General features: G+C 33.3%; 1 protein-coding gene across 2 annotated transcripts; it reads right to left on the bottom strand.

Annotated features, from left to right (window-relative positions):
* Positions 1–14306: 14306 nt before the first annotated feature.
* LOC123551965 (uncharacterized) lies at positions 14307–34268 on the bottom strand. 2 transcript variants are annotated; one of them, XM_053541517.1, is made up of 6 exons: positions 33584–34268; positions 33065–33110; positions 30233–30356; positions 28709–28950; positions 16706–16890; positions 14307–15723 (listed from the first exon to the last, which is right to left on the bottom strand). In XM_053541517.1, the coding sequence occupies exons 3-6, from the start codon at positions 30354–30356 to the stop codon at positions 15519–15521; spliced, it is 756 nt and encodes a 251-aa protein (XP_053397492.1). In that variant the 5' UTR covers positions 33065–33110; positions 33584–34268; the 3' UTR covers positions 14307–15518. The 2 variants fall into 2 exon arrangements, with proteins under 2 accessions (XP_053397492.1, XP_053397491.1); XM_053541516.1 differs by having other exon boundaries at positions 16706–17688; positions 33584–34250.
* Positions 34269–72089: the final 37821 nt, after the last annotated feature.

The raw sequence follows: 72089 nt of genomic DNA, 5'->3' as shown, positions 1-72089 counted from the left end.
TTTCTATGTATATTTCATACCAAGACATGTGATCGATACCTTTCAGAGATTATTATCTACATCAAGTTTGTTTGTTAGGATACTTATCATCAAGGAGATGTTAAGATTGTTTATCATGCAATAAAGCCATTCAAGTCTTAATGCAATTACTTGGGACGCTGTGTCTGACTTGCCACGTGGTAGTACAGAATCCTGGCGCGCTTTTTATAGGCATTTCGTTGCTCCTTATTTTGATAAACTAATCATGTGATGTATGATTAAAAAAATTATTGGATTATTTGGTTTTCCGTTAGAAGTTACATTATTTTATATATCGTTCAGTTTTACCAGCGGAGAATTTATATTGTTTTATAATTATTTATTAGTTGTTTTATTTGTGAAATACCAGATTTCTCATACTGAAAACTTAATAGAAATAAGAATACAAACTGTGTTGTTTTCAATACAAAAACACATACATAATAGCTAATTACAATTGTACCGAAAACCACTGCACAATAAATTTCTTATAGAGAAATTGGATATTTTCACTAAAAAGTGTAACAATCAACGGTGGTTTTCAGTTACTCCTGTTTAACGAAAAACTTGTCCAATTCCGGACATTGCTTTAGTAACCGCAATTGTCAAGAAGTACAGACTGATTTTGCACGTCTAAAACTATCCGACACGTTTAGAAAGAACATGGTGATACGTTTTATTATTGAATTAGAATGAATTTGTCAAGGTCTACAAATGAGGAAACCAAATTCAAGAAATTTCAATTCGAACTGAAAACTGTAGAAATCGTTTTTAAAGAGCTTTTTAAGTCTGAATTAAGTATTGTAATATTGAAGCATTTGATATGACAGTGACGTATTGTTACAGTTTAGCTGAAATTCGAGGAATTGCGTTCACAAGAAAGTTCCTATACATACATACATACATACATATTATTATTATTATTATTATACCAGATTTATATAGCGCCCTTTTCATGATAAACACGTTCAAAGCCGCTTTACATATAGCAAACGCAGCCACACAGGGCACGAAATTCATCCTCTACTAGTACAGACTAATAGTGATCTGACCAGAGGGACAGAGTAAGATTAAGCCCCCAGAACAGATAGAGAGAAATCCTTTATAGATACAGGCCTGTCCGGCTAACTTAACCTAGCTCTTTGCGAATAGACAGTCTAGTTCTTTAACGTGCTCGGCGTATAGCACCGATACACGCGAAGCCTTCTTTCCTGGGAAGAACCAGTACAGGCCTCTTAGTTAGGTAGGAGACACTCAAGAGCACCTCAGAAATATCCAGTGCCTGGACTGGGATTCGAACCCCGGACTGGCGGAAGCGTGCAATTAAATTAGCAGTAACTAATGGTATATTATTTATGTGACAGAGATGTAAATACTAATATTTCAATGGATACAAATTCAGAATTCAATTAATTCTAAGAAATCTTCTTTCCACAAGCCCTCAGCTCTCGAACTCGGCACCTCTTATTCCCCCTCCCCTCCTCACTTCCATCTTTGATTGTTCATCTTTGCCGCCTTTCCTATTCTCCTGCAACTGTCACTTCTTTCATTTCCTCTCTTCAGAATCAACTCTTTTTAATTATTCCATTAATCTTTCATAAGGAATATAATTCACTGAAAACAATGAGAGGACATATTTGAGCCCATTTAATTGTTTTTGCAATAAATGATGCCTGATAATCGTTCTTCCTTTTCCACAACATGAGCATAGCTGTGGTTCTGTCAACAACGCGCATGTAGTCGTCACGCTGTTGACCCATTTCGGCACCCGATAAACCTAATTGGAAGCCCAAGGACCAAGACTCATCTCCAATAAGATGTGCTATAGTATTACATTGCCTGTCAGATGGTACCCCTGAAAAGAAACAAAATGGATCTTCATAATTGCCTTTTGTACAATTTGGCAATATTCTTATACCCTTAAGCTCATACTGTAGGTTTAAAACAATTAGCTTTATGCTTCATTGTTCAAACATTGATTTTTCCATCGACTCTCATTATCGATGCCCCCGTATTGTTTCGGTCAGTCTAGATAAAAACATATTATCCCGTTTTTTTCCATCATATTGTTGTCTCGGTATACAACAAAGGTTTGAAAAAGTTGAATTAAATTACACAGTGCAGTCAATGATTTAATAAAACACGCATAAAAATCTAAAAGATGAACTTGAAACGTGGAATTTGCAATGAATTGTAAGAGACGTCTATCAAATCACACATCATTTAAAAATAGTAGCGTCTCGATCCCCTTCTGTCTTCTGCAACAAAATATTTCATTGATTAATTGCATTAATCTTGATAACCCCATATGCTTCACTAAAATTAGTCTAAATAAAGGAAACTTATAGTATTTTGATCTGATTTCCTATTTTCTTTCTGTTGATGTTGGGCTGACAAAGCCTTTTATAACCATGCCCGTCTTTCAATAGAAAAGGTATACTGATTTGCTCGTTGTATGTCTGCTGGTTGCTCGTTCTATGTGTCGGTCGATAGACTATTTGGTTTTCAGTCAACAACTACACAATGCTTAGGTCTATACTGTAGTAGTCAAACTTCATAGCTAGATTGTCTATTATGAATGAATGACCCCTATTGTTTTCTTTGTGTGTAAGTTGGTAAAGGATTCAATGTCACAATGACTTTGAGTCTGAAATCGTTCTGTGCTCAGTAGCTAAACAACGCGCTAGCCTACAGTTGTCAGCTGCCTGTGGTAAGTAGATGGTCCCTATGTTTTACAGGTCAGTAGGTCATGATCAAGGTCAAAGTTCCTGTTTAATAGCTGAAGCACGTTTGTGCATTCTGCTTTTTAAATTCATGAAATATTGCTTGCACTTAATGTTTTCTTCAGCCATAGTAAGCTTACATCTGAAAATAGTTTTAGATTAATACTTGGAGCACATTTCAGCTTACGGCTGTAAAATAAATAGGATAATTTCTTGTGATTAAATCTGTAATTCCGTAACTGGCGAATATCTTTTCATGAGATAATATTGCTATATGTGTGATACAAAATTCAATGAGTTACTTAAGATATCATGAAAATAATTCGAAATTTATTACTAAATGTGAGTTGGCCAGTTACAATATTTTGCTCAGTTTGCTCAGTGTATAGGCTACTTGTAAACGAAGTTTCACTTCAAATCACGAGGAAATTGACGCTGCCAATCTGTACTCATTCGTTCTTCTGAAAACTAAGTTTTCAATTTTGAAAACCCTGGTTAATTACTGACTAAGTAACGTTTCAAATATGTCACGAACACAGAGATTAAACCTTAACGCGGGTGCCCCCGTGGCCGATTGGTTAAGGTCGCTGACTTCAAATCACTTTCCCCTCATCGATGTGGGTTCGAGCCTCACTCGGGGCGTTGAATTCTTCATTGTGAGAAAGCCAGCCAGCTGGCTTACGGAAGGTCGGTGGTTCTATCCAGATGCCCGCTCGTGACGAAATAATGCACGGAGGGGCACCTAGGCTCTTCCTCCACCAACAAAGCTGGAAAGTCGCCATCTGACCTATAATTGTGTCGGTGTGATGTTAAACCCAACAAAAAAAATAAATGAATAAATCAACCGTAACTCTCTTTACTCAAGGGAAATAACCTCTAGCCAAGTTCTATTAAAATCCTTTAATGGATGACAGAGTTATTGACCATACAGGAAAAAAACCTACTGACCTTTGACCTCCAAGTGTGACCTTGACCTTTGAGCTAAGGGTCCAGGTTTTGCGCATGATACTTTGACTCATTCAGGAATATATTTGTACAACTAATATTAAAATCCCTTGATTAACGACAAGGTTATCGGCCGGACAGGAAGAAAATTGATCTCCAAGTGTGACCTTGACCGTTGAGCAAGGGTTTTGGGTGTTGTGCATGGCACGTCATCTGATTATGAGGAACATAATGCCAAGCAAAAAATATTGTAGTTCATTGATTGATGATAAATGAACTGGACACGTTACAGACCCTGTTAATGCCATGTTACGATTTGACCGCCAAGTGTGACTTTGACCTTTTAACTAGTGGTCTGAAAGTAGTAAAAGACACATCCTTTTATGGGGTGAATTTGTGCTATGTAATATTACAATCCTTTCATCGATTGTAGAGTAACAGACTAGACAGGAAAAACAACCTGTTGACCTTTGACCTCCAAGTGTGACCTTGACTTTGTGCTAGGGGTCCGGATTTTACGCATGACAAATTGTCTCATCATTTAAGCCAAGTAATATTAAAATCCTTTGATGAATGACAGAGTTATGGACCGGACACGAAACTGTTGACGGACGGACGGAAAGAAAAGCGAAATCCTATAGTTTTCGAAACTGGTTTTTAACCAGTAGGGGACTGAAAAGTAGCGCGAAAGGTTATCCTTTCTTAACATGTGGGGCTTTTTTCTTAAACAAGCAGGGATTGTATGTAAAAGTTCGTTAAATACCCTGAAGGTTCTTTTAGCTAGAAGTTTTAATACTCTAGAATGTTTGTTTTCCAGTAAACAGTCAACCTTCCATACAAATTCATGTTGTACCCTGTAAGACTCTAGGCGAAGATCAAGAAACACAGAGTCTTTGGAAACACGTTAAATGTTGGGTTTGATTTAACTATGATCAACATCCTCTACCAGAAACAGCTTTTTTGCACATAGTCTGCAAAAATTGACCGTATACGTGTTTTAATTGAACCAAAAACATTCTATACATAATAATTATAAAAATGCTTTCTAATGTCAGACATTATTTGATTATAAACCGAAGATAAAAGGAACTCCAACACTTTCCAATTGAAGATATCTTTTTTAGCAGAGCAGTTAGCTGAATTACATTTCATAATTCATCTGCAAGAACATGCTATTCTAAGTTAGAAGTACAGATATTCATTAAAATGAAAATTTCATGCTATAAAAGGATAACCGTTCTTGGCAGATTACAGGATTCATTTTGAAACCATGTTGATGGCAAGCTAATGGGATGTCCGGTCGGATGATAAGACAAATAGCACAATATTCAATGCAACATTCAAATTAAAAAGCAGTGAAGCAAGAAGTCAAACTCAAAATTATAATGAATTTGAAAAAGCCACAAACGGAATGAACAAAATTAATAATGAGTTTTAAGTGTATGATTTAGCAAATGTAAAAATCCTTCAAACAGAGAAAAAGAATCAGAGGGAGATTTTAAAAGAAAGGAATCAAGAGTACTCTCATGTAGTTCGTCTGACGAACGTGTACCAGAAATTGGCATCTAACATGCAAAACAAAGTACACATATGAAAAAAGATCCCTCATGCCTTGGACAGTAACTGCGTCAGTCACTGGAAGGGTACACAGAGAATTATATTGCGTTTGTTTTAAATCACACAGATGGTAATAATTTAAATACAGGTTATTTGTCAGAAATTGACCAACTAAAATACAACTTTAGTAGCAAGTTGATCTCCTTCTTCAGTGCTAGCGAATTACTGCAAGCCGAACATTATAATATATACAAAGAATGATATTTTAGGCAACCAGTTGATTAAGCTAAACGATCAAACAGCGACACAGTTGCAGACGTATTAAACTGGCCTAAACATTAATACCCGGAATTCATGAGTAGTGTGATGCCTGCATTAAAAATAATACAAGAGTTGAATGAATCTTGCAACGCCATTATTAGAGGTTGCCAACCACACACAAAATGAACCACACACAAAAATAATATTACAACAGTAACAAGGGAAATGAAATATATTCATAATGCCAAAGGAACAGCTGGTTACACATAAAAGTATACAGTATCAGAGTTTCAGTATGAAGTCACAAGAAGCAGGGTCGAATTTAGTCTGGACAAAAATAAAATAAATTAGATATATTAAAGAGGAACTAAACGTATGTTATTTATAAATATGAAACTGTTGGTGAATATGAAAAAAGTGAAAAGTCGAAAAGATAGCAGGCCAACATTTCGGAGTACTTGCGCATGAAATGTAAGTCACAACTGCCAATCTGAGCTGCAAAGGAAATAAAAGAAGACTGAACTTTGTGTTATTATGCAATAAAATTCAATGTGGGATAACAAAATTTAAAGTAAACAACAAAACAAAAGCTTTCTTTTTGTTCTGAAGATCGTCTCAGTTGACATTCCGAATGTCTATTAACTTGAAATACTTAATGCAGCTACTTTCACAGTTAAAATTTTGAATTAAATCAAATGAAATGAGCTTATTCTTATTGTGATACATGAAGCGATACAAATGTTATATTGTTTTATAGACAACTGATTGTCATACGTGCTAAACTTCTGCCCCACCTCATTTGATATAAATGGATTCTTTACACCAGATATATAGTCATTACACAGTGCTACGTGTTAAGTAGTTCAAATATGGTATCATGTTTTGATTTATGTGACATTCATATTTTTGTTGATTTTTTTAGACCTAGATCACTGTTGGTTTACATTTTCCATGTATTTGCATATTCCTTGATAAAAGCTTTACATACACGTAATTTCTCAGCAGCAATTTTCACGTTTCAGGTGGTGTTTTTTTAACATAATTATATTTTGTATGTTCCCCAAAAACAAAATTAGTGGCTGCATTGTTCTTCCATCCATCTGTCTGTCCGTCTCTCCTTCCATCAATCTTTCCGTTCGTTCCTCCTCCGTCCTAAACTCTTTGTCCGGGTATCTTGTACTATAGTTTTCAAGGAAATTTTCCTAAACTTACAGAAATGTATCGCTATAAAGTGTGTATTTTCAGGACATGAATAAAATCTGAAAAGTAGATCCCTCGGAAGCACCGAAAACAAGGCAAACAGTGAAAATTGCAGACTCGGTTTGATTGAGTCTGTTCATAACCGTGCCGATTTCAGGTGTTATGGCTCTTTGAAAATTTATAGAATAGTATATATTGAGCAATATTAAAGTAAGCCGGATAACACCTTCTACAGGTTTCGAGGGATCTGGCCCAAACTTACAGAAATACATCAATATGAAGTGAACTTGCACATATCGTCAGTACGAGAATGTACTTGAGCTAGGGTCAATCCTGCACATGGCGCATCGTCCTGTTATAGTGAAGATTTCTCAGGTGTAGGAGTTATGACTCTTTGAAATTTTACAGAATGCTGTATTACTCAGTACTGATATAAGCCTTGTCCGGATAGCTCCTACAGTTTTCAAAGGATTTAGCCTTGATTTAACTTACAGAATTATATCACAATGAAGGGAACATGCATAATATATTATCAGGACATGATTAAATTATGCCCGGTTTAGGAGTTATTGCCCTTTCACATTTTACTGACTCAGAGCATTATTAATATAAGCATTGTTCGGATAACGGTTCCTACAGAATTCAGACGATCAGGACCCAACTTACGAAAATGTTAACTTGTTAACTTGCGCATATCATCGGGACCTCTTTTTACAGTTATCAAGAGGTCTGGCCCAAATTTGCAGAAATGTTTAAAGTGAACATGAGAATATCATCAGAATATATGTGTATCATGACAAGTTCAATGAATATGACCGTTTAAAATTTTACATAAAAATGATGTCAACATGATACATGTCCCCTGAAAATTCTTGAAAAGTTTTAATAAAAGGAGTTTGTTCAAAAGGTATTTGAACATGTAACTGCCTATACTTTGCACATGTCCATTTGATATTGATGATGTATACCAAGTTTCACAGGGTGCAAATGTAGTTGTATACATACATAGATCATAATTTCAAAATGGGCATAACTCCTGCAAATGTAATCAGACAGAAAAGCCTTGAGCTTATTTAAAAACAAGTAACTGGACATGAACGTCCTGATTATATGCGCATGACCACTCCATTCTGATGATGTAAATCAGGCCCCATATTCACAAAACACTTTTCGGTCTCAGCTGAGTATGACAATTTAATATCAATTTTATTTAAGATAATAGGTAAGGGTAGATTTCTCGGAAGCACAACCTTAAAGGTTAAATTCCAACTGAGACTGACCATCAATACTGAATAGTCACTTGAAAATAGTTATTAACTTAAAATTTAGTGTTAAACATGCTTTTTAGATATAAATGACAAAGAAAGTTTCATTATACTGAAAATGTTTTGTAAACATGGGGCCTGGTTTCATTTGAATTTGAAAATTGATGAACGCTATAATTATGAGGAGCTGACCATAAAAGGAACAAATGTAGTTGTAATATCGGTAAGTCCAAAAAAGGACATTGACCCAGGACAAAATACCCGACATAATTGTTCCGATGAAATGTGCATGTCCACTCCATGTCGTTGATGTATGTCAAGTTTCATTTCAAACTTGATGGAAAGAAGTGCACAAGGTTCAAATGAAATATTCATATATAATATACACAGCATGCACCTCCTATTAACCAACTTTTAGCTGCACGTGTGGAGAACTGGTTTCTTTGAAACTAACAGTTCAACATAGCTGTTTTACTTACGAAATTATTAAAAATGAACTTAACCCCTAAATAAATGTCCTTTTTGCAAAACGCATATGCAGCTACAGAATGTAATTTCAAAGTTCCTTAATCACAGATGATATCAATAAGACAAAGTGCATAGGCTTTAAAGTATAACTCACTCTTATATAATTATTGATTTATTTCCCTTTCTGTACTTCATTATGCTTTTTATAACACTCGCAATTATTCCAACTTAATTCGCAAGAAACATAACTCTGTTTTAAATGCTTTAAGTTTTTTTTTCTCAGATTGGCAGTTTAAGAAAACAATTTACTATAATTTACTCTTTAACCGAAATACTCTACAGTACTGGAAATAATGTCTGCTAGTGAAATAAATAAAGAAATAAATTAAACCAAGAGAGGTCTTAGCTCATATTCGACCGTTTATAAAAAGCTGTTTAATGCTGATTATTTTTTTGATCAAGTTTCTTTTGTTTAAGTTTACTTATATTTCAGGAACTGCATATTTGCCATGAACAAAGAAAAAGTTGTTTTGTCAAAGTTATTAAGAAAGTACGCAAAGCTTTTCTGAACATTTTACATGTCATAAAAAAAAATGAAAAATAAAATTATCAAAACAGGAAGACAATTTCTTTTATATGTCGATTGGATACTCTATGAATAAATTATAAGTTAATTTATGACATGTATATTATAATCATGGACTATTTTAAATTAACATTATAGAGCTGTCAGCGAATAAACGGAAGCCTATTGTCAAACTTTTGATAAAAAATATGTACGTTAGTAGGTGTTTATCAGTATAGTATATTACTATGTATTTAATTTCAGTTTCACATTTAGACTTGACCCGAACAATGAAGTTAGTAGAAATATGTCTGCTGTTATGCGAACGAAGGATGGAATTTACATGTTTGCTGAAAAACGGAACATTTAAGGGAGACACTACATGTTTTGTCAACGTTTCCATTCATGAGACTGAATTCAGTGGCTTTGATTTGTTGCAAACAATGTGTAAATCAATTTTAACTAGAAAATGGTTACATATCACACAAGATACTGACAGGCAGGACAAGGTTATTTTGCTCGTGTTGTTTTCCTTCCCTCAACATTTTTTGCTAGTTTGTCAATTCTAAATTTTTTCTTCTTATTTTTGTGGCTTCAAAATTGATTGAATCCGTATAATGAGCATATGTTTATAATGATATAACTGAATTTTGTTCCTTTTGAAATAGTATCAACAACATATTATTCTGAATATACACTAAATTTCAAAAAGGTACTTTAAGTAATTTTTAAGACATTGGCAAAATAACATGTTTTATTCTATACCTATTTCATCTATCCAGTCGCGAACGTTCATTTGCAACACGTGACCGTACAATATATTACGGTATTTGGATGCACGTGCGTACAAAAATCCTGTATTTTCTGTATTTGGATGCACGCGCTTACAAAAAATCCTGTATTTTCTGTATTTGGACGGTTCAACAGTCCCATGTTAAACATACGATAAAGCTCGAAACGCGTGAAAATGTAAATCGGATGAAGTAGGCGCTCTATGTACAGAGTTTGATTATGCGTCTTGAAATCTGGATTTAATTTGATTTTTTTTTTCGTTTACAACACACAAAAACGATTCAAGGGATAATAATGCTATCTGATTTAGATATTAAAACGTTCGTTAATAATCAAAAACTTAAAAAATACAATAAAAAGGATCATCAAATGTTGGAATATTTGAAAAGTCGCTAAAAGAAGCCGTTCCGGACGAAACCTAGAAATTGGTATCAGCCCTGACAGCTACCTCAGCAGTTTTCATTTAACGGTTAAGAAACAAAATGGAGAAGATTATGAATGACAGCGGACGGGTGGTCAGCATCCAAAACATGTCTGCTCTATAATTCACTTTTCGTCGGATCTTCACCAAACTTGCTGACAATGTTTGTGGGCATTACATCTCGGCCAATTTTGATAACCAGCCAAACTGTACCAGGTACTCTTTGATTATAGTCCTTTAATTACTCAAAAAACGGGGAATTTAGCACTGTCCGCTCTTTTAAGTCGAACAGTTTTCATCAGATCTTCACCATTTGTGGGCATAATATCTCAACCAAGTATTATTACCAACCAAATCGCCGAATGTCTGTTGTAGGGAAGTTGCACCATATACTTTTTTTAATGATGATACGCAGAAAAAAAAACATTCAATGTATTACGTATGAAATGAAATAAATATAGAATAAAAAGGTTATTTAAGGTCTAACATTGTTCTGTATAATATATATTTGCACTCATACCAAGCTGGGAAAAACTAGAAAAGGCAGGAATACAATATTTAGTGAAACATTTTTAATTTAAACTATTATTATGATAAGATAAAATAAATATAGAATAAAAAGGTTGTTTAACATTGTTCTGTACAATACGGAGATATATTTGGACGAGTACCCAGCTGAGAAAACCATATTGAACTCGCCTAGCGGCTCGTCCAATATGGTTTTCTCAGCTGGGTACTCGTCCAAATATATCTCCGTATTGTACGCCTAGCGGCTCGTCCAATATGGTTTTCTCAGCTGGGTACTCGTCCAAATATATCTCCGTATTGTACAGAACAATGTTAAACAATCTAATATTGTTCAGTGTATAATAGTATATCCAAAATCTTTTCTTTCGCTTCATGTATTTTACTGGGCATCGATCGGATAATATTAGGTTATTTAACATTGTTCTGTACAATACGGTGATATATTTGGACGAGTACCCAGCTGAGAAAACCATATTGGACGAGCCGCTAGGCGAGTTCAATATGGTTTTCTCCGCTGGGTACGAGTCCAAATATATCTGGTATTGTACAGTACAGTGTTAAATAACCTTTTCATTCTATATCTATTTTATCTTACTATAATAATAGTTTAAATTAAAAATGTTTCACTGAAAATTGTATTCCTGCCTTTTCTAGTTTTCCCCAGCTTGGTACGAGTGCAAATATATATTATACAGAACAATGTTAGACCTTAAATAACTTTTTTATTCTATATTTATTTCACTTCATACGTAATATACGTAATTCATTGAATGTTGTTTTTTCTGCGTATCATCATTAAAAAAATTTATGGTGCAACCTTCCTACAACAGCCATTTGGCGATTTGGGTGTGGTAATAATACTTGGCTGAGATATTATGCCCACAAACATTGTCAGCAAGTTTGGTGAAGTTCGGATGAAAACTGTTCGACTTAAAAGAGCGGACAAGGCTAAATTCCCCGTTTTTCGAGTAATTCAAGGACTATAATCAAAGAATGTCTGGTACAATTTGGCCGGTTATCGAAATTGGCCGAGATGTAATGCCCACAAACATTCTCAGCAAGTTTGGTGAAGAGCCGACGAAAACTGAATTATAGAGCAGACATGTTTTGGATGCTGACCGCTCGCTGCCATTTATAATCTTCTCCATTATGTTTCTTAACCGTTAAACAAATAATGCTGAGGAAGCTATTCAGATAGTCAGGGCTGATACCAATTTCTAGGTTTCGTCCGGAACGGCTTCTTTTAGCGACTTTTCAAATATTCCAACATCTGATGATCGTTTTTACTGTATTTTTAAGTTTTTGATTATTAACGAACGTTTCAATATATCTAAATCAGATAGCATTGTTATCCCTTGAATCGTTTTTGTGTGTTGTAAACAAAAAAACAACAACTCAAATTAAATACGCATAATCAAACTCTGTACACAGAGCGCCAACTTCATCCGATTTACATTCGGAACATTTTCACGCGTTTCGGGCTTTATCGTATGTTTAACATGGGACTGTTGAACCGTCCAAATACAGAAAATACAGGAATTTTTGTACGCGCGTGCGTCCAAATACAGAAAATACAGGATTTTTGTACGCACGTGCATCCAAATACCGTAATATATTGTACGGTCACGTGTTGCAAATGAACGTTCGCGATTGGATAGATAAAACAGGTATAGAATAAATTGATATAATTAATAAAACAAGCTTCAAATTAAAAAAAACGCGGATCATTACAGTGCCGTAAAATACAGGTATTTCGTGAACAATGCTGAATTCGCTCATTTACATTTAGCAGCCTTTAATTGCTTTGATTAAAAATATATTACAGGTATAAGACGTACTATAACATAACCAGAAATCAAAGCAAGAGTTACTATTGAAGGATTAAAAGATGAAAGTCCTATTTTGCAATGACAATAACTCATCATTTAAAAAAAACAGATGAGCTAAAAAGTTATCTTGATTAACGGAAGTTTTCTAAAAAAATTATCTCAATAGTCGAAAGTTTCCTGGAAATATTATTGCGATAATTCACATAAGTATCTCAACAGTTTTAGTGTAAGTGCCCACAGTTGCCATTTATAAGCAAGATGGCTATCTCGATAATTTCAGCAATTATCTTGATATTTCGAACTTTTCTGAAAACTTTATATCAATAGCCTTAAGTTTCCTGGAAATAAAAAAAATGTAAATTATCGTAATAACATTTCCAGAAAACTTTCGACTGTTGAGATAATCTTTTCAGAAAACTGCGTTTTATCAAGATGCAGTTTTAAGTATCGCGATAGCTGCCTAACTATCTCATGGCAGAAATATGCCACCAAAAGTTTCCTGGAAATAAAAAGCATATCGAGAAAAATATTTTCAAAAAAATGCACAACTTTGCTGGAAAACATAAAATATTATCGTGATAATTACCAGGTATCTCGTGGCAGTTCCAAGCATAAACGCGAAATTTTGTCCTTAAACGTTTTCAGGAAATAAATAAAAATATCTAAAAGATATTATCTATTACTGAAATGCTTTCAGAAAAAAATGCACACATTTCCTGGAAAGTTTACAAATTATCGAGATAGCTACCAAGATATCTCGTGGCAGAAATATGCCACCATAGTCCACGACTGTGCATTCCTATGTGGCCTAAATTTGGCAAAAACTGCCCATTTTCTCAAAAGTCTGTGGTTCCAGCAATTTTCAGTGACATCTTTTGAACAAAATAATAAATTTGTTTCAAAAAAGCTTAATTCACTATAGAAGATAAACGTTCTGGTAGCAAACAGTTTATTTTATTTTCATTGATTACTAATTTGAGAATTTTCTTAACTGTGTAAGCCATATAAGGCTTAAGTGAACCTTATCGAGTAAGCTACCAAGTATCTCGTGGCAGTTTCAAGCACTAAGTTAAACGTGAAATCTTGCGCTTAAACATTTTCACAAATCAGAAAACAAATAAAATATCTAGTAAACATTATGTTTTGAAGTAAAAGGCACATTTTTCTTGGAAAGTTTGCAATATTATCGTGATAGATACCTTGATATCTTGTGGCAGAAATATGCCACCATATATAAAATCATCGACCTGTATCTTTGAACACACGTGACACATCACCTTGCTATATTGAATGCTTGCGTAAGCATGTTTCAGTATCTACCCATGTGTACACAAGTTAGAAATCAGAAGTTGACCAATAAGCTATCGAGTGTTTTATTACATGACATAAGAAATAAACGTGTACTAATGATTACTGTTCTTCGAGTTATTCGTAGTTGTGGTACTGCCGTCTATTTATTTGTCAAGTCCTTTAAATCTTCACCCTGCTAAATTACTAAAATTGACCAATCCATCATTCAGTTTGGACAGTACCACTTACTATTCAAAGGGGTGTTTACTGAGAAAATTCTGACTGAATAGCGAACAGTGTAGACCACGAACAGCCTGAAAGGCAAACTGTCTTGCGGTCAGGCTAAAGGTTAATTTAATGGCAAAATTTCAAAATATGCACAGATGTACTTGCAATCGTGCCAATGAAATGACCTGTTATGGCAAAATAATATCAAAACCAATGCAAAGTATAAACGAGCTTATATTTTGTTCAGGTTAAAGTATAAATTTAGTATACGTATTACATAAAACTAAATAAATAAACAGCAAATTGAATGACAAAAATTGTAAACTATTACTAGAGGTTGAACAAGTATTCATGCGCAAGCGTGTAGAAAAGCTGAAAGTTGTCCAAAGACTTTATTGAGTGGTTTGCCATCCCTAAACGTTCAGAACGTGTATGGCTATGCCGTATGAAAGTTGCTGTGTTCTGAATTTGAAGATCTCAAGTGCCATAAAACTAAAACATATAGTGCGCAGCTGTACCCGCATTAATTTTAAATCTCATCTTCTCAAACAATATTTAACATTGTTTCGATTTCCATTATTTAATATTCAAAGTCAAAAGTCGCTATTCATACAAAACAATACATACACTTGTTCATGTCAGACATACAGATAAACTTAGACATTGCTTGGAAAATAAATGAAATTAGTCCGATTTACACAGACGCTAGCAAACATATAATATCAGTTTTCACAATAATAACGTTTAATTTGGAGCTTGTAAAACAAAATGTAGAATTTATGGTATATTCAATGACACGTCTGATTTGTCTTTTAGCTTTTGCAGTACTTTCCTCCATAAAAAAAAATTTGTGTCTGTCCCAGTTAGTAAATATTAGATAGAAGATAGTAGATACTACTTTAATATCGTCGGTATCAACGGTAAATGTGTAACTGATCACCCCGCTGTCACTTTTCCCGCTAAAGCAACTGCTAAAGCCAGGTAGCTATCACTGCAAGGTAGAGATTCTACTTCCAGTACCCGACAAAGAGAAGTCACTTGAGCAGATGATACCTTTTGTGAGCCCAAACTTTTCTCCGTGCTTGTAAACAAATCTTTTAAACTAACTGTTTTGATCTTTTCTATCGAAATGTTTACAGATTTTCTATTCAACCGACTTTCATGTTTCATTCGAAGGATACACTGCCTTTCAAAATCATCGTTTACAGCAATAGCTGGAGTATCAATGAACGGCATGTCCCTTGTTCCTGAGCAGATTATAAATTCCCTTGTACGTTTTTTTTCCTAATCAGAGCGCGATCCCGAATTTAAACTTCAATTTCTTATTTGTTTTGATATTCCAAAAACGTAAACACGTGAAATAACGTTCAGTTACTTCAGTTTCCATTCCGCAAAACAACATACAGTACTTCCTAATACTTGGTTTTATTACCTGGATACAGGTTTTTGATAATCTTCCCGTTCTGCCATCATTTTGACTGGTTCTTTTTTAACAATTTTTACTTGGTATGGTTGAGTGTATCCGTGTTTGTGCATTAGTGTTGACAGGTCTTCTTTTAGTGCTGTGGTTTGTTCTCGTACATGAATTTCGAAGACATCGTACACTGTACCTGTGCTATAAACGTCTTTCAACCTGAAAAAGAGGAAGGGGTTATGATGACTTTATAAAAGTTGCTAACCAATTTTGTGAAACATCGATCCATAAGAAGTCATTTTAAGGTCTTCTGCTATATTTACGTATGCCGTCCCTGTAATATAGTTAAACAGAACCAACTGAACAAATTACTGAGAAAAATTATGTATAACGCTGCTTCCGACCAAGTTTTGTAAATATTCATCAAGTGATTAATGAGAAGCCGTGCAAAGGTGTTTTCTTTACTTTTTACAGCTTTGACAGCCCTAACCATTAGTACAGTCAAGCGGAACCATTTGAACATGCTTGAGAACGGTCCATCAAACGATGCTTGTGACAAACTTTGTTGAAAACTGTTTATATATATACATACATATATAGGCGGTGAGAATTCTTACGAACAAATCACCACCACAAAATACAACCCGTTTACGACAGAGCGCATATTTCACAACAAGTCCACTAACCCAATAGTTGTTTCGATGCTGCTTTTTATAGATATCACACTTGTACTACACATTCGTACTGGTTCAACATTCATACACATACACATATCGGGATATATATTAACTCTAATTATATTCAAGGAGAACTATTTGAATAAACTTGAGAAAGATCCATAACAGAATGCTTTTGTCAAAAAATCCTAAAAACAAAGAAGGTCATGTAAACGGTTTTACCTTTATTTCCAAATGTCATTCAAGCGGGACCAAAGATGATGCACATTCACGTACATAATATATGTAAGCAAGTAAAATGACCGTCCACAAAAGGTACGGTATGGTTATAAGGTAAACAATCATTTAATGAAGTTGCAAGTAACTTAATTATAATTTGCGACTAAACCGATACAAATCAGTCATTGAGTGGAACGGAGGAAATATTTCAAAACATGAGTTCTTAGTGGCAAAGTATGGACTTTTAAATAAAATTGCTGTAATCGATGTCCCCAAAGTCCAAATGAAATAAAACATGAACTTACTCTAAAATGGCATTACGGAGATCTTTTGGCACATCTGCAGTTTGCGTTTTTGGTTCGTATTTTTCTGTTATCGTTTGCTCCAAATATCCCTCTATTTCAAACATCATTTTGCCCATTATAGTAATAATATGTCCGGCAGAAGCCATAGTCTTTTCCGCATCACTTATAACTTTAGACATATCATTCTGCAGAGGATAGACAATGAAATCAAATTTGTATGAAACAAGTCTGGTGAAATATTCCTGCTGGCTTGCACCGTGCTTTCCTCTCCCCATGTTGGCTTTACGTTTATAACTCTTCAAGATTTCTTCAAAGTTCTTACAGAAATCGTTTAGTTTTCGCAAATGATGTTTCGTATTTTTCGAAACAGATTCGACTAGCCTTTGCTCAAAGTCTATTTCAACAAGAAGTTGGTTTACAACCCAAGATGGAATATTGAACGTCGTAGCGCATGGTTCGACAATTGCACATTTAACAAGTCGAGCAAGCTTATTTAAAAGCAGATTTAGAAATGTTTCATCAAGGCTAACTCCGTCAGTTTCTTTTAAAGTTTCACTTTCTGCTATTTTTCTCATGTCAGCAAGACCAATGTCATCTCGTAGAAAGGCCTGGATCGATCTAACTACAAGGTCGGTATGGATGATATCAATTTCCGAATTATACTGTTTTGTTTTCCGTACAAAACGATCTAGAAATGCCATAACTTTATGGAAGCCATCAACTAACATTGTTTCAAGCAATTCCGATATTTTTCTACCAAGAACAGTTCCATGAGAACCAATTATTATTCTGTCTTGATACGTTTGATCATCAGTGTCCTGAAGCTTACTACGTATTACTTCATGTACTTCTGTCCGAAACAAATCTTGCTCCTCGTCAGTGTGATTACGTACGGTGTCAATTACAACAAACATGTATTCAAACAAATGTGGTTTTCCATTTCCGAAGTCGTCGTAGAATTTATCGATAACTGAACTGATGTTCTGAAAGTAAATCGCAAGTTATTTTTATGGTAAAAAGCAGTATTTTTACTTCGTGTAGTGGAGTTTAAAACTGTATAAAGCGAATGGCAGAGAAAGACACCAACTATGAAAATTATTTCAGCATGGGATAACCTAGACTCTTCAACACGTTTATACTACTGTGTTGCTGGACAGATCAGTGTAACAGACTATGGGACTATGGCATAACCACAGGTTCTTAGAAATCAAACTACATGTAAAGCAAGTATCACTATGTTAATGTTATGTTTTTCTAAAAATAGATATCGAAAAGTATACTATTTAACCTTAAGGACTATTTCTGATATCGTTTGTGGAGTCATATAAAGGGTTGAAACAGTTTAGATTACAAAGACTTTCCAGTACGATATCTGAAATATGTAACATACTTCAACGCCCATACTTTCAGTTCATTGCGTAAAATATTACAGCAAGAAAATCTTAAGGTATCGGGAATTAATTGTTACATTTCCACAGAAGGATTTGAAACTTAGTTACTGACAGATTATATGCTTTATAAACATATTAGAAGTAGTTGTTTTATGCCCCGGGCACACTGTGATTGAACTATTCCTCCATCTCTCCAAGTTTCGCCTACAGCCCACATTAATGACCCAATTTAGTTCATACTCACACTCATTTAACCGTTCAGTCGAAGAGTTATACACTTTCCAAATTATGTGATTAACTACTAAAATATTTCAATCCTTACCACAGAGCAAACGGTTGTTTAATATAGTTTCTACAACGGAGTCGTTCCAGTAACAATATCTTACATGGGGAAAAAGACATTCACCAGAGCTTGGCCAGCACATACTACCGTTGTAAAGTTATATCTCAATAACAATAGATTTGCTGTGCAAATACCGTCAACTAGTGCTGTAATATTCCAGCAGAACTTGGATCTGATAGACTGGTGTGATGTTGTGTCGAAACGAAATCAGGTACCTTCAAGTGTAAATATCTTAACAGTTTGTTTTGTTGTGGTTAACGTAGCACCGACACAATTATAGGTGATATGGCGACTTTCAAGCTTTGATGGTGGAGGGAGACCCAATGTGCCCCTCCTTGCATTATTTCAGCGGGCACCTGTTTAGAACCGCCGACCTTCCGTAAGCCAGTTTGATGGTTCCCTCAATGAAGAATTCAACGCCCCAAGTAAGGCTTGAACCCTTATCAGTGAGGGACAAGTGATTTGAAGTCAGCGATCTTTAACTACTCCGTCATTGAGGACCCTAAATATCCCAACAGAGTCATATATATTGCATCATTTACAAGACCAGTATTTAATAAAGTCTCAATAACAATTCAATCCAATACTGAAATCTCAAACGACAAAATACTCAAGTTCTTATTACAGCAGAATTATCTGTAATATCTAAAATCGTCAGCTGAGATATATAAAAGCTGAATACAGTCTCGTTAAAGAAGACTTTCCAATGCCACTATTACCAGTTAGTGTAATACTCCGCCTCTTGTTGATTAGTATCGCTAACATTAGTAAAGCCATATGAGAATATGATATAGCCAAAACAGCAACTCGGCAACATTCCAGTGTCAATATATCCAACATGCACCATACTCTTGTACTCATCCGAGCAAAATTAGTATCTGATATCGTTGCTTGACCAAACGGAGTTTTAATACAGTTTCGTTTAAAAGTACTTTTCTGTGGCAAAAGCAATGAGCAAAATACTAAAGCACTCAATAGATTTACACAAATTTTGGATATCATCCGTAGAGAAATATAAAGGTGTGATGTAGTATCGATGACAAAGAATTCCCAGTGCAAGAACCTCCAAATAGTAAAGTACTCCATCATTCACCAGAGCACGAGTACTACTTTCTAGCTTTAGTAAAGCTTCACGAAGATTTAAGGAGCATATTCTGAAAGGGGGCTATTCTTGAGAGTGTATTGTTTAGTTTGAAAGGGTTGGGTGAGTAAGAAACAACATTGGCAATCTCAATAAACTGAAAAGAAGAATATATCAAAGTAAAAATGTGCATGGGAAACTTAAAGGCAATATTAAGAAACAGAAGAAACTAGAATTTGTTTTGGTTGGTGGTTGGTTGGGGGAAATGTGTGTGTGTACGTCGGGTGGAGGCGGGCGGCGGGATATGATAAGAAACACAAGGTAAAACATGAAAGTAAAAAGATCTGGGGTGATGAGTGGGGTTTGAGGTAAGAGTGTAAATAATGTACACAGTGTATAGACTCTCTGTACGCCCAAACGGAAGTCGCCAAAAACTAGGCGTTCAAAATCAAAACACAAATTTTTGCTGTCATTGTTTATTTAAGAAATAATATATCTCATCCAGTGATTTGTCGTTGAATAAATCATTGTTTGGAGTTTAGATACGAAGGCGCAACCCGAGTGATAAAATAATACGCATCTGAACGACAAACAATGATTTATTCAAGAGCAAATCACTACTAGTAAATGAGATATATTATTTCGATTCTAACACGTTACCAAGGATATCTAAACTCCAAACAATGATTTATTCAACGACAAATCACTGGATGAGATATATTATTTCTTAAATATACTTACTTTCAAGTCAAATCACGTGTTGGTATTTGCTCGATTTTGTAATGAAACTATCAATTCTTTGAAATACATGTATCTTGAGCCTTTGCAAAGAACTGAAACCTTTGCTACTTCGTAAATAAATATCTTGCGTATCGATAAATACTAGCATGGATCTATGGTAACAAATACGTTTTCAGGAAAATGTGTTTTTCTGAAACATGTATGACGATTACACTATTCGATTTATTACTGGCCCACTAATCGCAAGTTTTAAAATCCGAACAGAACGCTTAGTCGAATCAAAGTACTGAAAGTAAAGAAAGGCTGGCTACCACAAAACACTGAATAAAAACTGTGCGGAAAAGATGCTTGCAAAAACAATCAAGAAACCTAGTTTATCGGACGTCAACCTGAGTCTAAGAGAGTAAACTATAGTTTAAGCACGTTATACCGTGTGTTCGCTCGAAAATTTATGTTGGTATTCGATAATCCTAGTGTTTCGACAAGAATTTAATATTGAATAATTTGATTGCCGAGAACCATTGTTTACGGACGTGAACCTATTTTTACGACCATGAACCTGTTTCTCGAACAAAACTATGATATTTTGGTCATTATCTTATTTTCACCAGCGTGAACCTATGTTTACGGTCGTAAACCTAAGTTCTCGATCGTTAACATATGTTCACGTTCGTAAGATATGGTTTACACTCGTGAACCCTGGTTTACTCCCGTAAACATAGGTTCACGCTCGTGAACTTAGATTCTAACATGACTCGGTTTGATTTCCAGTTAAACAAAGAAGGAAATCAACCTTTGTATATTCTGCGAAAAACAACGGTTGACGCACAAACCGGTAAGAGAGCATAATAACGTCGATGATGACGTCAAATTGCCACATGACGTCCGATACATAACTCCTCGGGTAAATAAAGTCCAGCATAATATTTCTTAAAATATGTCAATGAGCATGTCAGAATGAAAACAATCAAGACCTTCTTGTGATTTATCGTCTAATTTACCACAGTTCATCGTTCAGATGCTTCAGTATTTAACCACGAGGGCGTTCAATTCCTACACATCTGAACTCTGAACCGTGGTAAATCAGACGATAAACCACTTGAAGATCTAGTTTATTTCTTAAATAACGGCCGAAAAAATTCAAAGTTCAATTGACGTTCGAAAACCCTTGTTTATCTGTAATTGTTAATTCTAGTTTTTTTTACCGTAAACCTGGGTTCACGTTATTATTGGACAATTGGCGTGCCATAATCGGTTTTGTTTTTTAAGACTTATCATTGATCTGTCATACAAAAGCGGAAATGTTTTATTTGATTAGACATTTCTTGCTGTATCAAATTAATTTTACCTGAAGGGTGAATGTTTAAACATCTTTGAAAATACTTAGTAACGTTTGTAAAAGTTCTTGATTTTGCATTTATTCTCTAGTTTACAAAATTTTGAATAAATGAAGGTTGGTAGGTTTTACTTCTGCCCTGTGGTTCTTCATGACTGCATAGAGCAAGACCATAATTTTTAATGAGTTGTAGCTTAATTTCTGTCCGATTAAATCCTTTTACTCGAGGTTCCCCAGAAAAATTGTTATCGACAATTTTATTTTGTGTTTTATAACTGTTACGCAATATTTTCATTTAGAAAAATATTTGGTTAAATGAATTCCCTGCGATCGTTTTGCGCAATGGCTATCACTTTGAAATTTGTCTCTGTTTCAGCTGGAGGAAAAAAAAAAGACATAATTTATATAAAAATTAACAAATAAAGAAAACAAACAAACAAACAACAACGACACGGTAAAAGTCGTTTAAAGATGAATCACAGTGCGAAAATATGTTAACTTCAGGACTGTATCAAGTTAGTGCAATTGTTAAACATTACCAATACGGGTTACACTATCTTAATATAACCTGAAAAAAGTTGAAAACGTGTTAAACTAAACTCACTTACATCTACACCCCCACCCTTAAAGCAAATTGGTGACAAAGCGCTTTTTACATTATATCTTTCAGTATTCGTCAAAAGGTTTAAAACGAATTTACTAGTATAAAAGTAGCCTAAAAGAAAAAAACAGGTATAATGTGGTAAATTGTTTCTTCCCACGTTACTGTGGCAATTCCACGCAGCGATTACGTCCCTTAGCAGCTACAATAAATGATCTGAAAGAATTGATTCTTAAAACTTAAGCCCTAAATATAAGACCTGACATAACTCATATCACTATAAGTTCATTTTAATTGATATTTCATATTTCTTATTTTCCACGTTATGTCAGGTCGTTGAATAATGCGCAGTATAATTCATCACGGAACCAGCGTTTGTTACTTTAGCTGCTTACAGACCGAGGTCATAATCTATAACAAAGCGGTCAACGTTGAGTTACGAAAAAGTTCCATTCATACGGACATTTCATTCATAGAGGCGAATTAATTTACTATCATTATATAATATTTCCTAATGTTATCTTTCAAGTATTTACCGTTAGAAAAATAAAACATTATTATAACATGTTTGAGCAAATAGATCTATTGAAACAGGTAAGTTTAACAATCTTTATACAACTCTATGGCAAAACTGATAAACGTGGCGGACTATTTAATTGCGCATGAAATTATTTTTTTTTGTCAGTCTCAGCACCAGTTGAATGCAGAAACTCGATACATGGTTATAATAGTCTGGCGAATATCGCCAGCCTAAAAACTGTACGCCTATTCAAAACTTCTTTTCATTCTTATATTTCAATGTTTTGACTTAGTTTTATGATAACCAACAGTTAAAAAATAATAGTTATAATCTTTCATTATCAGAACAGTCATGGACCATGTTATTACTGCAGTTTCGATTCCACTTTTCGTATAGGTTAGTGTTTATTAGTAAGAGCATTTATTAAATTAAATTGGTCTAGCGCGGCGCATCCGCGCGGCCAATTTAATTTGGTAAATACGTACTAATAAACTCTAACCTGCATAGTGTCTGAAATTATTTTTTGCAATACTGACTAGATTCTTTACATATTAATCAAGTCGCCATATGACCTATAATTGTGTCGGTGCGACGTTAAACCCAACAAAAAAAATTACACATTACTCACTAACGCATCATTCATGTAATCGTTACGTGGCACAACTCAGTGTTTGATCCATTTCCGGCATCTCAGAGACTTGTTCGGACTTTATGACGGAGACTTTATCATCATTCGCAGAAGAAACAGTTGCCGTCAGCGTGGTAACTGGTAATTCCTGTTTATTTTAATATCCGGCTCCAAACTACCGCTGATATCATTCAAAATCAAGCAGATCGAAGCTAACATTCAGGTCTTTCTCGTTTTCATTCATAATTATTGCAGTAATCGCTACAGAACAAACTGAAAATGACCGGGCTCCTAGTGATTACATCAGCTGTTCTACATGTATAACTAATTTGAACAAGAGTCATGTTACACATGGCTAATCCCCCCGCCGGGCGTATTATAATTGAAGGCTAAAGTTCCTGGCAAGTTAGTGTCTGAAAGTATTAATTTTGGGGAAAGCTTTGAAGAACCGTTTAGTTGTGGTCCGCATCAGGGGTTTTAAAGTTAATCTTAAAAAAAAAATGCAAGTCCGCACAAAAATCTTTATCAGGTAGAAATTGGTCAAAATACACCTCAAAATTGGATATAGCATGCATGTTGTACTACAGAAAAGTGGTCTCGATTTTTCCCTACGACTAGTAATGAAAAAGTTACAATAAAAGCTATTTATAGTAACAACAAAGGGAAGTAATTCTAAAGAAGGGAACTGCGCATGACACTTTGTCTCATGATGGTGTATAATTAATTGTGCCAAGTTACATCAAAATCCCTCCATGCATGAAGAAGAAATGCTTCGGACAAAGTCATTCTTGTATCTGACCTTTGGCCTCTAAGTGTGACCTTGACCTTAGACCTAGTGATCTTGATCTTGCGCATGACACTCCGTCTCGTGGTGGTGAACATTTGTGCCAAGTTATATCAAAATCCCTCTATGCGTGAAGAAGAAATGCTCCGGACAAGGTTTTCATTCTTGTATCATTGACCTCTAAGTGTGACCTTGACCTTAGCCCTAGGGACCTGGTTCTTGCGCATGACACTCCGCCTCGTGGTGGTAAACATTAGTGCCAAGATATATCAAAATCCCTCCATGCATGAAGAATATATGCTCCGGACAAATTGTTTTAAGAAAATATGATAAAGGAGAATAACTCAAAAAATAGGCAAGGTAGAGTTATTGTTCTTGCACACTGCACTTTCCCCCAATGTGTTCTATCAGTGTATGAAGTTTGAAGAAAATCCCTGCAGTACTTTTAGGGTTATGCTCCGGACAAAATGTTTTAAGAAAATATGATAAAGGGGAATAACTCAAAAAATAGGCAAGATAGAGTTATTATTCTTGCACACTGCACTTCCTCCCAATGTGTTCTATCAGTGTATGAAGTTTGAAGAAAATCCCTCCAGTACTTTTGGAGTTATGCTCCGGACAAAATGTTTTAAGAAAATATGATAAAGGGGAATAACTCAAAAAATAGGCAAGGAAGAGTTATTGTTCATGCACAATGCACTTCCTCCCAATGAGTTCTATCAGTGTATGAAGTTTGAAGAAAATCACTCCAGTACTTTTGGAGTTATGCTCTGGAAAATTTGTTTAAGAAAATATGATAAAGGGACATAACTCAAAAAATAGGCAAGGTAGAGTTATTGTTCTTGCACACTGCACTTCCTCCCAATGTGTTCTATCAGTGTATGTAGTTTGAAGAAAATCCCTCCAGTACTTTTGGAGTTATGCTCCGGACAAAGATCGTTGCGGACGGACGGACGGACGGAGAGCATTTCTAATATCCACTTCGCCTTTGGCGGGGGGATAAATAAAGTTACCATCGCCTCGGAAGATAGATGTTTTAAATGGGCACTTTTACTCTACCAAGTAATCATGTAGACAGCGTGTGTGTCTGTAGGCGGAGCTTAAATTCAAAAAATAGTTTCAAACACTAAGTATAACACCTTGGGTGACCTTGACCTTGGATATAATGGACACAGTCCCTGCATAAAAAGGCTTTGTTTGTATGCTTCACAATGTTTATGTGAAGTTACAGTAAGATATAAGCAAAAGTAAAAAAGATGTGACAGAAACAAAGGTTGCCGAAAAACGTTAAACAAAAAAGCAAACGCCGAAGCCGGGGCGAGTAGAATAGCACCCCTATTCTCCGAATAGTGCAACTAAAAATACAAAGTGTCCTGTCGAACTGAGTGGAATAAATATGTATTTTTCTCGTATGTTAGCGGAAACACGTATACAGATTCTATTTCTTGTCCAAGACAAGGACATCGTTGGTGAAACAGACCAATAGATACTGCTTGACTGTCGCAAGTAAAATACAATACAAAACTTATATTTATTAATTCAATGAGTACAGTGTATGGAGCCTATAAGCCCAAACACTTCATCATTTCTTTATTAAATAGGCGTGCAGTGTTCTGGCGAATAGTGGAACAGTTTTATATAAAGTTTTGCGACTAGGCGGCCAGTGCATAATTCAGATGCATGTTGGATTACACAACATTTCAACTATTCAGGATTGTAAATGCATATTTGTAGGTATAAACTCATGTGCATGGATTGATAATGTAACATTCAGAAGCGGTTCTGACATGAATTTCCTTCGCAATTAAAAATACGTTTTAATTTCATGTGTAAATGTCTATTTAACGAATGTGTGTTGCAGAGACATTTATCATACACTGAAAAATATATACAACAAGAATATTTATTTCATATAGCCACAGAAAAACATAAAAATACTTACTACCGACAGCTTACAAAAATTTGAAAAACGGAAGTGAACGCCTAGTTTTTGGCGACTTCCGTTTGGGCGTACAGAGAGTCTATACACTGTGATGTGGGCGAGGGTCGGATTATGGGATGCTAAGAGACAATACCAAGAAACATAAGAGTAAAACTGCTTTTGGGTGGATAGGAGCTGTGACGTGGTGGTGGTGCGATGTAGGCAGAGGGATGGACACACATTTTTATATCACCCCTTCCACTTCACAGCAGGGGATAAAACAATATATTCAAGAAACAAAATAATCAAATACTTGAAATATAATTTGAATACAAGAGGGTCATGATGACCCTGGATCGCTCACCTGAGTAATATGAGCTACATGTTTCAAATGTCAAACTGATGATAAACTATTAAGAAAGTCAGTAGGTCACATTCATGGTCAATGAAATTCAGTTTTACGATTTGTGTGCAAAACTGTGTATGTCATCAAAATTTCAAGGTTGTACCTTAAAAAACAAGAAAGTAGGTCAGTAGGTCAAGGTCACAGTCAAATGACATCATATTACTTGGGGTCATCAGGTAATTATAATTAAACAGTCTTGGAAATAGGATCAGATATTTTTTGAGTTATTTTTCCTATAAACCTCACATAATAACTAAGTGACCCCAGGACGGGATCTCTTTTAACCCCAGGGGCATAATTTGAATAATTTTGGTAGAGGACTACTAGACAATGCATCATGCCAAATATCAAAAGCCTAGGTCGTATGGTTTCAGACAAGAAGATTTTTAAAGCTTTTTTTTTATATAAGTCTATATAAAACTTGGGACCCCAGGACAGGGCCTCTTTTCACCCAAGGGAAACAATTTGAACACTCTTGGTTGAGGACCATAACACAATGCTACAAACCAAATATCAAAGGTCTAAGTGTTGTGGTTTCAGACAAGAAGATTTTTAAACTTTTTTTCCCATGTAAGTCTTTGTAAAACTTGTGACCCCCGGTGCGGGGCCACATTTGACCCTTGGGGGATAATTTGAACAATCATGGTAGAGAATCACTAGATGATGCTACATACCAAATATCAAAGCCCTAGGCCATGTGGTTTTGTACAAGAAGATTTTCAAAGTTTTCCCTATATAAGTCTATATCAACCATGTGACCCCAATATTTGATCCTAGGAGAATAATTTGAACAATCTTGGTAGAGGACCACTAGATGATGCTACATACCAAATATCAAAGCCCTTGGCCATGTGGTTTTGTACAAGAAGATTTTCAAAGTTTTCCCTATATAAGTCTTTATAAACCATGTGACCCCCGGGGCGGGGCCATATTTGACCCTAGGGGGATAATTTGAACAATTTTGCTAAGGGACCACTAGATGATGCTACACACCAGATATCAAAGCCCTATGCCCTGTGGTTTTGGACAAGAAGATTTTTAAAGTTTTTCCTTTTTGTTGCCATGGCAACCAGAGTTCTGCATGGAATTCAATTCTTTGAATAATTTTGAAAGGGGGCCATCCAAGGATCATTCCTGTGAAGTTTGGTGTAATTCTGCCCAGTAGTTTTCAAGAAGAAGATTGTTTTAGAAATTGTTGACGCACGACGCACTACGCACGACGCAAAACGCCCGACGGACATCAAACGGTCACAATAGCTCACCTTGTAACTTCGTGACAGGCGAGCTAAAAAATGGCTATCTAGAAAAAATGGCATACTTTTAACAAACTGATAGCAAGATCTATGGTACTAACATGGCAAAAAAGTGAGTCAAGTTTTTTTGGGTTTTTTAGTTGTGATGTGTAGTTACTGAGATACTAACTTTGCTGACAATTGCAAACAGTTTTGTTGAAAAAAAAATGGCTGCATGATTTCATAAAAAAGAAACTGGAGAGAACAGTTGTCATTCAATTAGTATTATCAAGGGGAATACATGTAAGAAGTTTCATCCAGTTGTGATGAATAATAATTGAGATATGGGCTTGCTGAGAATCCTTAACGAGGTGTTTATACAAGACACCAACGCCTGGGGTTTCTCATACAAGCACCAGACCAGAAAGAAAATGCCTCTGTACATGTTACACCCTACAACAAGTATAATAGTTCTTATAGTAAACCTAGGGGTGGGGTAAGGTATAACATGTGAAGTGGTATTTTCATTCTGGTCTAGTGCCAGTGTTATCGTAATAGCTTAGATGACTATTGTTATGGTGAGCTTAAAAGGGGCGTAATTCAAAACCTAACCAAAATTCATCGTCGTAAATTGTAACTCAGAGCGAACAGTTTTAATTTAACACAGTATTGAACTGTTATCATTTTCTTTTAACTCCGCAAAAGGGAATTTAGAAACTGTGGTATGACTTCAACAGTTTGTCAGTTACCTAGTGCGCTCGTTGCTCAACTGTCGGGGCAATACATGCTGATTAATTTTGCATTAGAACCATGCCATTTTCTCATTAATTTCTAAAATGGACTGGCCTATCGTTAAATTTGGGCTGTGCCATTTATTATTAAAAGGGGTATTCATTGAAAATTTACTGACTGAATTACGAACAGTGCAGGTCAAGATGTGCAGGCTGATCTTGATCTGCACTGGTCGCAAAGGCAGAATTACTTGTCGCCACCAGGCTAAAGGTTAAAGACACTCCTACCTTCAATCCAGTTTGATCCAACGAGTCTGTTTTCGTGTAGCACAAGAACAAGTGAATACTTGGTGGTTCTTTAAGGTCTGAAATCTTTTCTATTTCAAATGGCTTTGTTGAAACTACAATATTTGCAAATTCAAGTTCACTGTGTCCTATGGCAACTATGTTCAACTTCTTCGTGAATTTGTCGTTTAAGTCATCGATTTCTTGGATGGCTTTCTCAATATGGAAACTTTTTGGGAATGCGCCTGTAATATATTTGAGATATATAATATGTTATAAATATAATGTATACGTATATTTGCTTCGTTACATGTCATGTTGTACTGATTTTCAATAAAAAGCTTCGATCCGACAATAACGAGTTAAAAGATTATGTAAGTATTAAAAGCTATTATACGTTGTAACGTAATATATTCTGTAATAAGGTATGTCGTATGCATGCCACGTGTATAGTGACATAGTATCTAATATATTATAAATTATTAAAGAATGTGCATATTTTTAAATAGTATGTATATGGAAGAGATTGAAATAGGATATATTAAATATGACATGGTTCCTTTTAAAATAATAAAATCTGTAGCAAATTCCTTTGAAAGCACGACATGCATTCCTGTCTGTATATAAGAGGTACAGAAAACACCCCTCATGCCCCTCCCCTCCCTCTTTGATCGGTTTAAGTGGAATTCTACTATATATAAATACATTGAATGGGCACGACAAAAAGCACTTAACACAAAGTACTAGGACGGGGAGACATAATACCTGACATTTTTGTGTACATATTGGATAGATTTAAGAGAATGCTATGTTTATTTTACAAGTACGCAAACAAATCGTTTCAAATTTCATGTGGAGGTTAGCACAAATTTGTAATTTTATTTTTAAGCGTTGGATGATGGTGAAAGATTGTAAATTATTATATTAACACAAAAACAAACACGGATAGTGGTTTTAATCAAACGAACTAAGGACCCCCCCCCCCTTTTAAACTCACCATTCCATCTTGACCAGGCTCTATGCAAATAAAATTATGTCAACTCAACCGCTAATAATTACTAAGCATATTTTATTCGTGCAATTTGCAATTAAAATACATGTTAGTCAGTGAAGAGTGAAAGTATTGTAACTGTATATAAGTTAATGGAACAGATAGAATAGTTTCGCGCTGAAGTAATATCATGTTATTCCGGCATTATAACATTCTTTTAAATCCATGTAATATTTAATTTCTCTTAAAGGACAAATTATTTTACTAAATATCTCAAATTATATCTGATATCATAATGTGATTAAATAGCAATAAGTCATGTTAATAACTGTAAATGTAATTGATTTTAACACTCCCCCCTTAAACAAATGTAAAAGGTACATATTACATCTACACTTGTATGTAATTCAATTGTTATTCGGCGATATAATCTTTAAACAATGACTGAACATTGCAATTTATCACAAAACGACGGAATAGCCCAGTCAGCTTCCGTACCTTTTTTTGTATCATACTATAAATCTCAAAAGACTTACCAATCACTCGTTTCAGTCTTGGCAAAAGGTCACTAAATCTTCTTTGGAAGTAATGTACTCTTGGGTACACTCTCAACGTCTCGATCTTAAACGTTTCAAGTAGGAATAATACTGGGAAAATCATCTAAAACAAACATAAACAATTTACCATGTTTTGATTCTATTTACGTTCCGAGTAAGAACTAGTATTTCTTTTTTATTCTTATACTTGGTACACGTCTAGTTTTAAAGGGACTAGCCCACGCATTTATAGGCGAAAAATAATTTCTCTCAAAAATACATAAAATGAATAAATCTGAAAGTGACTAGTGGTACAAAGTTATTGACATAAGATTTTTGCAAGACAGTCTTATAAATGATAAAAATTATTGTGTAGAAGCTTTCGAAATAAATTATGAAATTTACATTCTTCGAGCATTTTACCAATATCTAACTTTTATTATCACCCACTTTATCATTTTTCAGTCTCATAATTCTATGCCAAACTTTTTTTTTTCAATCTCGTACAATGATGGCATTTAAAATATTTTCAACATTATAAATAAACATGTATTTAATGGTCATCAGATCAAGTAACCATTTGTATTTCTATGCCAAAATTGTTGGAAATAAACATGTTGGAAAAAGTCACCCAAACTGTGGACAAGTAGCTTTAAGTAATTGAAGAAATATTGCTTCTCCCAGAAATTTCAAAAATGCCACTTTAACTGTATTCCCAATATTTCAGACATACTGGGAATTATATTGCATTGTATAAATGATGATCTAATTTCCTTTAACATTTCTTATAATCAGATGAAAGAAGTGATGTAGATTTCCTATTATTTGTCAATCAAGAACAAATGGAATTGCAAAAAAAACCACAAAAGAACTGTTTTCCTTTTCACAGGGTATACGGTGACCAACTTAATTAATCTGATATAATCTTTTCAATTTCTATTAAGCTAGAGATCCTGTAACCACACCTCAAGACAGACCCATAGGTCCCTGCTAGCAGAAACCTAGCAATTTACCAACGAGAGGAGGCTAAGTATGAGTGCCTCTAACGCATGCTTCCAACGGCGAAACTTTCTTTCGACAAGGGCTGATTACAAACAGTAGAAACAGTACACATACTGTTTTCTGACTGTAGCGAATGTAGGGATAATACACGCTTTTTTGTGTATTAACGTCTTAATACACAAAACAAACGTGTATTGTCGCTATTCTTGCATAAAAATATATTTCACGACGATTTATGTATTGTTTTCATATGTGATGACTTGACGATTCCGGTACATTTTTTATTTACCATTCCAGTTGTTCTCTTGGAAACGGTAAACATGTTTTAAATATCCGTATCCAGGGCCCGGAAATAAACAACACTATCAAAAGCACATCCTGAAGGTTTTTAAGCGATTTTTTTTATCTCTCATTATTACAAACATAAAATTACCAATAATTGTTCATATCATTTCACAATTTGGTGGACTCGATCACAATTTCAAGAATAATAACTTTACATTCGAGTTATACTGAGTACGGACACGCAGTTGGAGTACGGATGAGTACGAACGTAGTGTCAAGTTTACAAGCTGTTTATATAAATTCTTCGAGAAATTAGATAAAACATACTGACTGATACTTACCAAAATCATAAATATGATACCTAAAAACAAAGAATCACACAGGTAAACACGCGATTCTTTAACATTCACGGTTGTCTACAAAATCTGAATTGACGCAGAGTTCTAAAAGGGGAGTAAACAAGGGAAGAAACGAGTACGAACAATGTTGAGGGCAGCGCATTTGGCGTTAGTTACTGATACAGTATAACATTCTATGGTTTAGATTGCATCTTTAATGCTTCAAGAAGAGGTTTTTATGAAAGAAAAAAGACGCAGATACCAGATGTCAATCTGCGCAGAATTACATATACGGCCCTGGGAAAGCATTTCAAAAATAAAAATCGGGTATTATAACAGCACGTGAATTGCCTTGTTTGCACACGATTTTTCTCCCGTTAATACATCGGCGGATCCAGTGAAAAAAGTAGTTTTTATGCAAGAAGTTTTGAAGATAACTACGGCAAGGTAGCTGCCGTTGACCTTTCGGGCGGGAAACACATAAAGAGAGAAATGTCATGTGTCTGACTATCAAAATTTCAGAAGTATTTCAGAAAACGGTTAACTCTTTCGGTTCATACATAATGATCAGCAAATCATTAAAGTATAGAATTAGTAAGTTTAAAAACAAAATCAAATCAACTGTGGCAACATTATTTAAGCTTAAAGCAACACATCATCAAATCAATAATACGTTGTACAGTTACTGTTTCATGAATTATAGTATCGATGCATATAAGTCCTATATTTTATGAAAAAATATTACCATGTGACAGACTTTGTTTTATTCTTAAAGCTTTGTAACTACACATGTCTCAAAATCCCAAACTGATTTGTAACGAAGCATGAAGCCTGAGTAGGAATATTCAGAGATGCATTTGCATTAGCTTAACCACTTTAAATAACAATTACTTCGATTCTTGTATTTTACGAAAACTTGTTTGTCCAATGGTTTGATGCCGTTTTTTCAACAGTATTTCAGTTATGTAACGACGGACAGTTAACCTAACCAGTGTTCCTGGATTCTGTACCAGTACAAACCTGTTCTCCGCAAGTAACTGCCAACTTCTCCACATGAATCAGAGGTGGAGGACAAATGATGTCAGACACAGTCTTTTATCAAATCATCACGGAGAACAAACACCTTGCCTTGGTATCGAGCTCGCGACCCTTACATCTACATAAAGTGTCCATATCATGCAATAAAAGTGCAATAATCTAAAATTACCTTTTTTCATTCAGCCGTGGCAAAATCAGAAATGAAAATATAGGACCTGTCAAATAAAAAAAACATACTGTTATGATTTCGTGGGTTGCTATATTTTCCCCCAAAAAAAATTTTTAAAAATCAGTTCATGAATATCTGATTATACTAAAAATAATAATTGAGCCGTGCCATGACAAAACCAACATAGTGGGTTTGCGACCAGGATGGATCCAGACCAGCCTGCGCATCCGCGCAGTCTGGTCAGGATCCATGCTGTTCGCTAAAGGTTTCTCTAATTGCAATAGACTTTGAAAGCGAACAGCATGGATCCTGGCCAGACTGCGCGGATCTGGACCCATAATGGTCGCAATCCCACTATGTTGGTTTTCTCATGGCACGGCTCAATTATGTTCATTGTGTTATTTCATTTAGCTTATTTATTGTTTCTATCGATGAGATCTACCTTTGAAATAAAGGACTGACAAGTTTATCAAATCCCACGTCTGTAAAACGAAACAAGAATTATACATACACACATACCTCTTTCAGAACGGAACTATCATCAGCTCTATTTAAAGAGTAAAATACCCAAAATCACATGACGTTGTCATTAAATGTAAACATGGCATTTCCTCAATTATGTTAAGTCTAAAAATAGATACACTTAGGTTTCCCCACTTTCTAAAAATATTCGCCTGTACTTGTACACATTTATATTGTAATACAACACGAGGCCTTTATGTTGTTTTTTTCATGTTTACTAATGTTAGTTTACTTTTATTTTGATTTAACAAATTTAAATAAGGCATATATACAAACCTAACATTAGAATACACGTAACTGTGTAAGCCAGCGTCTACTCGCCACCCGTTTTTTATTGATTAAGACTATTATGTTTACAAATGAGCGAATTTTCAAAAGTATGAACTATTTTACTGATGTTTATTTAATATATCTGAGTTGATGAACCCGTTCCTTAGGTGTCTAGATGCGTTGAAAATATACTTAATTTTTCATTTCGTGTTCAAAGAACGGTTATTGAAAGTATCATTTCAGCAGAAAGAAAAACGCGAAAAATCACTATCTTTCAGGTCGATTACTCGAAGAAATATTGTATTTCTGACATTAATTCCCTTAAATCAGATAAAAATTCACATCTTCTGTTTAATCGTTTAATAAAAAAATGTTACCAAATGCATTATGGCCATTTTGTTCACTTTAAACACTTTAATGAGGATAACTTATTTATGTATCCGTATTATATAGTGCGTTCTTAGCTGTTCAAAAATCACCTATATGTGATTCAATAAAATTTGAGATAATTTGATGACTATATAGGAAACCGGAAACACACACTAATGAGCACTGCTTTGTTAAAATCTTGTCGATTGTCTCACACTTCCTCAATGTCCATTCAGTTTGAAAACCATGATATATTGTCATCATGATTATAGGTTAAATACCAGTTAAAAAATCCAACAATTTCATGATCGGATAAGTGTACCTTCTTAATTTTACCTTTAAGTCGTAGATCTATTTTCCGAAAATCTTCTAAACATCCGTCTTTGAACGAAACTGAAAAAGAAATATTGAATATCCAATTAAGTTAATGAAATGCAAATCAACAATTGTAGATCAAAAAGGTCCACAAGGTACCACAAAACAACCTTCTTTATTTTGTAGGACAACTAAACAAAATGAAAATAAAGTCTTAAAGTTCTTAAGTTATGTAAAATACACCACTTGTGTAAGTCTGTTGAGATCAAATAATCTGTAATAATATTAGTTTCTTCATACTGACACTGATATTTTTTCAGAAAAACATTTTCTCTCTAGGCTCATCTCAACAGAGGCAAGAGATATTGTAATTTTTTTTTTCAGAAAGTGGTATCAGATAGGATTGATTTTATGGCCAGGTGCTTTACATTTTATGACTCTAACGACTGATGCCAGTCTAGTAGTAACCTAACGATACCGAATTCTACCAATATAAAGAAAAATCCCAACACAGAGAGTTACCACTATAGAAATAGAATGCCTGTCCAGTTCGCGGAGATACAAACTTACGTTCATGTTTCAAAAGCCAAGGAATCATTTATAAGGCGCTTTTGTTGATTCAAATGCAATGCGAATAAAAGAGAAAGTAAATTTTCCTCATCAAACCAAAAAGTGTGTTAAATTACTGAAAATTTGCTGTTTTTAATACTCTTTACGATGAAAATCGACAAGGGTTTGTAACGCTTTACTCCAGGGGCCGTATTCATAAAGCATCTTAAGTATAAGTTTTGACTTAAGTTTAAGATTTTACTTACGTTTGTGGTGATTTCAACTTAAGTCTAAGTAAAACTTAAGTTCTAGTCATAAAACAGCTAAAACTTAAGATACGTAAAAAATGACTTAAGTCAGAAAATAAAATAGCGTGGTGAGTACGATTAAAGTATTGTTTTCAGGTAAAAGCACTTTAAACATAATTGTGCATGTTGTATCTGTCTGCAATTAATGTTGTTTTTTTTAATATTATCGTCCACAATAAAAAAACAAGAATTACTTATTAAGATGTTTTATGAATAACAAATATACTTAAGTAAAATAAATTTCTAACCTAAGTAATACTTAAGGAATAAGGTCATTAATTCGGTCGAAAATGTGCTTCCGTGGTGTAGTCGAAAGAAGTCCATAATAAATAGATCCTAATTTTCCCATTTTTGCGCAAATTCGTGTAGAATGGGTGCTTTAATCACAATTTTTCACTACTAGAATACATTCTGCATGAAATGAGACGGTTTTCATGTTCATACACCCCACATGGCAAGTTTTGCAGATCGAAACCGGAAGTAGGTGTTTACTGCTCGGACGAGGGCAAATATGCGCCATTTTTAGGGTAGCAGACCACAACTGACTGGCATTTCACTAGGAACTACATAACCCCCTATTTTCTTTTCATTTTTTCGTTTATTTGTGATAGAATTTCATGAAAAATAGGTGTAGGAAAAAGTGATGTTCTCTAAAGAAAAGTAAAGACGACCTAAAGTTGTCGTTTTTTATATGAAACAAAGAAGGATTTGAATTACTGACCTTTAACCTTAAGTAAATAATCAATTTCTTATACTTATACTTAAGATGCTTTATGAATACGGCCCCAGGTAAACTGTCTTGATTATAAATATCTATATTTTGAAGTAATAATTTACCAATTCCGCTATAGCGCTAAGCCAAATCTGGAGGTCAGTGCCTATAAGTTCCATTAGGCTTTAGATTATGTTAAAAACAAATAAAAAAGTTTTGCTTAGAAAAGCGCTACGTTAAATACTGCGCATGAACTTTTACAGTTAGAGTCATAAAAACAATACATTCAAAAAATCTACTTTGCGTATCAACATGAGAAAACAATTATGGTAAATAGCATTTTATACGACATTCATATATTTTATGTTCATAAATGTGGCTGTCACATTTTAAGCAAACGCATTATAGTTTATGCTAATTTATTTTAGCTCGATTGTGATGAAAGCTTAAAGCTTATTGGAACCACTCTCGAAAAAAAACAGTACTGACGTCATATGAGAGGTCATGGTCAAGTTCTCATACAACATCAAAGAAAAAGAAAAGTTTGAGATATAAGGATTATTTTCCAATATTTCTTAATCTATGCAGGTTTTAATAAAAAATAAGTACACTTTGTAGAAAAGTTTTTGTTTTGTATGTTTTGTGCGTATTGTAACACAATGTTACAGTTCTGATGTAGAATGCATCTATGCATTAACTCTCATATTCAAAAAAATATAGGCCGATTTTTTATGAAACTTTACCAGTGGAGATTTTCATTGTACTTGTCATAATGTTTTTTAATTTTTGTTCAATTCTAAAAATATTTTGTACAAATATTTGTCCTTTAGATACAGATGCATTGAACGTATTTGTTTGATATTTGTTGCAAAATTTCTGGAGCGTATCGAACTGTGTTGAGCATTTTTTCTTGTAAAACATGTAAATGTTGACTTATTTTATCAAAGGCATGTTTAGAACAAGGTTAAAGCGGTGCCATTTAGAACTGGTGAAAAGTGGATAAAATATCAATGTAGGCAAAAGTAGAATTTTCTGAAAATTTACTTTACTGAAAGTTGAAAATTTCTCAACTAAATGTTCTTGGGTTATGGCAAAACCACTGTATTCTTTGATAAGATGCACGTTTTTATGAGTAAATATTAAAAATTACTTCGATATTCGCAATTGATAGCCAGTAAGAAATAAATATGAAAATAAAGCAAAGTATCAAACCCGAGCCTAATGAAAGGTTCGTGAGAAACTATTTACATAAGGGGCGAAGGTAGTAATTCACTCAGTGCTCCGCTCGAATGGGGTCCATATCAGTTTATAGTGCCACTGTCATTTTCATACCGGATATAAGCTTTATTGATACGTTATCGTAACGAGAAATGTTCTTAAGTCAGTATTTATGTTCTCCCAAGTTTGTGTCGAAGCTGCTGGGTAAAATGAAAGTGAAAGAAGATACCTATGCAATATTACCCAAACAAAAAAGTATTGGAACAAGTCGGGTGATTTGTTCACGATTTGATCACGATTCAAATGGTATGCAAATGAGCTAGTGAATCGGTAATAAATCGTAAACAAATCGTTTAATAAATCGGTAACAAATCAGGACTTTAAATTGTTTTGCTAAATAATGAATCGGTAACAAATCGGGTATGCTGAAGTTGAAATGAAAGGAATTTGGAAATCAGTGGCACTAATAAATCGGTAATAAATCGTGCTAATGAATCGGTAATGAATCGTACTAATAACTCAGCATTATTTTTAAGGGACGAAAGCATGGGTACAAAAAGTTTGAGGACGAATTGTAATTCTCTAGAAAGGGTAGCATTAACTATAAAAATGGCAAACTAAATGTTCTAGTAAGAAAAAACAACATGGAATATATAGATTCTATTTACAGTATAGCAATTGCAAAATTCAAAAATATGATACATATTAGAACATTATGCATCAGATCTAATTTATAAAATTTCTTTAAAGTTGTCATGAAAACATATGACAATCTTGTAATTATTTCCTAAAACCTTAACAGCTTCAAATATAGTGTAAAGAGTTAATGTATGCACTTAAGCATGTCCTTTTACAACTATATTAGACAATCAAACAATTGCACTTACTCCATAACAGTTAAAATTCCAGTATTTTAGAGGATGTGGTGTCTCTGTGTATTTCAGTTATCCCGCCAAAATGCATTAAAGATGGCTGACACTATACTCATGTTTCCCGCCCAAAAAGTCACAACTTTACTTTTTAATGAATCGGTAATAAATGGTACTGCACAAAATATCTGTTTCTAAGTAATAGTTATAGTATGTGTGAGAGTGTGTTACCAGGATATATCAGAGCTAGGGGTACATCGAGGGTATTTTTCTCTGCACATATCGTCGAGGCCGGTAGGCCGAGACAGATATGTGAAGAGAAAAATAACGAGATGTACCCCTAGCTCTGATATATCCTGGTAACACACGAGCATTACATAATATAACTGTTTTATCGCATAGTTTATCATTAAAATTTATATATTATTATCATTTAAATTTGTTTATTATTATTTTTACTATTTTGATTCCCTTTCTGCGCCTCGCTGACTGAAACACTAAAACTTCTGTTTTAGAAAATGTGTTCCCCAGATAAAAGTACCCAACAAATTTCTGCACTGGTTTTAAATCTTTGCATTTCATTGGCCAGACATATTGTAAAACTTGTTGTTTTGTTTTTAAAAAAAATCAAAGAAAAAGAAACATTTGAGAAATCTCAGAATTTCATATATTTCATGTATTTCTGAATTTGGCAATAACTATCAAGTTTTTGAAATATTCTAGTTTATTTATTCTTTTACTTTATAAATGTAGGTGTTTGTGACAATTCTTTCTCTGTGAACTGTAAATTGGAGCTAAAATCATCTTTTCTTTGAAAGGAAAAAACATTTAGTACCTTCTTACCTGTAAATTAAAAATTCGCATTCCGTGAAAATTGCACCAAGGTAAAACTGGTATTATGTTATCAGAATTTAGTTATTAACACCATTTTAAGAGAAACATGGTATGTCACTGGCATATCTAGAGCAAAATTGAAATTATTTCCAGAACGTTGGTGAAGTCCTGATTTTAAGGTGTTTTTCCACACCTTGATTTCGCATCAGGGTCATCATAACAGAAATTGACGGAATTTCGAATACTTTCAGATGTCCCTTGAAAACAAAAATAGAATTAAGAAAACTAAGACAATAACCATTCTTAAAAACTGAAGTTTTACGAAACTGTTGACAACTCACTTATATACAATAATTTATTGTAAGAAAATGATTTTGAACCTTTGACATTCCGTACAGGTACGAATGTAGTAATTCGCCAGATATGCCTGCGGCTGCGGGGAGTCGACTACACTGTGACGTCATGTGCCATTCGCCGCGATTACTTAAGAATATTAATGGCAAGCATTTTCAATTTCTTTCTAGAATTTATCTTTAACCCTTTCGCTGCCAACGGAAAATTCAAAAGATGCCAAAGTGACGTCGATGACGTCGAAAACCGTTAGAGAATCTTGACGTCAGCGGTCATGTTCATGCTAATTGATGCTTTAATTGAATTGTTTTACATTGCGATTATAATTAGGGTTTTTTGTCAGTAAATGAAATTTTCTTAAATCCGATCATATACAGGTTATTTGTTTGTGTGAGATTAAAGTATCTTTCACGAGTTAACACCGAATACAATATTTTCATGAGTGGTTTACCCACAGGTGAAAATATAAGATATGGCGTCCATGAGTGAAAGATATTTAGATATTACATGTAAAAACAAAGAAATTTTCTTTTTTATTTCTGTTTTGACTAACTTTACCCATTTTATAGTTTCTTACAAGTGAAAAATATCTTCAGTATTTAATATTTTTCACTGAAAATACCAGCTATATTTCACTCTAACATTTCGATAAATCACTGAAAAACATTTAATAAGACAGGTAATTCTATATGTTTAGAGCTAAAATGAATACTTTGGCAATACACTGTACTTGTTTCTCGGGTCGTGGGTTCGTTCTTGGGTAAATCACATATATAACTGTAAGCTTCAACATGCATATTCTGATCACTCTTAATTAGGGATAAGAACAGACAATTTTTCTCTTTTGTGAAACATCCGAGGACATAAAACTATGAAAACACTTTATTATGATGTTATATATGACAATTTACAGAAGACAGAACATGCGCGAATGCCGAGAACTGTTGGATAACCCGTGAAACAAGATATTTTACGCTGTGAAAAAAGTATATATTTCGTCTGTATATTTGGCGGATAAGAAACAAAAACAAAGACTTCTCGTTTGCAGTACATCGTAAGCTGATCGGATTTTACGTTCGATATATGACAAACAAATTTTAAAATTGATAATCGCTGTGGCAGCATTATGATTTACATAGACAAATTGCCACACTTGATCTTTCCTAATACGAATACTCCTGAAACAAATTCAAAATATATCCGCTGCTTTGTGGATGTTTACAACTTTGAGCAAGATAATTAATTACCCCTTAAATTTCCTTATGAGTTGTGCATGATTTGAAAATATTTGAGCGTTTTTCTTCAAACCAATTTTAACCGATTCAATTTTGTCTTAATAGTTTGCTTTTTTTTTTTTCTTTTGCCTCAAAGGGACAGCCTCAAGACGAACAGATAGCAAACGTTCACTATTGTATACATATTGGATATGTATACATACTGGATATGAAACGTCACAAATCATTAGTATTTCAAGTTTGATATAAAACTACGTGCAGCTAATTTATTCTGTTTTACATCACATTGACTGACTACCGCTTTAGGGAGCTTTTAGGCAAGCCCCTTAAGGTTCATGTAAAGTGTTTGAGACTGCCCCTCGAGTAAATTTTTGTTTCATGTTTTGAGACCTCATAGGCCTTTGTTTTGCATACATTGTATACCAAACCGTTCAGAAGGAGTAGACATGTCATTCAAGAGAGGTTGTTTTGCTCGGTACAATAATATTTCTCTTTTATGACATGTACTTTGCTTGTCCACATTCGGTTTTGTAAAAAATATCAAACTTCTTTTAAAAAATATTTTGACATTAGGTATTTACTTATTGTGTGCCTAACATATTTCTCCAGGTACTCCCAGTGTTAAAATTGCTACAACACATCTACATTTCAAAAATTTGCCAAAATTGCAAAACGAAAGTGAAAGTAGAGCTGTCAAAATGACAAAATACTCCTATATTTCAGAAAATATGTAAGTTAACTGTATTCCAATACTAGGAGTACCTAGATTAATATGTTACAGACACAAACAAAACGTATTTAAAGAAAAAATACTTTTGAAAAAAAAAGTTTGATATTTTCTACAAAATAGAACCGTGACGGTCGAAGTAACTGCAATTTTAGACAAAATACTTATTCTCAAAGAAGCTTACCTTTGTGTAATGTATTCCCTACTTCCTCTAAACAATTCAGTGTATTTATAATAAATAGAAACGGTCTTCGAAGAATAAATTTCCAAAATCAAAATTCACCTGAGGGGTGGTGTCCAAACACTTTACATGAACCTTAATGGCGTACAATAGGGGCCTCCGTGGCCGAGTGGTTAAGGTCGCTGACTTCAAATCACTTGCCCCTCATCGATGTGGGTTCGAGCCTCACTCGGGGCGTTGAATTCTTCATGTGAGGAAGCCATCCAGCTGGCTTACGGAAGGTCGGTGGTTCTACCCAGGTGCCCGCTCGTGATGAAATAATGCACGGAGGGGCACCTGGGGTCTTCCTCCACCATTAAAGCTGGAAAGTCGCCATATGACCTATCATGTGTCGGTGCGACGTTAAATCCAACAAAAAACAAAACAAAAAAAAACCCAACATATTAAAGACAATTATAGTTATGCCTCTGACTATGTAATTATTGTAATTTGCAACAACAGCTCCATTACAATCATTGTCAACATAATATTAGACATTCTTAACTAAATAAAAAATATCAACAACGGTAGTTACTTTCAACATACATGAAACTGAAACTGAACTATTTATGCAATTTTTCAGAAGCGATTTAGTTACATGTGGTTTTAAATTAATAAAATATATGTTGATGTTTTTATGGATTTACCGATATTTTTTCACGAGCATTTTAGTTACATACGGAGTTTCTTTACCAGTTTCCCCCGATCTTCAGCCGATCACCACAGGGAGCCGTGATATGTCTCGCCAGGATCCGAGCTCCTGAATATGAATATATAGCTTCCCGGCGAGCATAATATAAAGTAAATACATTTCATTGTACTTGTCTTTAAAAGTAGATATGGCATTATTTCTTTTAATTATTTTATTACGATTTCTTTACATAAACCTGAAAAGAAGAGCTTAAACGCTGTCATGTTACAATAAATGATAATCGAGAGAGTTTTAGCCAAATTTATAGGGAATCGATCCTACCGATTTTCGTCGCTTTGAAGTCGGGATCGATCCCTCTACAGTAGCATGCGATATACCGAATGTGATATATACTATCGAATTAAAAAAATCTGTGCTTCCGGCACGTGCACAGAGCGTCTGACTTCGGACTTTGGAAGAATACGCTTTTTCCTTGTGACATAACTTGCGTCTTGCACATCAGTACAAATATGGGCCGTGTTGTTTTTTATTCCAAAATCTACCTTTAAATTGATAGGGAATCGATCCTGCGCGAAACGACGAAAATCGGGATCGATCCCTCTACGGTAACATTCGATATACCGGATGACATATTTATTATCGAAAATGTGTCCTTCAATTTCTCATTAAACAATCGAGCATTTTCATCATTTTTTTTTTTCAATGGTTGAAAGTGCGGATAGAAATCTGTAACTCTCGGGTAACTGTTTTGCGGTAATGCGGCCCGCTTGAAGATGCGAATGAAAATATATGGCTCTCGGGTAACTGTTTAGGCGGTATCAAGCTCCGAGAGTCATAAATTTCAATCCACACCAACTAATGGTAGATTCTTCTTCCTGCATACCGTATTCTTCAATTAAATATAACAAATGATTTCCTTTTAAGTACTATTTCATCATAGTAGCGTATGAATTTACGCATTCATTCATAAATTACAGTATGTGAGTCATCTTAAACCCCGAGGGTAAGTTCACATCGGAGCTCTAGGGAAGGGTAGGCTGTTGTGTAAATGATACTTACCCCACCAGTAAAGTAACTGACCAATCAAAAATTGGGCCGTGGAAGTATGTAAGACTTTTTTCCCTGCACACTGAGCGCTGTGATAAAAGCAAGGAACCAGTAAACCCTACCTCGCCATGGAGTTTGCGGAGTTCAGGTCTTCAGCAGGGAAGATACGATGGTGTACTTACTTATACCGTTCAAGTGGGTTATCGAGTACAGTGTCAGTCTCTACTCTACCCTAGAGCTTCGATGTGAACTTACCCCGAAGTGTATGACGAGTTTTTCCAGCACCGGCAAACCTGTCTGGTATGCAAGAAGGTTTTTTCCAACACCGACAAAAACACGGGAAAATCCTGTCCAGCATGCAAGAAAAGGCAAATTGCGTTGCGCATATCATGTGTGACTTCTCTAATTTTAAAAATAAAAGTTCACGTACTGAGGTGTTACAATGTAACTATAATGTGAGCCTAAAAATCTACTTTTTACTCTTAACTCGGCTTTCCCTCTACTATGGAAACACGTGTGCAACTAAAAATGTGAACGTTACTTTTCTATATTTCAAAAAGAGCCATGAAAGGGAAATGAATCACAAAAAAAAAAATAAAACAAACAAACAATACATTGTACGATAAAGATGAATGTAGAAACTGTATTCCGTCGTTCATTTAAAAAAACAACAACAACATAAGTTTGAAAATATCCTATTATCCTAATAGTATACAATATCTAAACACACCATAGTTTAATTAAAAGTTCTTTTGTTTTCATATCGACATCGTTTCAAATATTATAGGTAAAACTATATTTTATTTGTTTGTCTGTACTTGAGTGCGCGTTGTATGCGTTGTTTGATTTCATTTTTTTTCAACACCGGCAATGATTATAATATCTTTATAAACTAATTACAACACACACATTTATATATATTTAGTATTATTTACATACTTCATTGGATGTCTAGTGTATTTTTATCACATCGGTACCGTACGGGGAATGTCTCGAACAGTCGCACACTTATTTATACAGTTCAAATTATTTGAATATTGATTCAGTCTCCTTCGAGATATGAAGTATAATCATATTATATTAAAAATGAAATAAAATGTTGTTTGGTTTTTAAAGTCAGATCGACATAATTGTATGTCATGTGGCGACTCTCTAGAACCGTTGACCTTCCGTTTGCCAGCCGGATGCTTCCTCACATATAATAATTCAACACCCTAACGAACCAGCGACGGTGAAGGTCAAGTGATTCCAAGTCAGTGACAATTATCACTCTGCCAATGAGACCCCTAAACACAATTCAATGGGGTCTAACTGTAAACATTCTCTAGATTCAGATTAATGTAAACATTACTCAAGCTGAAGGCACCTTAACAATAAAATCTTGCAAAGTATTACTTTATTTCAGGATCACAATTATTTTTTATATCTGTAAAATATTCATCACGATTTTATGAAAGATATAGGTTACAAGTTTGTTAAACTGTCGAGACATTTCAAAGGCAGTGCACGACACTTGGAAGTTCCTTACACAGAGCGTGAAAAGGACTTTTTCAGTAAAATATTTATGCCTCCAGTTTGATTCAATAGAACTTTGTTCGACTTTTTATTAGGAAATATTTTAGTTTTTAAATGGTTTGCTAGGCTGAACAAGTACTATCAACATAATATTTAGTAATTTGTTCAATGTATTTCGATTTACTGAATAAAAAACATTTCAATTGAATATTTCTTCTCGCAAAACGTGCGTTGTAGTCATTTTATCACGTTTCTTCGGTCAGTCGTACAACACCCAAACCAACGATAGGTATTTATTATTTCGGCGGGAACTTTTGATACGTTAACGTCTTTAAAGTGACGTCAACTCGAAAATGACGTCATAATATGCCAGTAAGATTGTTATGTTTTCATTTCCATAGAGACAATAGTATGTATATCTGCTTGGAAAATAATAACACTGACATCAAATAAACGGGGTAAATGTTCAGTTTAGATCGGCCCAAATCGGCCCTTGGCACTCAACGTAGTAAACAACATCGGCCCAAAATCGGCCCTTGGCACAGAAGTGGTTAAAAATGTATTCATTTTCCCAGCTAGCTGGAAACCTCTCTTGATTTTGTGTGATACATATTTCTGAGAAACCGGATGAAGTTCTCTTTTCACTGCAAAGAAAACACTTTCTCGCTAACTGGTGTGCCTTTTAACCTTACAGTGGAAGTTTTAGAATCCATTTTACTCACGTTACCGTAAAGCTCTATTTCCGAGTAGGCCTTTCCGGTCTCCTCTTCGAGCGGTCTGTTTAACCCTAAGACTGCCAGAGGGCCACTTTTGTGGCCCGACTAATGCACTAAAATTGCCAGAGAGCCACTTTTGTGGCCCGAAACCTGCTCAATTTAAGATCGATTTGGTACGTTTAATTCAATATTTTATTGCTAAATCTAAGGTTTGATGAAATGTAAATAGTTGTTATTTTGTACACTTATTGACGTCATATCCACCGTGACGTCGTATACGTGCTATAACGCGCCGTAAATTTTCAATTACGTTGGTAATTGAACTTGTTTGTGTAGTTTAATCTGATGCTGTAACTTTCGGTACACTTGGCCCTTGTTTATACGGTCTTTCATGAATTACAAAATGGTTAACGTATGTAATTTTATTATATATATTGTGCGAAACGATTGATTTACCCTTCGTTCTGAATGGGTTTGTACAGTTTAATTGAATCTGGACATTGAAGTTTGTATAAATATGGTATATTTCTACCCTACAATTGTATATCACATGTGTGAACGTTTTATTTGCTCAGTCTAAAAGCATTTTACTTGTATGTTAGTTGTTCTCTTGTAATTTTTCTCCATTCAGGAAAGACAATTTACATTTTTTCACAATTAACTTATTCCGATTTCTATCCATATTCGATTACTGTTTAACTTCGCTTTCGGTTGTTATTAACAGACGCACCGTCAGGGAAAGAGAACGATTTTTACCAAAGTATTTGCAGTGACATATCTAAGTGAGATTGAAAATAGCTAGAAAGTTAGATGTTTAGAAGAGCTTGATAATACACTTGTTACAACAAATTGCATGTATGTTATCATACTGCTTGCTTGCAAGATATGGGAGTTTGTTCCGTACAGCGACATCATTTGGGAAAAGGAACATTTATACTAACTAGAAGGTATGTGGAAAGACGTTACACACCTGGACATTTTTAATATCATCAGCGTAATATTATCCCAAAAGACGAACATTTGGATGGAGGTGTTTCCACCGGAACAAAAAAGTAACATCAACGCTGCTGATGAGAGTGGCCTTAAACATACGTCCGGACGTTAGTTTATTTCATAATCATGATCACAATGAACTTGATGAGAAAAAATGTGACAGATACGAACAAGTAACACATTGACAGATATTATGTTGATGACATATGTTATACCACCTGAACCATTACTTCCATGTTTATGTTTTCAAAGTTCAAAATGGAATCTCCTGTTACGTTTTGTAGCCAAGTACCCCGATTAACAGCGCATGGGGTGTGAGGGGGGAGTGGTGGGGAGCAGTATACGGCAAAATATGTTATAGCATAACGAAACATCTGTTATTAACGAATTTTCCTTCCCTGAGTCCGCTGATCTTTAAGTTATAATTAGCGAACTTAGTAACATCGAAAACTCTTTAAATAAGGAATGACAGTTTTAGCAGATAATTAATGAGTTCTAACGTACAATATAAATTAGCGGAAAATAAACTCTGAACAATGTTTTAAAGACTTATTTTTAAAACCACGTAATAACAAATTATTTCCTAAACACATTTACTCGTTGTGTATCAAAATTATACTGAATTTTTATCAAAATGGTTGTGGGTTTGCGCAATGATAAAAAAACGACCAGATATAAAGCAGACGGTTTTAAAATGCATATTGTCTAATATAATATACTTTTTTGAACGCTTGTGATAACATACTGTCTATAATAGTATGCTGCACAGTTCATTCGTACGCATGACCAGGCTCCAGCACAGAGGCGCTATTCAAAAGTTCATTTGTAGACATAACTAATAATAAATGAACTGAAAGTATTTATTTCCGTGATACATGGGACTGAAAATATGCCAAGAATGAACAGTACTGGCGTATACGAGATAGCCTTTAGAAATACATGTATGTTTGTCCGCACCATAATCCAAAACGATTTGAAATATCTACATGTTGCAACAGTTGAACCAGACACTTTATTAAACAGTTTTAATCATGTATATAGTGACAGTTTTTTTCACATCCATTAGATTAGCCCGTGAAATTTTCAAAATATTTTGATGGGAACATTACGTCAAATAGCATGATGCCAAATATAATCAAAAGCGTAGAGCTACAAAAAAAGGATCACAATTTACAAGAAATGGCGCCGGATTTTGCACGACATTCAAGGAGATTATTATTATTATTATTATTATTATACCAGATTTATATAGCGCCCTTTTCATGATAAGCATGTTCAAAGGCGCTTTACATTTAGCAAACGCAGCCACACAGGGCGCGAAATTCATCCTCTACTAGTACAGACACAGAGCGATCTGACCAGAGGGACAGAGTGAGATAAAGTCCCCAGAACAGAGATACAGAGATACCTGAGATACAGGCCTGTCCGGCTAACTTAGCCTAGCTCTTTGCGAATAGACAGTCTGGTTCTTTAACGTGCCAGGTGTATAGCACCGATACACGCGAAGCCGTCTTTCATGGGAAGAACCAGTACAGGCCTCTTAGTCAGGTGGGAGACACTCAAGAGCATCTCAGAAATTTCCAGTTCCTGGACCTGGATTCGAACCCCGGACCTCTGGATTGGCAGTCAAGCGTGTTACCACTAGACCGTCGGCCCACCTACAAATATTAACAAAAATAAAATAAAAAAGAGTCAAAATGTTAAGTATTTTCCATGCTGCCAGCTTTGATAATAACCAGAAATCTTAGATCGTATAACCAAATACTAGTATAATAAATACATGAGTGGTCTGGACGCCAATGATTAGCTTTCAAATTTTTATTCTTACCAACGAAAAATATTGAAAATGAGGGAAAAGCTTTTTTTTATCTGCTTCATAGATTTACTATTAACGCTTACATCTCGTATAAACAGAATAATGACTGTCCATTAAATAGACTAAAACCCATCGAAAGAGTGGTCAATTTGCTTTCTTGTGAACATTTGTGAACCAGACCGGAGCGATGAAATGCTTGAAGAGAGGTTAATAGGAAGAAGAGTAAGCACTACAAGGCATTGTAGTATTTATCATGTCTCTTTCCCATCTTAGGTAATCATAATTAACTCCATACATTACATAAATTATGCAAATTTGCAAAGAAAAAATATATCTTTCGTTTTGGTAGGGCCACAATGAATGTTGTATATATAAACACTTATTCGTCCAACCTGTGTAAGATTTTGTACTGTTGAATTTGTTTTGTGCTTTGTAATATAGCAATATGAAATACACTTGAAACAAATGATATTTCAATTTCCTAGCCTGTTCTTATATAAGTTGTTCATCGAAATGTGATGCGCTGTTGTCAACTTACGAATGCCAAGCACTTTATTATACACGTATAGATAAACTGTTTCATTTTTTTAAATGTAGTTGCATATACTTGAACCTGAAAGTGTACATTAAAGAAATAAAATGCCACCATTTTCGTAAAGCCACCATTTTTGCTTAAGCAAGAGTCCCTTAAATATGTATTTTAAATTATACACTCTCATCCAAAACTAATCATGATAACATAGTATTTTGCAAACGTATTTGTTTACGTACGGCACCGAATCCCTTTTCATTGGCAGTGCACACCGTAATTTTATGGTAACGTTGCGGTTGCGTCAACGGCACTGCCGTCCGTTTCTAGTATCAGTAGTTCTGGCATAGAATTTTCAATCAGCCAAGTGAATGAAATTTGAAGGTATGGCAGAAAAACTTTGTACATGTATAAACTGAATTATTGTGTGTACTCGTTTATGTACAGTGAAGATGAAAACATCACTGATTATGCTGAGTATGGCTTCCGTTCCAGGATTCATCCATTGAGTTTCTTATTTTTATTGTTGTTTTTTTTCTCTCTTTTTTTTTTCTTTTTTTTCCCCTTTGTACTCTTAACATGTGTAAATGTTGAGTTCTGCTCAACCCTGGGCTAGAGGGCGTGGACGGTAGCATGCATTTCCACTATACTGTCCATGAACATGCCCTGCAACATTTTCGTTTTTGTTGTGTTGAGCGACCTGTTTCCACTTTTTCTATTTATTTTTTTTTCTATTTCACTCATGATTATTTAACAACCTAACATTTGCCGCCATGCATGCGCGAAGAATTTGATCTAAATTTTGCAATAAAATACATATTAGAATATATACGCTGCGCTCTCGTGAAATTATTACGCCAAACGTAAAACCGTCCATCGTGTATAAAAAGTGTTAAACACGGTTTTGCTATTAATTATTTAAGAAATAATATATCCCATCCAGTGATTTGTCGTTGAATAAATCATTGTTTGGAGTTCAGATGCGAAGGAATTATATCACGAGGGCGCAGCCCGAGTGATATAATAATACGCATCTGAATGACAAACAATGATTTATTCAAGAGCAAATCACTAAATGAGATATATTATTTCGATTCTAACACGTTACCAAGGATTTTTAAGTACATCCTTGACAACATTCATTAAATATTTGCCCGTTTTCAATCGGTTTCTTTTCCAGCGCGCCGCTATGCCGTTTGACGCCATGACGTAATAATTGTGACGTCAGAACAGTGATTTGTTGTATAATAATTCACTGCTTTCTGCCTTCTTTGTTTAATAGGAAAATGAATCGGATCGTGTTAGAATTCTTAAGTAAAACAATTATTTAAGTGCTCAAGTAAAGGTCAAACAGTTGGTATGTGAAGAATGACTCCGTTTTTAAAATTCCCTTTGCCTCCTGATGAAAAGTCCTATCATAATTTAAACAATTATCTATTTTGATACAAAATCAGAACATATTTAATCAGACTGAACAGCCACATTGACCTATATAAAAAGCAAAATCACTGTAACAGTGGTATAAATGGAACTAGCAACATTTTTTCCACAATGATGCTAAAAATTTGTTTAGCACTTCATGAGCAGAACTCGTTTAAAGTTTTTTTCTATATTTAGCTCTAGCGGTCCTGAAATGGGACAGAGTGCCCCCATTTTGATATATTTAGGTGAGAACAATGCTACTGACCAAGTGTAATATAGATCCGTCAAGCGGTTCATGAAGAGAAGTTGTTTATATATGCTTTTCTATTTTAGCTCAAGTGGCCCTTAAAACGCACATTTTAGTACTTACGTTTTCTCATTGTAAAGCATTTAATACTCAAGGTTTCAAGAAACTTGTCACAATGATTAGAAGAAGCTGAATAAATTTTGAATTATCTCCCTTAACTATCTTAAATATTAAGCGGATAGAATAGTGCAAGAAATATGTTACATAATGTACAAAAAGTGAAAATTGTGCACCTTCTGTGAAAAGCATGAAACTTGGCACGGTGGTAGATACGAGTTAATATAACACGCTTCATTTAAACATGAGAAGTGGCTTGTAGAATCCAAGATGGCTGCAAAATAAGATAAGATAAGTTTTATTTAAAGTCGGCAAGAAAGCAACATTATAACATATGCTCTGAAGAGCTTTTGAACCGACTATAACAACATGACGAAAACAGTAAGAACATATTATATAAAAGCTGTAAAAAAGAAAGACAACTCGAGTAGGTCATAATTAAAGCTATAATGAATTTGCTGATCTTGACCCATCGGTCTAAAAGCTGCTAAAAAAGATCTGTGTAAAAAAAATGAAGAGAAAAAACGACACAACTGTGTATTGCTAGAAAATGGTTTTAAAAGACCTATTATCACCCTAAAACAGATTTGGGAAGAATCCTTCATAGACGTACAAATTACAAAACATTTAAGGATTAAAACAAAAGCAATAAACATATAGGAACAAACACAAGGAGCATTATAAGCTGTTAAATGATACATCTACAAGTACATGCAAGTTTGATGGGAACATAGGCAAGCACATTGAAAGTAATAAATAAAGAACATTTATCAACCAAAACAATTAATGAAACATGGCATTAGCACAGAGCAAACAAAAAACAAATCAGCAAATAAATGAGAAAAAAAGCCAGGAAAAATAATGCACAAATAAATAAGAGAGGACACACAACAAAATTTACACTGAAATATTGGCAGCAACCCCTGTGCTGTGTCCATCCTTACGAACATGCAACACACTTACAATTATTTCCTGTCCATGAGAACATCAACTTCTTGAACTGATTGAAGCTTGTCGCTATTCTGTAATCGTCTGGTAAAGTTCCACAGCACGGGGGCAGCATACCTAAAAGAGTTCTTACCATAGGTTGTTGTTTATACTCTAGGAAACAGCAAAATATTTGCATGCCATGAATTCCCATATATAGTCCAATATTACCACTTTATATTTTCGCAGTAGCAAACTCACTGTATGGTAACTACAACGGTAGCCGTGTGTTTGGATTTTTCCAATATAGCCGCTCAAAGCAAAAAAAAATAACGTAACGTCATGTAAGTTCGTACATACATTTAATACGTCTTGCTACGTTTCATTACCAAACTCAGTAACACTGGTAATGTCCAAAGAAGTACTCACCGGACTGACATGGCGATCGGAATCGTACTTAGCATAAATATATCTTATAAACCCATGGAAATTGTTCAATTTCGCGTCTGATGTCCCAAAATTTCATTTTTAGTATCTAAAAAAATCAAACTATTTGGACTACATGGATTTTAATATACTATATGATAATCTCTAGTATAAGTATGCATAAACTGTGATGTGTACATAGCACCTAAGCTTCAAAAGGACACGAAAAGTATATTGTCGTGAAAACATGAATGTAACGGTTTGGATAACAAATGTGCAACGGTTTGGATGTCTGAATCTCTTTGAGTGTTTGCGGTTTGGACTAACACTTCTTCTTCTTCTCGTTCGCGACTATACTGTCAGACTCATTGTAACTCACAGGTTTTGTTGGTTGTTCTGATTGAGCTCCTAGCTTAGCCAGTTTGTCTGTCTCTTCATTGCCTGCAAGTCCACAATGGGATGGACTTTCCAGGTTATACTCAGGCTCTGCATTTTCCTGGCTAGCTGTGGAGCTTTATTGTTGATCAGAGCTTCCATGACAGACAGTGCATCTGTGAGAAAGACGACTGAGGAGCTTTCTTCTGCCGAGTCTTCAACCATTGAGACGGCCTTCATGAGTGCTTCAGTCTCTGTCTTGTAATTGCTGCAGTGTTTTCCTGCGGCTGCATGTAGTGTTTCTCTCTTGCCAGATGGGTATTGAATGAAAACTCCTGATCCTCCATCTTTGACGGCGCATGTGGCTGGTCCGTCTGTATAGACATGAGTCCATGATTCCGGAGGATAGTCTTCATTTATCATAGCAAGTGTGAGACTCTTCCGAATACCTTCATCATCTTGCTTCCCACGGTCAAGACGAGGAACAGCAAGTCTCACAGTCACTGAGTACAGATCAATCGCTAGTCGGTTTATTATGTCTTCACTGCCAAGGGGAGTCGTTGGTATATTCAGCTCAGTTTTGAACTCTCGGTTGAGTTTCTTTGCCTCATGAACGAAGCTGCTACGTTTGGGCCGATTTTTGGTGTAGCCTTCTAGCTTGGCTTTCATGGGATGGTCTTGAAAAGACCTGAACTTCTCTGCTTGAAGCAGGACTTTTGCATGTCTCCTGTCTTGTAACGGCTGTGTGCCTGTTGGTTTCTCCATGAAGGAGATTGGTGTAGACATTGTAGCACCTGTCATGATCCCCAACGCTTGGTTCTGAACCTTGTCTAGAGCATGTTGGTTAGTTTTGGCAGTAGTGGACCAGGCAGTTGAGCTATACTCTAAATGGGGTCTCACTGTTCCCTGGTATTCTGTCTTAAGTATTTGCTCATTTGCTTTCTCCCCACGTTGTTCCAGCAAGTTTGTGCATCATGGCAAGCTTCCTATGAGCCTTCCCTTCTGCTTGACTAATGTGGGGCTTCCAGGTTAGCCGTTTGTCAAAGGTCACTCCAAGGTATTTTGCCTCGTCTGCTTCAATATTTCCCATCTTGATTTTACCCGCCCTCTGCTTTGACGACAGGGAGAATAGTGTAGTGGACGATTTCTCTGTATTGGTCGATACATACCAATCTTCAGCCCAAGCAGAAAGCTTGTTGATGGCTTCTTGCATCCTATACGCGGCTGTAGTGGCATGTTCTTTCTTACACCATAACACCAGGTCGTCAGCGTAGAGTGCAGCCTTAACTCCTTTTGGCAGTTCGGAAACCAGATCATTGATGAAAAGCAGGAAGCGTGTAGGGGATAAGACTCCGCCTTGTGGGACACCATGACGCAACAGGAACTTCCTACTGCTGGCATGTTCTAAGCTGTCAAACGCTCTCTGCAGATCAATCCATGCTGTAAGCACGACTTTCTGCTCTTGGAAGGCGACCTCTATTTCTTGCGATAGATAAGTGGTCTGGTCCTCAGTGGAGCAGAATTGGTGCTGTGGTTCGTTAAGAGAGTGCCAATGGCCCAGCACCTCTGTCTTCAACTCTCTAGGTGTCTGTCGGGGTTACCTCACCCTTAGTTCCGAGTTCATACCCTGCCCATGGGACACAGGGGCTATTTGTCCCATAGCTGTGGGTCTGTTCATAGGCATCAGGGCGTGTCCACACACCGATGGGCCTGGCATGCCACATGTCTGGGGGCAGACCTCCTCCGAGTCCCCCGCAGTTCTGCCTGAGGTCGCAAGTTGCTCAGTTACCGTGTGGCGCCAACTGGGAGGCACTGCAACAGGGCTTGTCTGCAGAGAGGCTATGTACTGGCAGGGAAGACTTACGCACTCGGCTCCTTGTTCACCAGAAACCTAGCCAGCGGTGGAGACTGACGGAAGGTGACAAGTACACAACACAGAGTACACCACACTTGACGCATTAGCAGACCAATGCCACACTATCACTTTTAACTACTAATTTTAAAATAATGTTTGTTTCTAAGTAATGCTTTCATAATTTACAATGGTACATATTCAAATATGTCTTCCGGCAAACCAAGCATGACCATCAAGCATTTATTATAGATTATTTTAAATGTATATGCTTAAAAAATATGGGTGTATAATTTAAAGAAATACACTCATATGTTGATCAATATGAAAGCTAATTTTTCTAGTGTGTTTAATCAAACTGATGTTACTGCTAACAATTTTGAAACCAGACTTTTCAATCAAGATTTTTTAAATGAGTATACACATATCCTTGCTAATGACCAGAAGAAAATGTATTAAAACTGAGCAAATGGTCAATGCATGCTGAAGATTGCCTTAGTTCGCTACATATTGACGCACACCTCACAAGTAATATTTGCAATTGCCCAAATGAACATCTTCGTGAAAGGCATAGCTCCATGATCTGCCGGAAATACGTCAAGCGTCATCTTTAATATATAGTGTTTGCTATACAGGGCGTCAGATGTTCCAAAATCTACACGACTGGTACACATTATCACCTTTCAGTATGAACTAACAGTTTTATACCCCAGTGGTGGCTTTGCTATTGACAGTGCCAAGGCAACGTTCAGATGTTTGTTTGTTTCTTTTTTCTACGTTAAATATCCGATATAGTATGTCTATATATTTTGAGTAAAGTTTAAAAAAGTTCAAATTTATGCATACACTGCTGTAGGCTTTCGCCTGGGAGAGGAATGGCTATGAAAAGCAATCGTTAGCTTTATTCATCTTTGTAGGAAATTCCGACGCACAGGCCTATTACTAAGCAAGATAGACTGCAAGTGCAAGAATACATACTATTGTTGATTATGCATGATTGTCAGTTCAAAAGTAGGGTCACATTAAAAGCTTTATTTCCTGTCTCCCGATCTCACTTTTCTAAACAGAGCTTTTAAAAAGGAAATGATTCACTAGCTTGTTAATAACACACTGACTTCTGTTTTATTTCATGACTGTTTATATACATTTCGCTGAAAAAGGGCAAATATCAATTTTAATAGGGGGCAATAAAGATCGACTATTCAAATGCCATGCCACTAAAGAAAGCTAACTGAATGAATCGATGTCATAAACACTTACAATAAACGGCCAATTTTGTTTAGACGTATGTTTTATTCATAAAAATTTCCCCTCTTCTGATGCTCTTCAAGCCACTCTGGGACCAAATTTTTTTCCTTATTTTCCTTTTTTTCTAGCAAGTTTTACATCTTTCAAGACTTGTCATTGTAAGTGGAAATTTTTTATTTAATAAGCGATTTCTTGCTGTTCAAAGTGAATTTACCTCTGAAACAGAAGGGGAAGAGCTAGACATCTTTAAAAATACAGAGTTACATGCGGTAAAAGTTCTCTTTTTTGCCTTCACTCTTTAGACTACATATTGTGGAAGAAATTTAGATAGGTTTTACTTCTGCCCCAACGTTATTTTTGAATGATGTGAGCAAAATTCAAAACAGACCCGCACGATTCGACCTTAACTTTTTAATGTTGGAGTTAGAGTTTTGTCTCATTGAATACGTTTACTTGAGTTACCCTAGAAAAAATTATACTGACAAGTTTGATTTTGTGTTTCATAATTGTTTACCAATAGTTTGATGTTTCTTTTATCAAAACTGATGGTATAATGAATTCTCTGCAAACGTTTTAGATAGTGGCCATCACTTTGAAATTTGTCTCTAGTTTAGCTTGAGGAAATATCGTAAATAATTATACAAGATTAATAAAATACGGCACGGTAAAAGTTGTTTAAAAATTGTACCAAGCAAATGCCATTTTTCAAACATTACTATCAGGGTAGCCTTATATCTGTTACTGTCAAATTGTAACCAGATACTTGTTATTTCTCATTTCTCCATACAAAAAAAATGTATAATTACCATCATGAAAATACAAAAGATTACAGTTACTTTGTGGTGTGTCTTTAAGGTTACTTGACAATAGCCACTACTGACCTTGACATTTTATAGGAAAAAGTACAATTTTTTCTCAAAATGTCTGCGGCAATCTATATTTTACTTACACCCCAGTCAGCTTGTTCCCCCGTCAACTCATCCCCGATTTGGTACGTCTCCCAAAATTAGTCATTCCGCCCCCCTCATGATAATATATCTCAAAGTATTTAGAACTGAAGCTCAAACAAGAGCTGGTACTATTACTGACAAACGCCTTAGAGCTAGTGGTCTGGTTGTTATGCATGACACGTTTTTATCGTTATGGGGAATATTTATGCCAAGTAATTTCGAAATTCCTTGATGAATAACAGAGTTACGAATGACAGAGTTACGAACCGGACATGAAACAGACCCTATTAACCTTTGACTTGACTTCTAAGTGTAAACTTGGTCTGGGAGCTAGGGGTCAGGGTCTTGCGCTTAACACATTGCCTCATTATGGTAAACATTTATGCCAAGTTGTTTCAAAATCCTTTCATGGATAACAGAGATATATACCGGACACGAAAAAGATCCTATTAACCTATGACTTCTAAGTATGAACTTGACCTTGGAGCAAGGGATCTGGGTCTTGCGCGTGACACATTGTCTGATTATGGTTACCATTTATGCCAAGATATTTCAAAATCCTTTCATGGATGGCAGAAATATGGACCGGACACAACAACAGATCCTGTTAACATTTGAACTGTAAGTCTGACCTTGACCTTGGACCTAGGGGTCTGGGTCTTGCCCATGACACGTCGTCTCATTAAGATAAACATTTATGCTAAGTAATTTCAAAACCTCTTGATGAATGGCAAAGTTACAAACCGGACACGAAACAGACATTCTAAGTGTGACCTTGAACTTGTAGCTAGGGGTCTGAGTATTACACATGAAACGTCTCATTAAGGTTAATATTTATGCCAAACTATTTCAAAATTCCTTAATGGATGGCAGAGTTACAGCCCGGACAAGAATTTGCAAAGTTACGGTCGGACGGACTGACGGACTATGCAACTTTAATATGCCCACCTTCGGGGCATAAAATCAAAGAACATACTGTAGTGTAAATAAAAAGTTATTTGCTGAAACATCGTTAAAAGATGTAAGGATGTTATTGATAAATAAAACCTAAAATTATCAACTGCTTTTGTAAAATTCTTGAAATAGATATATACTTAATAACTTAATAATAACATAATATATTAACAAAACCTGAAAAGTAGATCCCTCGGAAGCACCGAGGACAAGGCTAATAGTGAATATTGCAGAGTCGATTTGATTGAGACTGCATTAGCTGTAGTTGGTTTAAAGACCCACCACGACATAGTGAATTACTTATTTCACTCACAAAAAACTTCCTGAAAATCATTTTTGAAATACAGGTAAAATACATTTATACTACAAGTTTTCAGCTGGACAATTTTGGCCAAACACAAAATAATACAGTTACTTTGTGTTGCGTTTTAATTTGTACACTAGTCAGCAGTGTACATGTATCCAGATAATTTACAACCTTGCTTTGAATGGAACGTCACGGATCAGAGGGATAGACTGGCTATATTCATCACTACAACCCGGCAAACTGTAGGGGATCTAAAGTGGTAGTATATTCATGGCATGAATATCTGAAGTTTAAACTTGAATTTCTTTTTATAACAAGATCTGAAAGAACATCTGGTGAAATTTCATTTAAGATTCTATATGTTTCCATTGCCATTATTCTCATTCTTCTAATATGTAAGCTTGGTAAATTTACTTTTGTAAGGAGATCTTTATAACTGGAAGAGTAGTCATTGTATACAAATCTTTCTTGCAGTTTTTCCTTTTTTAAGTGTTGTATTCTGAGCAAAAATGCCATGCCATCGGACAGAAATTAAAGTTCGAAAGTATAAAAATATGAAAAATTGTACGTTTGTTAAGCTTGTTCAGGTTATTTGCAAGTCTTTAAAGAATATTTAATTGCCTACCTGCTGTTTTGCAAATGTTGCCAAATATGGAAATTAAAGTTTAGCTTAAAATCAATATTCATACCAAATAATTTAACTATTTCTTCACAAGCAATGCTACTCGAACCAATTTTAAGGACCGAATTTTTGGCAAAAGTTTTTTTACCGACTGCTATTGATTGAAATTTATCAGGATTTGCTTGCATCTTATAAAAATTAAACCAGTCTATAAGGATATTACTCTCACTTTGTAAAGTATGGATTAAATTGTCAAAATCAGATAGGGTATTATCGTCTGCATAATTATATTATGTGCTTTTTTTCTTGAAAATAGAAGATATCATTTACAAAAATGTTAAAGAGGTCCTAATATAGATCCGTGGGGCACCCCTTATTTATTTTTGCCCATGAACTGACAATATTGACTTGTTGTTTTCTGTTACTATGTTAAGACTGCAGGAGAGTGGAGGCAGACCCTGACAACCCATATGCCGCTAACTTTGAAAGAAGAATGTAATGGGGAAGGCAGTCAAATGCCTTAGATAAATCCGTTAATATAGCTGCTACATATTCATTGTTGTCAAGAGCCTGTCTCCGGTCATCCAGCAGTCTAAGAAGAGTTTTCTTGCAGCCATGACCTTTTCTATATGCACACAGAAAGTTATCAAAAATGTTTTCAAAATATGCAGTAAGTTGTTTTGCTAGCACCTTTTCAAAGAAATCCAAGATGACCGCCATAATTATTTTTTGTAAGGAAATGGCGGATAAAATGTGTAGTGTATTGTATCGAACCATGTATAATCTTCATGAAAAAGGAATATTACATTGCCATTGGATTGATAAAGTGAAATCTGTATTAAATAGTATAGGTTGCTCAGAATTACGGTTCAACTTGTCACAAACTGTTTCAAATCTTAATCACTTTAAACAAAGAGTAAAAACACAGTTATTTGATCAATACCTTCAAAATTGATACAGTTTTGTAGATACTTCCCCCAAGAGTCTAATTTATAAAGTGTAAAACTGAATTTAAGCTTGAGAAATATTTACTTTGTTAACCAAGTAATTTAGGTATATCTTTTTGTAAGTTTAGGTGTTTTAATTTTTATCTGCCTATAGAAAAAGATAGGCACTCTGGTATTGCCAGAGAAAACAGACTATGTACTCCCTGTAATAGATAAGAAATAGGGGATGAATAACATTTCAGTCTTTTTAAATGTGATTATTTTGTTAATGACAGACAAACTTATATCCTTCGTATTAATATTTTTCAGAACCCTATTATGGCGAATTATCAAAAGCTAATGTGTAGCACTGATAAAAACAATTTAATATTAAATTAGCCAAATTTGTTAAATTAATAATGCTGAAATTTTAACGAACCATCTTCCTTATACTCCATAGTTAATGTATTGTATTCTTGGTTATCTTGAATTATTATTGTTATATGCAAAGTGTAATTAGTGAATACAGTACACATAAATGATCCAGGGTTGCCTGGAATAGAATCAGTTGCAAAATCTTTATGTAATTTTGTTCTTGACATGTTTTGTCATATTTGTTGTTTTGTTTTATTCTCTTATGCCCTTTCGGGCCATGAGATCAAATAGATCTTTGAATCTTTGGCAAAACAAGAGTAGTATAAGAAATACCGCAGCGGAGCCATATTTCACCTAATTTAACATTCAGTCCCCGGTCCAGACTGACCAATGCCGGACAATTAAAAACCCACAGGTTTTATCAAAGATACAAGCTGAAAATCTTTTAAATCTTTAGTTAAACCGAATGAAAACCTTTGGTTTAACCAAAAAAAGATTTAGTTTTTGGTCCGAACTGACCAATGCCGGACAATTTAAAATCCACAGGCTTTATCAAAGATACAAGCTAAAATAAAATTGACTTAAATATCAATACAGTACACCGTAAGGTATTTACTTCCTGATTGACAGTGCATATCAAGATAAAGATCAGGTTTCAGTTTAACTGGAGAACAAATACTACGCTATAGCAAATACAATTCCATTGTGTATTGAGAGCTTGTCCTACTTGTAAGACACATACTTGTCCTTTATGTACCTGTTGTGTCAAAGGTAAATCAAGTGCATTTTTTAAAAATGATAATGCGGGAAACCACGAATTCAACCAATCAAAAGCCTGCCATTTTTCTGCCAAGTTGGCAGACACTGCCACATTCCTGCCACTTGGCAGAACTTTGGCAAAACTTTGGCAGATTATATTTATTAATAAAATGTAAGGTATTTGATCTTATTTTCAATTAGTAAGTATATTATTAGGGTATACATAGTAATTAAAACTTTAATTAAGCTTTTAATTCAAAAGTTTGTTTCTATTATGGGATGCATGTTCATTCGATACAGGTTATACATGTTCATCCGATACAGGTTCATCCGATACAATATTCGATGTAGGTTCATCCGATATGTATAATCTGACGTAACTACCCGGCAAAAGCGTAAATGTTACTTCTGTAGATTCTGAATCGTTATAAGGATGAATATCAAACATTGTACCATGTAATAGATAAACTTTAATTCTTTTCTTATAAATAGATATTAACCGATCAGTGTCAAAGTCCTCAGCTACTATATTTATTATATTACTGCCAAATATACCAAGAATTAGATCATCATCATCATGCCACCGCCTAAATATAAACTGCGATATTGGGCTTTTAATCGGTTTATCCGGTTCACCTATGGGCCTGGCCCCCGTTAATAAAAATTTAATATCTATTATATACATTCCAGTTTTTTTAACCGCAAACACACCATTCAAAACCACATTTGGTACAGCTACATTATATTGTTGGTTTATGTGTATAAAATCTTTATAATCTACGAAAATTCCAAATCTTAAATCCATTCCATTTAAATAGTTCAGATCATCCATACCTTCATATGTTGAATGTATCCAAGCACCAAGACGGTTAAAATACTTTTTCATTTTTACATATGTATAAAAACTGTTATATTCAATAAGAAACACTTCATGTCCCACTTCCTCTAGCCTTTTTTCTATTTTTTTGTCTTTCTTTTTAAGTTTAAGAATTATTTCAGCTAAATCATCAAGTCGTTTTGTTGTGGCAACTTCAGAAGCAGATAAATTGTCAACAGTATTCTTTGTTCTAGCTAATTGTGTTTCTTGTTTTAAGAAAGCATTTTTTACTTCTATAATTTTTTCCCAATTATTTGAAATTTTTTCATCATTAGTAGCAATTTCTTCGACATTAGCGGTTATTGCTTTAGTATTAGCAGTAATTACTTGGGTATTAGCAGTGATTGATTCTCCTTGTTTAGCTGATATTTTAACTACAGAGTCCAAATCATTTATTATTTTTTTAATTTTATCATTAAATTTATCATTAAATTCATTAATATCTTTTTGTAATAAACCTTTAAGTTTACTTAACTCTTCGTACTTTATATTGTGACGTGCATCAACATTATTAATCAGGTCTACAAGTTGTTTCTTCAAATTTTCTAGCTGATTATTAATTATGTTAATTGCTTCAGTATTAGCAGTAATTAACTCTCCTTGTTTAACTGATTTTTCAACTACAAAGTCCAGTTCATTTTTATGTTCTTCAACTTTAGTATTAAGCTTCGTCATATCTTCTTGTAATTTTTTTGTAATATTACTTAATTCTGCATACTTTAAATTATGACGGTTGTCAACAATACTAATCCAATTTCGAATTTGTTTTTTAAAGTCATCTATTTTAGAATTGAGCTCTTTTTTAAAGTCATCTAATGCTGTGTCATGGTCATCACCTCTTTGTGAAGCTGCCTTTTCCAATTCAGATTTATATTCTGCAAGTTTATTTGAAATTAATTCTAATAAATCTTTATGCTTTTTTTCAGTTTCAGTATTTAGTTTATTTATTTCTGTTCTAATTTCTAACTGATACATATTTTGTAACTTTTTTTCAGCTTCAATAATCTTGTCTTTTAGTTCTTCATGTTTAATCATACTATCTTTTAATTCCTGAACTTGAGTGTATAACTTTTCAAAATTGGTTCTGAATACTTTTTTTATGTTGTCATCTGTCAAATCAGATTTCTCTTCAAGTTCTTTGATAGAATCAACCATAGCTTTCATTTCTTCTTCAATTTTACCTTGTAATTCAACTATTAATAATGAATTCTTTTTAAAATCTTTTGTTAATTCTTCAATATTCTTTACTTCTGCTTCTAATGTCTGTTTTATATTTTTAATATCTTCAAGATTATAGTTATCTATTACACTTTGAATTTTTTTATACACAAACCGTCTTGGAACTGCATCAGCGGGTTTATCTGGATTTCCTAGGTTGATTATTTCATTACCTCCCATATCTAATGCTCTATTCATTGTGTTATCAAGTTCCTTATTTTTATGAAGATACAATTCCATGTCCTTTCTAAGCTTTTTATATTGTTTTTTAGTAGCATAATCACTTAAATCAATATCAAATTTAACTTTACTTACACTTTCAGTTTCACTTATTTGTTTTGTATCATTAAAAACTCCCATTATATATTACCAGTAAAGTTTTTTCTTAAAAACTTCCTTGGTTTGTCAATATATAAGAAATCATATTTTTGATTTGTTGCATTAGCAAAAGTATCACGATCTATATTTTGTTCATTACAAATCATATCATTTTCTCGTTTACCTGGACTTTCAAATAAAATATAATGTGAACAGTTAATTCGAATATCTTTTGGTGTTTTATAGTAAGACTGACTTAAATAAATAACACAACAGTTTTTGTGACGTCCTTGAATAAAGTATTTTGTTATTTCATTTTGAACTTTTTTATCTTCACATACAAAATCATCAAATATTACTACTTTTTGTTTTTCTGATTCAAGATTCTCACAAGGTTCAATTTGGTTGGGATCAGCTGAACATTCAAGTATTTCATTTGGATCTACTTTAATTTTTTTTTGCAATTTGACTTAAGTGGTTAATTAAATCTTGATATTTAGATTGTTCTAGGTTTTTAGCATACAAGTATAATTTATCATAATATATAAGAGGTTTTCGAAGTATATGCATTAATGTATTTGTTTTTCCAGATCCTGACGATCCACATATTAACATTCTAAAACATGAATCTGGCATAAAAGGATAAAATTGTTTAAAGTTATTGGATTTATCACTTTTTGTATCATAATTTGGAATTTCCATTTATATAATATTACATTATTTTACATTATTTTACAATATCTTACATTATTTTACATTATTTTACATTATTATATAAATGCAATCAAAACTTAATGAAATGATAATAAGAAAAAAATTAGTCGGACAAAAGATGAGAGCTCTTAGAGAAGAAATAATGAGAGAAAAAATTAAGAAAGCTACAAATCGGGATATGTACACTGAAATTTATAAGCCAATTACTGAAAAAATAGAAAGTCAAAAAGAACAATTATCAAGTCAGTTAAAAGCATTACCTGGAATTAAGGAGCAATTAGCGTTACTTCCAAAAAGTTTTGTTGATAAAATGCAAGAACAAAAATTGGCAGAGATAATGGAAAAACCACCACCTCCGGAACTACAACAACCATTACAACCATTACCGCTGGAAGATACTATGGGTTTGGAAGAGCTATTCCGAGAACCAATGCGATTAATACCGCCGGAAGATCATATGGGTTTGGATGACGAAGATGATGAGTTTGAATACATTGAAGAACCTCCCGAAGAATTAACAAAAGAATTTATAGCAAATTTAGATATAAATATCAATAAAGATATAATATCAAAATATGAATTGCCTACATTAACAGAGTTAGTAATAAAAAAAAATAAAGATGATTGGATAAAAACAAGAAAAGAGGTTACCGAAAAATTAAAGGCCTTTACTCGTGGTATAAATAAATATAGTAAAGAAAAACCAGGTGAAATAATTGAATTTACAGATGCAGAACCTATGACTGCAGGTGAGTATGTTTCGGAGTTAGAATTACATAGAGAAAATTTTAAAAGATATGGTGAACGCTTATCAAAAATTATTAAAGACTCAAAGGTATTTAGCGGAAAAGGAATAAGATATCATAACCCATATAAAGTTTCACCAAATGGACAATATGGTAATTTAATTATTAACTTAAATAAACTTTATGGTCAAAACAAATTAATTGCTAAGGATAGAATAACTGGAAAAGAAGTAATTAACACTAAAGTAGATAATGATTTAATTGATTTGATTAATAAAAGATATAACAATAATAAAAAACATTCAAATCATTCAATAAAAATATTTAAAGAATTAACAGAAAAGTCAGGATTACCTATCAATAAAAGATCTATGAAATTTAAAAAAGTAATTAGGGGACAAGGTTATGACGTATGTCCATGTAATCCAAAAGAATTGGTTAATGACTTGGAGTTAATTTGGGGTTCAATTGATGCTGGAAAAAATAATGAAGAACAAAAAAAATGAAGGTATTAGAAAATTGATGAACTATTAAAAATGTTTCCCTTTACCAGAACAACTAAAAAGTTATATAAAAATTATTTTTTTTGAATTTAAATTTTTTTTAAATTTTTAAACTTTGTTTTTAATTAAAAAGTTTATGTTTGTAATTTATAAATGGAAAAAAAATAGTTTAAGTCTGAAACAGTTAAAGTAATAAAAAAAAACCGAGGATTTTAAAATCGATTTGGTTCTTTTTTTTTAGATAAAAATAATTATGTTTTTGGGTTTTGGATAGATAACACTATGACCTACTCTTGGATAATTTAGTGATGATATGAAAAAAAAAGAATTCGTTATATAATGGTAAGGTTTGGGAAAGTATTATATTTACAAATGGTTCTTACGTTCCAGTTTTAATAATTTTTTTAGGGAAACTTAAAAGTAAGTGATTTTGAATTTAATAAATCAGAAATTGCTCAATAATTTTGGAATTTATTTAAGTTTTTTAAAGATTTTGATTTCAATTACAGATAATTTTGGTTGGATTTGGAAATTAAAATTTTTTCATACATTGCTTGGTTTGAAAAAAAAAAATTGGGAAAAATCTAAATGGGGAAAAAACCCCAAAATTTTAACTAACTTTTTGATAAAATTTTTCATTCTTGTGATCTTTTTTTTAATTCATTGTTGAGGAAATTTCGTGTATTATCTATGTTTTAAAGTATGCGTTTAACAAGAGTTATATTTAAAAAAGAACCCAAAGGTTGGATATTCAAAATTAATTATTTTTTTAAAATTAAATTTTTGAATATATTTTACAGAGTATTTGGTGAAAAATTTAAATTTTAATGAGGTTGAAACAAGTTTTACATAATTTTAAAAGAAATTAATTAAACAAAATTTTTAAAACTTTTAATATGAATTTAAAAATTTTAGTTTTTTATAATGTAAAAAAATTTTATGAAAAAAATTAAAGGAATATTTTTTATGTTGATGCCACACAGGCAAGAATTATAAGGGTAGCCTGGGTCTCCGGTTCCCATTTGGGTCGGTTTTTGACACTTTAACGAAATTGTTTTCAACGGGTTGCATCTTAAATTGGCACAGGGGAAAAAAAAAGTTTTGGAAACAGCGGGAAAGCGCACAAAATAGGGGAAAACAAAAAAGGTTTGGGAACGGGTTTTTAAAAATTTAGTCGCTAAAATTGTTGAAAACTTAAAAAAAAACCGCCCCGGCAGTTGGAATTTAATTGCTAAGGAATTACAAAAAAAAGATAACAAAAAAAAATAGTAAGGAGGGGAAATTAATATAGATTAAAATGTTATTGTCAGGTCTGGAACTTCAGCTCAAAAAAAACGTATTAACAGATTAATTTTTAAAAAAAAAATAAAGTTTTAATTTAATAAAAAAAAAAATAAAAAATAAAATAAAAACAAAAATTAAAAAACTAGAATAAAAAATAAAATAATTTAATATATACATGTTAGAACAAAAATATTGCGAAAGATTGTATTAATCTATTCATTAGATACGCTTTAATATTGTTTTGGGAAATAATTTTTAAGCAACAAAAAAACGGATATCACTTTACAATTAATGATGAAGCTCTTATTTTGTTTGGGTTTAATGGTTTTTTTGAAGTAAGTTTTAAAGTAAAAAAGCTTGCTAATGGTGCTGAGTTGAGGGACCCCAAATTTCGCTCTATTAAATAATGCGTTCATTTTTGTCAGTTGTGGTTAAACAAAAGGGAAAAAAAATTGTTTTTTGATTGTAATAAATTTTACAAAGTAAAAATGTAAAGAGTTTGGTGACTTCTAAAGATTATTTTAAAAAAAAACTGGAACAAATAAATTTTATTTATTTGATACTACTGCTACTGCTGTCGCTGAAAATAATTGGGGGTTTTTTGCTTATGGAGGTTATTACCCCAAAAAATAATGGGTTATTGCTAAAATCCCTTTAAAAATAATTATTCTTTTTTCAGGGTTTAAAAAACTAATATTTTGCCCAAAGTCAAATTCAAATAACACTGCAGCGACAGATGAGTTAAATTAATTTTTAGAGCAATGGCTGATCCAGGTAGGGTAATTTTTTTTTTTTAAAATTTTTTTTTTTCTATGGTTCCACGTTTGATTTTTAATGATTGGGTTTGTCTAATTACTACTAAAAGATTTAAAAAAGAAGATGGTCATACCTTAGGGAAATGATGACGCAATCAATGATACACAACGTTTAAATAAATTTTTAGAAAAAACAGGGGGGTTTTAATAAAACCACACTGTATTTGTTTTTTTACAACGACCTGACAAAGTAATAAAACAAATACATCCACATTTTTTAGATACATTTAAATTTTAATGCAGGTGTGATTATAATTTTTTTTGAGCCCCTGTCGTCTTGAAGTTGGAAATGGTTTTTTTTATCCGAAAAGAATATAAAAGATATCAAAAATATATGATGATGAAATTTAAATTATTTTTATAAACAAAATAACAAACTTGGAAGTCTGCTAAATAGATTTAATTTTCAAATTTTGTTTGGTTTGTTCATTTTAATTTGGAAATATAAAAAGGAATTTTAAACTAAAAGATCCTAAGCGTTTCATTAAAAATTAAGTTAACTGCATTTCCCACTAAAAGATATGTTTTTACGCAATTGTTTTGTATGGGGGAAACAGTTGAAAAAAATTTTATTGAAATGAATTGTTATTTTTTAAAATAAAACTTGTCATTGTTTAAATAAATAAATATAAATTAAATAAAAAAAAATATAAATTAAAATAAATAAAAGATTAAGTCATCAATTTATTGAATAAAAAATTTAAAACCTTCGAGGGAAAAAAGAAAAATTTAGAAAAGCCTAAAACAAAAAAATTCCCCAATACTTTTAAAAAAAAACATAAAACAATTACTGGAAACTTCCCTTTATTTTTAAACAAAAAAAAAAATTATTAAATTTTAAAAAGCTGTTGCAAATAATAAGGGTTAAAAATTTAAAATTTTAAAAAAGTCAAATGCCCAGTCAGGTAAAAAATGGTGGATTTTTGGAGTTTTTGCTGGTTGTTAAAAAAAAACAATTTTTCCCAAGGCAGCAAAAATTTGCCCCAAAAAATATTAGCCCCTCTAGGCATTGGCGCTTTGCCCCTGGGCTACCCATACTGGTGTTAGTAAAATATTGGAAAGGGGATGTTTCAGTAGCTTGATAAGAGAAAATATGATACCCCTATTTACACCTAATCAAAGAAAGCAATTAGTGGATCTGGAGTGATTAAATTAACACAAAAACAAAAAAAAGACGGTGGGTTTTTAGGTAGTTGGCTCTGTTTTTTAGGAATCCCTTTGATTATTCTTTGTTAAGGGGGAAAGGAAATACAGATTGATCCAAAAAAGGAGCCCTTACAGCGATTTTAGTAAAAAAAAAAAAAAATTTTGTAAAAAAAAAAAATTTTGTAAAAAAAAAATAAAATTTTTTAAACAAACCCTTTTTCTAACTTTAAAAATTTTGAAAAATGGGTAAAAACAATTAAAAATTTAAAACTTTGGGGTGTTTAGTAGAAATAATTTCCAAGGTGAAATCTCGGAGACCAAGGCTCCCAAAAAATTAAAATTAAAAGAAAAGGCGGTGTGGAATTTAAATTTGGGACTTTTGTTGGCCCTGGAAAATTGGGTTTTGTTCTTGTTTCTTTGTACTTTGCCCATTTGGACTTCCTCCGCCGAAGAAGTAATTAGTTATACCAAATGTAAAATACAACTTTTTTCAATATCAAAGAAAAAAACAGTATGCTTTGGGGAATTATTGTTTATTTTTCATTAAAAGTTACAAGATATTTTCCCGTTGTATGATTTATTGAAAAAAATTTTCTAAAATTAATAATGAAAAACAAAAGAAAAAAACTATTTAAATTTTTTTAATAATAAAAGGACATTTATTTAACTGGAATAATTTTATAATGGGGATATTCAATAAATAAATGAAAAAATAAATAAAAAGAAAGACAATTAATAAGAAAAACCCCCCATTGTTTTTAACATGTTATCCCCGTTACGAGGGGGATTATTTCAATGGAAAAATGTAAATGCTAGTCCTGGTTTAGTTCAAAAATGGTAATAAAGTGAAATTTTTTTTTAATTGCATCTTAATTATTCTTGTTGATGCAATTAAATTAGATAAAGGAGAAGCTAATTAAAATAAAAAAAAAAAAAATGTAAATTCTTCAAATTTTTTGTAAAAAATTTTCAGAAAAAATGAAAACTATTTCTATTTTTATGCAAATGAATTTAAAATAAATGATGTTTTTTTTTATTAATTCTTTAAACGTTATGAATTTAGTTTAAAAAATTTATGGTTTATAAATTTAAATTTTAAATTTTGAATTTAATTTAAGAGTTTTTTTAAGTTTAAATTTTAAATTTTAATTTAAAAATAAGTAAGTTCAATCCTTATCAAAGAATATATTTTTTACATTTAAAATGATAAAGTGTTTTTTTATAACATAAGGGGGAAAAAAAAATTTTGTTTTTGAACGAATAACTTAAGGTGTGATTATTTGGGTTGAATTAAAAAAGTATCTTTTTTAATTTTTTTGAACTATTGTTTTCTTAACAACAAGTTTTTTTTTTCCCTTACTTTTTTTTTTTTAAATTCGTTTTTTAATAAATAAGAAAAATTTTCTTTTTAACCGCAAATTCAACAATGGGAAAAGCCGGCGCTTCATCTTTAAATTTTCCAATTTTCTTTTTTTATTATCAAAATAAAAAATTTGATTTTGGGTTATAATCATATTTCAAATAAATCTTTGTCCTTATAAAAGTCTTTTAACGCATCTTTGGTTTTAAATTTTATAAAAAATAATGAATCAGTGCGTAAACAATTTTACAATTACCTCGTATTTTCCTTAATGTAATTAAATGAAAATATTAAAAATATTTTGTAAATCTAGAATGCCTTCCAAAAATAAAAGGGCTGTTTAATAAAACTTTCTTTTATCTTTTGAAAACCAAAAAAATTCTTGTTAAACTCGTTGAATAACAAATGAAGTTTGGCTATGTATTTTTTAAAATTTTTCATCATGAGTTAATTTAATATTAACCCCCTTGGAAATTTCCCTCGTTTTCCGATTCAGAAAAATTTTTATTAACTTAAAAAAGTCCTTTTCAAAGAATTTTTTTTCTTTAGATCTTTTTTGGTATTAAAATCAAATACTTTTTTAACAAGGCTTTCGCAAAATTAAAATTTTGTGTATTTTGTTACTTTTAACCCCAATTTTGTATATAGTTTAAGTTTTTTAAAAAAGAAAATAATAATTTTGTTTTTTTTATTAAAATTGGAATAAATTCTTTACATTACTTTTTCCTATTTCAAATTTTTTTTTTTTAATATTTTTTTCTTAATCGAAAGCCCTTCGTTGGTATTTAATTTTTTCGGGCTAAGGATACATTGTGGGTTTTTGTAATTTTTTTTGGTATTTTAAAATCACATTCAACTATAAAGTTTGTTTTACCTTTTTCAAATTAAATTTTTGATTGTTTTTGGTTAAATTTAAGTTTCCCGAGGGGGAAAGGTTGACAATAGCCCCGTAAAGGTTATTGGCGTCGAGGTCATATGTATTTGCTTTTCTTTTGAATTTAAACTTTTTTTTTTTGTTTGCTTTACTGTTCTGTTTGAAAAATTTAAATTATTCCCCCTCTCAGTCCCTTTTTAATAAAAAATACATATCAATATCTTAAAAATCTAAAAATTATTCCCCGTCTTTTTAAATTGCATCCAAGCTAAACCAGGACTACTTTAAAAAAATACAAAGGGTCTAATTTTTAGTACTCTAAACTGTTTTCTAAAATTTTCAAATCATAGTAAAGTTTTTTCGCAGTTTTTAATTTTAAAACTGATTTCTCCATTGTTTTAATTTTAAATTTATTCAAACATTTTTTGCTGTTCGGATTTATTTCAGATTGTGTGTTTTTTTAAAATTGAAAAAATCTTCTTTTGAGGTAATTTTGTTTTTTGAATTTTTTAATAATCCTGTAACTTTGGATAAAAAACCCCTTTTTTTTTTAAAAATTCTGACAAATTTTTGGATTTTATTTTTAAAATTTTGGAAAATTTTTTTTTCTAGGTTTTCCCAAAGATTTAGCTAAATTGAAATGTTTTTTTTCCGTCGGAAAACTAAATTTTAAATTTTTTCCTTTGTTAGGAAAAAAATTTTTTTTTGTTTTAAATTTTTTTTGTTGCTTTGGCATAATTTAATTTTGAAAATAACAGGTTTTTGGTTGTTTTAAAAATTAAAATTAATTTGGTGGTTTCGTTTTTGTTTTCAAGTGTCACGTCTTTGTTTGAATTTCTATATATTTTTTTTAAAATTGAAAAATTTTTTTTTAAATTAATCATTTTTTGACTTCTTAGTTTTTTTTTAAGGTTTAATATTTTTTAAATTCCCCTTTTTTTTGTTTTTTTAATAAAATTTAAAAGTTAGGGCCCTTTTGGGGGGGGTTTTGTAATTTATTATTTAAAAAAATTTTACCGTTAAAAACATTGATTTTGTTGGCGAAAGGTTGTTGATGGGGCGTTTTTTTTTTTTTTTAAAAAGGGGTTTGGGGACGCTAAAAATTTTTTTTAAAATTTTTAAAATTTGTATTTATTTTTTTTGGTTTTTTACCCCGGACCATTATGGGGAAACAGTTTGGTTGTGATTTATTTCTTTTTGAGAAAAGGGGCCTTTTTAATTTTTTTTTTATGTTGGTCTTTGGTTTTGAGTATTTTATTGTTTTTCCCAAAAATGGGTACAGGGTTTTTTTTAAAAATATGTTATTTTTATTTTATTTTTTCTTTTTTTTTATATTGTTTGCCTTTCCGGGTTTTGTATTTTTTGTATGTAAGGATAAATTTTTTTTTTTTTTTTAAAAGGGGTTTTATTTTAAAAATTTTTTTTGGTTTTTTGTTAATTTAAAAAGGTTTAATTGTTATGGTTTTTGTTTTTTTTATTTAAAATTTGGGCTTTCGGTTTTTGTTGGTTTTGGTAAAACACTCTTTAAAAGGGGATTTTTCTTTTTTTTTATTAAAACCTTTCATTGAAAATTTTTTTTTGGTTTTGGGAAATTTTAAATAACTTGAAACGCCAAGGCTTCTTATATTATTTAATTAAAGAGCTCAACTGACTTATTCTCCAGCACTTCCTTCAGAAATCCAAATTCCTTTTTATTTATTATTTCTAAAAAAACTTGACGTAAATTTTTTTTTATTTTTTTTGTGTTATTTTCTAAAGCCTTTGATTGAAAATAAGCTGATTTATATATTGTATCAGTTTTATCCATTTTTACAAAAGTTATTTTTAAAACAACTTTTAATTTTTTATACCTTTTAAGTTTTAGTTCAGATTTAAGTATTTCATAAGAGTTGTTTA

Source organism: Mercenaria mercenaria, chromosome 4 (assembly GCF_021730395.1).
Source record: "Mercenaria mercenaria strain notata chromosome 4, MADL_Memer_1, whole genome shotgun sequence".
NCBI classification, from domain to species: Eukaryota; Metazoa; Mollusca; class Bivalvia; order Venerida; family Veneridae; genus Mercenaria; species Mercenaria mercenaria.
The sequence above is the reverse complement of the archived record's forward strand: the minus strand, read 5'-3'. Positions and strand labels throughout refer to the sequence as shown.

Coding starts and splice junctions, on each gene's coding strand:
- LOC123551965 (XM_053541516.1), bottom strand. CDS start 30,356: ATGATTTTCCCAGTATTATTCCTACTTGAAACGTTTAAGATCGAGACG. Junction 28,951..30,232: donor AAGACTGAAACGAGTGATTG/GTAAGTCTTTTG, acceptor AATATATTACAG/GCGCATTCCCAAAAAGTTTC. Junction 17,689..28,708: donor TGGATCAAACTGGATTGAAG/GTAGGAGTGTCT, acceptor ATTTACTTTCAG/AACATCAGTTCAGTTATCGA.